We start from the raw sequence: 72089 nt of genomic DNA, 5'->3' as shown, positions 1-72089 counted from the left end.
AATCCAAATTAGGCCTAAATCCCATTGTGGCCTTCTCAAAATAACTATCAACCCAAAACATGATGGCCCAATAGGGCCCAAAACAACTAAGCCAAAAGGATGGCCCAAACCGAAGCCCAAACACCAAAATCTATTCCTGCTGAGTACGTGGGGCGTACTCAGCTGTACGCACAGCTTACATGCTTGAAGGGTTGTACGCTAAGCGTACCTGCTTGTACGCCCAACATACTCACCCATTCAGCCAAGACTCGAATGTTAACCTCAATCCATTAAGTCATTGATCCAAAACATAGATCTGACTTCCCTAAGCTGGATTATCACGTAAAGTTGCTAACTTTACGTTCATGCATGGCTAAATGAAGCTCTTAAGCTTAAAGAGGACTTAATAAGTGACTTAATGCATGAGTGAGACCTAATACCCCATAAAGTTGTCACCTTTATGCTTAAAGAACCCCTGACAATCCCAGATCTAAAAGAACAATCCCTTTAAATGTCCTAAACCATCAATCAACCCGAAAAGGGACCAAAACCATTACAAATCAAGATATAAGGAGATCTAATCATTAACAAGTCAAGGTTTGAACTTGATACCTCTAGGAGCTTGCAAAGTGATGAATGACTCTGGATCTATAAGTTCTCCACCAAGCTAGGAACCTTCCTTCTTCTTCAATCTCTTCAAAATGAGCAAAACAACACCAAATTCTCCTCAAGAGCTTAAATACACATTAATGGAGGCTAAGGGACGATTTCTAGGGTTTAATGGGCTTAGAGGCTGGTAAAGAGGCCAGCCCTAAAGACTTAAGGTGTTTATATAGGGTGCATCACCTTACATTAGGGTTTCATTAAATCTCACATATGTCCCACGTACATGAACGTGCGCCCCGTGTACGTGCCTGATGGCACGATCATGCCTCGTACTAGTACGCCCCACGTACACCATCATATGCCCCAGGTACTGGCCTTATCACTAGTACGCCATGCTTACACATGTGTACGCCTCACGTACTGCTTAACCCTAAACCATGAATCTTCCGAAAGTCATAACTTCTTCGTTCTAAATCCGTTTCTGACGATCCTTATATCCAGTAAAAGGTAACACGAAACTCTACACTTTTATCAACTCGTACATGCCTTAAAACCACTCGAACAAAAATCCAAATTCCATAAAAACCCAAACTAACACTTTACCTAAATACCCCTTCGCTCCAAAACACAAACTGAACTTCCCGGATCACCCCAATTACCTTACCCACACCCAAATGGGTCTAAATCTCTTTTACTCAAAGGCCCTAAGCCTGATGATACTCGGTGTTCAGGTCACCACCCCGCATTAGGAAACGATTCTAAATAGGGCGTTACAATAGGATGTTGATATGCTGTAGTGATCTGTTAGATCTGTATCCTGGTATATGGGATGTTGCTATGTTGTAGTGATCTGTTAGATCTGTATCCTGTTGTATAGGATGGTGTTATATTGTAGTGATCTGTTAGATCTATATATCTATCTGTACTTGTCGTTTATCATCTAGTGGAGGGCCCTATAGATTGTATATAGTAATGTAGGATAGCCTGAGAACTCTTGATCTAGGATTTCTTGCATGTTCCTTGTTTGGTTGTGGCTCTAGAGTAGGATCATCTTTTTGGGTGGCTATCTCACCTCTCGTTACTTATGGTTACGCACTTCGTGGAGGTTAGCTAGTAAAAGGACAGTATGCGGTGTGAGGACTAGTAGGCGGTAGTTAGCTGTATGATTATTGTTTTCTTGTATAATGTACCTACTTGATCCTAATTTTTTATATGTTGACATATGGTGGTAGTGGGTTGAGGCAGTCCTGCTTTGTGTTTTAGGCCAAGATAATCGGTATGTGCCGGCTGTAATCCATAGGCACGGAGGCTCGAGAGGAGCAGTTAGGTTGAGGCGGTAGGCCAACCAAACCCTGGGTATTTCAGCCCGATGGATGATTGGACCCATTGCATGTTGGCATTCCAGTCCGAGGACTGATTGGCCTGGGCATTCCAACCGGGAGGTTATGGTCCGTTATGCATGCATGTATGTTTATCGTATGGGGTATTTTGGGGGAAAATCACTAAGCTTTATGCTTACCCAACTGTTTATTGTTTCAGGTATCATCGGTGGCTATGGGAAGGCGAAGGCGGGACTGTACACACTCATCAGCAACATTGAGGATTTCGCGTTCATTATAATACTCTGATTGTCAATATTTGCAATTAGGAATAAATGGTTTTCTTAAAATGGTATTATAATTGGGAAGTTTTACTTTAAATAAAATGAATTTTTTGGTCGTGAAAATGGGACGTTACAAGTTGGTATCAGAGCTATAGTTTTAGCGGATCGGAGGAACACTTATGTGAATCCAATCTAAAACTAGGATCTGAGTGTTTTTGCAAAAAAAAATTAAAAAGTAATTTATAATAAAAGGGTTGGGTTAGGGACATGGGCTCGTTCTCTTGTCATGTTCTTGTTTGATTATTGGCTTGGGATCGAGAATGTGGACCTTGACTTAACTTTGGTTTTACAGGAAGATGCAATGTGTACAGTCAACTAGAGCCCGGTCAGGAGAGTGGTTCCCAAAATACCCATACTTGTTATATGTACTGATTTTTGATGTTGTTGATATGTGAACTATTAGGAAAGCATGCTAGTGGATAAGCTAAGTATCTTTTAGGAACTGTTGGATATAAATGTCTGATTTTTGTGATGCCTTATGATATAGGGAGTTGCTTGTCTGATATATATTACTTGTTTTGTGATTTTTGCATGTATGTTGATTATTTGTATACAGTCGGGATTGAATAGCCTTAGAATGATCGCCTTAGCCTTACTTCTTGTTCCTTGTTTGGTTGTGGACGTAGGGCATAGTCGATTATTCGACAGTCTATCTGATCTCGTATTGTGTACAACAAGCATGCATAAAAGCAACCAGTGGTGCAGGAGCAAGGGTAATCCTAGGAGAAGTAGGTGTTAGCAGGCCTAGGGGTGGTCTAGTACAGTGACTTAGGACCTTGGGATGAACTATAAATTGACTATGTATAGGTGTAGAAGGTAGTATGGGCCCGTACTACTGAAAGCATAGGATCCATATGAGATTCAAGAGGAGTTTCGAGCCTACTAAGGAGATAATATGAGTGGGAACTGGTGTGTTGAGCATTGTGTTGTGATGTCTGATCTTTCCTTGGTGTATTTCAGTATGGCGACTATTAAAGGTTCGGGATTAGGAGCTGGCAGCACTAGGAGAGCAAGTCCGAGTGAAGAGGATATATGTGGGATCATTGTTGTAGGAGTGGTCAAGGCGATCAGGAAGGCGACTCTGGAGTTGTTTGGGTTGGTCAAGACCACCATGATTGTGTTGGATTAGGTGTCTAAGCCATAACTATAGTTGGTATGTACTTGACCCGGTTGTAGCATGGTCCTTTTGGATTGCCTTCACCAGAGCAACTTGACTGGATGAATAATGGAGAAAGAGGTTATTATGGTTTATTAATATATTATTTGAATAATATATTAAATGAAAAATCATATTTGTTTAATTAATATTGGTCAAGAATTAATTTAGAATTAATTTTGTGGTCAAAAGATATTGATTAAACTTGGGGGACTGATATTGTAATTATAAGATAGTTGCAATATGGGCTGTGGATCTCTTAGGAAAGGGATGGACGATTTTATATGGGAGCCCATATAGAAATTGTCCAAGCTAGGGATTCTAGAAAGATCTTGTAGGCTGCTTAGAGCCTAAGCAACCGGATTAGGTCTTTGACTGAAACCCTAACTTTGCAGCTAATAAGGGACCCTTGGGTACTAAAATTCAGCTACCACTTGAACCCTAGAGATCATAGAGCCGATTTTGAGCCCGTCCCCTATCTCTCCAAGATCATCCAATTGCTTTGGTGTTTGTGATTCATTAGAGGCATCACATTTGAGGTGCTAGGTTCTCAAAAGCTCGAGGATCTTCAAGATACAATCAAGGTAACATGCTTACTAGTTTAAATTATCCACAGTCGATCATACGTTGGAAGTAAGTATGAAAGAAGACTGTCGTGAATTGTCTTGTAAATTGTCTAAGCGTTTAGACATAGCAAAAGTTTGCTGCAACGTTCATGAGTGCTTATGAAATATGATTTGAGTATTGGATTAAACTCACGTTCACATGAATCACTTCATGGAATTAATCACGAGTGATTGTGAGACGATAATATCATATAGTCTTTAAACCTAGATATATGAGTTGTTGTTTACGAGTCGGTTGTGCATTGATAATGTGTAAACGCATCAGTAACTTGATGTTATAAAACGCATTGTTGTGTACAATTTGATGAGCAAATAGTACACGCATATAAGTCGAAGTTTATCTGTTCCTTTTATCCTACGAGGCTAAAAGCGATATCTTGGGCCCCTCGATGATTTTGTTTTGACTTATGTGTCGGGCCCGGTCAGGACTGAATTGATGTGTTCAATTAAGTTCTATGTCAGACAAATCAGAGATCGAGAAACAAACTGTTGGACAATAAGTATGACTATGTTCCATGTGATTTTCCACACGATATCTTGAGAAGGGAGGACTATAGGATCCCTTATCTATAGGACGTGTCAGAGTTCGACAGCAGCTTTTGAGAGCTACGATTGCTAATCGGATTTTGAAGTCGTACTTGCATATATAGTTATTAGACTTATCCAAGTAGGAGACTGTTGGATTAGGTGTCTAAGCCATAACTATACTTGGTATGTGCTTGACCCGGTTGTAGCATGGTCCTTTTGGGTTGCCTTCACCAGAGCAACTTGACTGGATGAATAATGGAGAAAGAGGTTATTATGGTTTATTAATATATTATTCGAATAATATATTAAAGGAGAAATCATATTTGTTTAATTAATATTGGTCAAGAATTAATTTAGAATTAATTTTATGGTTAAAAGATATTGATTAAACTTGGGGGACTGATATTGTAATTATAAGATAGTTGAAATATGGGCAGTGGATCCCTTAGGAAAGGGATGGACGATTTTATATGGGAGCCCATATAGAAATCATCCAAGCTAGTGATTCTAGAAAGATCTTGTGGGCTGCTTAGAGCCTAAGCAACCAGATTAGGTCTTTGACTGAAACCTTAACTCAGCAGCTATATATGGGACCCTTGGGCACTAGAATTCGGCTACCACTTGAACCCTAGAGATCATAGAGCTGATTTTTAGCCTTTCCTCTCTCTCTCTCTCTCTCTCTCTCTCTCTCTCTCTCTCTCTCTCTCTCCAAGATCATCCAATTGCTTTGGTGTTTGTGATTCATTAGAGGCATCACATTTGAGGTGCTAGGTTCTCAAAAGCTCGAGGATTTTCAAGATATAATCAAGGTAACATTCTTACTAGTTTATTTATGTTTATTTCGATTTGATATGCTAGATTAGGGTTTGCAAGTCTTGGACATTATTGCATGTACAATTAGAAAGACTAGATCCAAGCATTAGGGTTTGCATGTGCACCATAGGATTGTTGTAATGCTCATAACCCAACAGTGGTATCAGAGGCTTAGATCGTTTTTATTTTGTATTTGATGCATTGCAAATTTGTTCAAAGCTTGAAAATCGAAAAATTTGTGCCCCTGACTGATGAACTCGTCGAGTCACCAGATGAACTCGACGAGTCCAATTAGTGACTCGGCGAGTCGGGTCGTCTGGTGGCTGATTTTTCGGGATTTTGACTGAAATTGAATTAGGATAATTACCAAAAACGTTTTTGACTGATAAGATCCGATTTTTCCAATAAGGTATTGATTATCCTAATGCAATTCAAAGATAATTGTCATAAATAAGATAATTACTTGTTTTATATGATAAAGATTGATTATTTGTATTTTGATTTGAATTATCTTGTCAAGTAAATTGATAGGTCAAATTATGTGATTAAGATTTATAATATGATTAATTAATTATTTTTCAAATTTGATCTAAAAGATGTTTTGAAAAGTTTCAAAACTTGCCATCAAGTTTTTGAATTTAAATTTTTGATTAATGTTTTTAATTTTGAAATATTTAAATTCTAAACCCTAGGTTTTTAAAAGTTAAAATTGAACCCTTATACTATTATAATATTAAAAGATTAATAATATATATATATATATATATATATATATATATATATATATATATATATATATATATATATATATATATCTATAAGATAAAGCTAGTCTTACCGTTAGTAAGCCCCATTCACGAAGCCGATCTATAAGGGAGGTATAAGGTTGCTGCCTATAAAATGGCAGTTTAATGGGTGTCCACTCTCACCCACCGCTTCCTTGATTGGTGGAGGGTCGTTAGCCGAATGGGTAGGATAGGGCAACCAATTCCTCATTAATAAGTATAATGATTATATAAAGTAACTAAATGTTTTTATAAATTCCCAATCTTAGTTACTTTAGGAAAAATATGAAAATATATGCTATTTCATGAAATTACACTTGGCACCTTGACAACTTGTTAGTAGAGCGTGTGTGGTTAACCGGCACACTAATTTGGGACTAGCAAAGGTGGTAAAGGGTAACTTGATGTTTATCATAGATCAATGGAGCGTGTGTGGCTAACCGGCACATTGATTAGATGGTAAATGACATCGAGAGTACCAAGTACATTTACATGGTTATTCACACCTTGTTTGTGATCCTCGGTATCCCAGTCACAAACTTGAAGGGCATAATCGAGATTTAAATATGCCATTGAAAGGTTCAATGAATCTCAAAAGAGTCTAGGAATTTTAATTCATTTAAAACTTAAAGTCCTTTTTCGTTTTTCATGGTGGAAATTGGTAAATTGTCATTTACCTACCTTCATATTATTTGCAATTAGATTACGACATCCCTCTTCTGAATTGTAAATAATCATGTTGGGTCCTAGCCCTAATTTCTCATTTGGGTGTTTAATTGGGGATTATTATTTAATCCAAACTTTGTTCCTTTTCTATTTCAGATGTCTACTCAAAACAACAACAACGCTTCTGGCTCGACCCATTCTGGCTCATTCTCACTCGTGAACTTGTGTGAGAGGGTGATATTTGATGGGACCAATTTCAATGATTGGATCTGCAACATTCGTATGGTCACCCGTTACGAGGACAAAGAGTATGTTCTCGACAAGGAGCTGAAGGAAGTCAATGTGAACACTGCTACTCCTGAAGAAATTGTTACGTACGAAACTCATGAGCGAGATGCTACGAAGGTTCATTGCATCATGCTCGCAACAATGACTGTTGAACTCCAAAAGTCCTACGAGGACTACTATCCCTACGAGATGCACCAAGATTTGATGGAACATTACCATCAAAGTGCCAGGAAGGAGAGGTATGAGATCATCGCCTCGATGATCACTACCAAAATGAAGGATGGAGAGTTCATCACGACCCACTTGCAAAAAATGCAGAGATTCGTGGACCGCTTGCTGAAGCTGAATGTCAACTTCGATTAGGAGCTGGCCATAGATATCATTCTTCACTCGTTGCCTCCTTGTTACGACCAGTTTCGTATGACCTATCATATGAACAAGGAGGAGGTCACTCTGAGCAAGCTTCAAGGCCTGCTGAGAGTAGTCTGAAAGGCAAATCTACTGCATCTACTCCTACTGTTGTTTCCCCTGTCTTGGCTATTGGGCAAGGGAAAGGAAAGAAGAGGAAGGCTCCTTCTAAGAGCCACAAGGGTAAACCCCATGATGGATCCTCTTCTAGTGGGACCAAAGCTGGTTCTGCTACCCCCTCTTCCATCCCAAAGGAAGCAGAGTGCTTCTACTGTCACGACAAAGGGCATTGGAAACGAAGCTGCCCGAAGTATCTGCAGGACATCAAGGATGGGAAGATAAAGCCATCCTTCGCATGTATTTATACTATTCAATCTAACAACTCATCACATGCTATTTCTTGGGTTCTTGATACAGGATGTGGTTTTCACATTTGTTCTGATTTGCAGGGTCTAAGAAGAAGTAGGGATGTGGAGCATGGGAAGATAAACCTGATCATGGGGAATAGGAAAGTGTCGCCTGTCACCAAGATTGGAGTTTACTCTTTAGTGCTTAGTATTGGGTTAGGTTTAGATTTAAATGATTGTTGCTACTCGTCAGAAATGGCAAGAAACATTATTTCTTTTCATGGTTTGTACAGAAAAGGTTTTAGATTTTCGTTTAATAATGAAATTGGTTCTATTAATGCTTTCTTGAATGGTACTTTCTATTTTGAAGCATTTCCTTGTAATGGAGTATATGAAACTGTGAATGTTGTAGACAACTTAGGAAATAATGTGTTGCACATTGATTCGTCTAATGGTTTGGACAAAGCATGCTTGTGGCATTGTCGTGTTGTACATGTCAACAAGAAGCGCATAGCCCAACTCCAAAGGATGGAGTGTTGGAGTCATTTGACCTCAAATCGGATGACACGTGCGAATCTTGATTACTTGGAAAGATGACCAAGTCACCCTTCACTGGTACTTGTGAAAGGGGTGAGGGTTTATTGGATCTCATACATACAGATGTATGTAGACCTTTTAGATCCACCACAAGGGATGCGAACCTCTTGTATGTGACTTTTACTAATGATTATAGCATATATGGGTATATCTACCTAATCAAGCACAAGTCTGAAACCTTTGAAAAGTTCAAAGAGTTTAAGCAAGAAGTGGAGAATCAGCTGGGAAGAAAAATTAAGATGCTCCGATCCGATCGAGGAGGTGAGTACCTTAGTATTGAATTCCACGACTACCTCAAGGAATGCAGAATTGTTTCGGAATTGACGCCGCCTAGGACACCGCAGTTGAATGGTGTGGCTGAGAGGCGCAATCGAACCTTGTTGGACATGGTTCGTTCCATGATGAGTCGAGCATCGTTACCTATCTCATTCTGGGGGTATGCCTTAGAGACTACCGCCCATATCCTTAATCTAGCCCCAACTAAGAAGGTTGCCAAAATACCTCACGAGATGTGGACAGGGAAAGTTCCTTCGTTGGCACATATCAAGGTTTGGGGTTGCGAGGCTTTCGTAAGACGAGAGACTCACGACAAGCTCGAGCCTCTTAGTGAGCAGTGTATTTTCATCGGCTATCCACAGAAGTCCTTTGGATATCTCCTCTATAGACCGAGTGACAATGTTGTCTTCGTTGCGAGGAGAGGGGTTTTCCGAGAAAAAGACCTCATACGCCAAGAGGAAAGTGGGAGGCAAATTGATCTTGAAGAGCTTCAAGAATCAAGCGATGAAGGAATCTCGAACATTATCGCTCAACCCGAGGAGGAAACTCCTGTTGAACTGATTGACGAGTCCCTACCTCGTAGACGTTCCGGTAGAGTTAGTGTTTCACCCGTATTATATGGTTTCCATATAACTGCTGAGGGTGATACGTTTATTAGTGATAGCACACTAATAAATTTAGATGAACCTAACAACTACAAGGAATCCATGGCAGGCCCGGAGTCTGCAAAATGGAAAGAGGCTATGGACAACGAGATTCAGTCCATGTATGACAATCAAGTTTGGAACTTGGTTAACAATGTGCCAGGTTGTAAGACGGTCGGGTGCAAATGGATCTTCTAGAAGAAGACCGACATAGATGGGAATGTATACACATATAAGGCACGACTGGTTGCGAAGGGCTTTACTCAAACTCATGGAGTTGACTATGATGAGACCTTCTCACCAGCAGCGAAGATTAAATCTATAAGGGTTATGCTAGCCATAGTTGCGTTTCATGATTATGAAATATGGGAGATGGATGTCAAAACCGTTTTCCTTAATCGGAAGTTGGCTGAAGATGTTTACATGAGTCAGCCAGAGGGTTTTGTCGATGAAAAGCACCCTAATAGAGTGTGTAAGCTTGAGAAATCCATCTATGGATTAAAACAAGCGTCTCGCAGATGGAATCTTTGTTTCGATGAGAAAGTCAAAGAGTTTGGTTTTTCGAGAAGCGAGGATGAGTCTTGTGTATATGTCAAAGCCAATGGGAGTATAGTTAGCTTTCTTATTTTGTATGTGGATGACATACTGCTCATAGGGAACGACGTCCCAACCTTGCAGGAGGTTAAGTCCTGGCTTGGGAAGTGCTTCGCTATGAAGGACCTTGGAGAAGCTGCTTATATTCTAGGGATAAGTATATTGAGAAATAAGAGTAAGAGGCTAATAGGACTTAGTCAAAGTACTTACTTGGATAAAGTGTTGAAACATTTTAGCATGGAGAATTCTAAGAAAGGGGAGTTACCAATCCAAAGCTTTACCAAGTTAAGTAAGACTCGGAGTCCGAGTACTGATGTCGAGATAGCAGAAATGAGCCGAGTACCTTATGCTTCCACTGTTGGATCGATCATGTATTCTATGACGTGTACTCGCCCTGATGTGGCCTTCGCTTTGAGCATGGTCAGCAGATATCAAGGGAACCCTGGTAGAGCTTACTGGATTGCGGTAAAGAACATTCTTAAGTACATACGGAGGACTAAAGATTGGGATCTTGTCCTCGGTGAGAGCGATGACTTGAGAGTGCGAGGGTATAGTGACACTAGTTTTCAGACTGACCGGGATAATTTCCGATCTCAGTCGGGTTGCGTCTTTACCTTAAATGGAGGAGCAGTGGCATGGAAAAGTTCCAAGAAGGAGACCGTTGCTGATTCAACGTGCGAATCAGAGTACATAGCAGTGAGCGAAGCGTCGAAGGAGGCAATATGGCTAAAGAACTTCATCGGAGACCTTGGAGTTGTACCGGCCATAAAGGAGCCTATGGAGATTTTCTGCGATAATGAAGGTGCGGTTGCCTTAACCAAGGAACCGAGGGATCATGGAAGATCAAGGCATATCGACAGAAAATATCATTTCATTAGAAATCGGGTAGAAGAGGGACTCCTCGTGGTTAAGAGGGTATCGTCATAGGATAACCCAGTAGATCCCCTTATGAAGGGACTGAGTAGGGTTAAGCACTTGCAACACGCTAGGAGCATTGGGCTGAAGGACGATATTAGTTTTAGTAATTAGATAGATTTTAGAAACTTATAATAGATAAATTGTAATTAACATTTGATGATTAAATAAAAGAGTATTATTTATAAGTAATGTTACTGTCTTATGTTAATTATTTACTATTGTTTCACTTTGCATGTTTTGACTTCCTAAATAATAAGATTATTTAAACTATCCACAATCGATCATACGTTGGAAGTAAGTATGAAAGAAGACTGTCGTGAATTGGCTTGTAAATTATCTAAGCGTTTAGACATAGCAAAAGTTTGTTGCAACGTTCATGAGTGCTTATGAAATATGATTTGAGTATTGGATTAAACTCACGTTCACATGAATCACTTCATGGAATTAATCACGAGTGATTGTGAGACGATAATATCATATAGTCTTTAAACCTAGATATATGAGTTGTTGTTTACGAGTCGGTTGTGCATTGATAATGTGTAAACGCATCAGTAACTTGATGTTATAAAACGCATTGTTGTGTACAATTTGATGAGCAAATAGTACACGCATATAAGTCGAAGTTTATCTATTCCTTTTATCCTACGAGGCTAAAAGCGATATCTTGGGCCCCTCGATGATTTTGTTTTGACTTATGTGTCAGGCCCGGTCAGGACTGAATTGATGTGTTCAATTAAGTTCTATGTCATACAAATCAGAGATCGAGAAACAAACTGTTGGACAATAAGTATGACTATGTTCCATGTGATTGTCCACACGATATCTTGATAAGGGAGGACTATAGGATCCCTTATCTATAGGACGTGTCAGAGTTCGACAACAGCTTTTGAGAGCTACGATTGCTAATCGGATTTTGAAGTCGTACTTGCATATATAGTTATTAGACTTATCCAAGTGGGAGACTGTTGGATTAGGTGTCTAAGCCATAACTATACTTGGTATGTACTTGACCCGGTTGTAGCATGGTCCTTTTGGGTTGCCTTCACCAGAGCAACTTGACTGGATGAATAATGAAGAAAGAGGTTATTATGGTTTATTAATATATTATTTGAATAATATATTAAAGGAGAAATCATATTTGTTTAATTAATATTGGTCAAGAATTAATTTTGTGGTTAAAAGATATTGATTAAACTTGGGGGACTGATATTGTAATGATAAGATAGTTGCAATATGGGCTGTGGATCCCTTAGGAAAGGGATGGACGATTTTATATGGGAGCCCATATAGAAATCATCCAAGCTAGGGATTCTAGAAAGATCTTGTGGGCTGCTTAGAGCCTAAGCAACCAGATTAGGTCTTTGACTGAAACCTTAACTCTCCAGCTATATAAGGGACCCTTGGGCACTAGAATTCGGCTACCACTTGAACCCTAGAGATCATAGAGCCGATTTTGAGCCTTTCCCCTCTCTCTCCAAGATCATCCAATTGCTTTGGTGTTTGTGATTCATTAGAGGCATCGCATTTGAGGTGCTAGGTTCTGAAAAGCTCGAGGATCTTCAAGATATAATCAAGGTAACATTATTACTAGTTTATTTATGTTTATTTCGATTTAATATGCTAGATTAGGGTTTGCAAGTCTTGGACATTATTGCATGTACAATTAGAAAGACTAGATCCAAGCATTAGGGTTTGCATGTGCACCATAGGATTGTTGTAATGCTCATAACCCAACATATTGAGCTATTCGATGAGGCTGTTGTTGCTGCCGTATGGGTTCAAGGGGAGAGAGCTTTCCACTAGCGGTACTTCGACGATACGAGGCCCCCGTAGTTTGATGGAGTCAAGGACCCAATTGTGGCGATGAGATGGTTGTCTGATGTGGAGGGTTGCTTCTTCACATGTTCTTGTCCAGATAACTAAAAGGTCAAGTGCGCCTTGAACCTTCTCAGGTTAGGGGTGAAAGATTGGTGGAGATTGGTGACTAGTTCTTACACTGTTGAGCAAAGGACTGCAATGACTTGCTATCAGTTCTCGGAGATGTTTCATGCGAGATATGTTCCCCAGATGGAGAGGGAGAGACTGGACCATGAGTACCGAGATCTGAGATAGACGACCGAGTTGGTGACGGAAGTCACCAAGATGTTCACTGAGAGGGCTTTGTTCAGTCCTGAGTTTGCTGATTCAGAGCAGGCTTAGATAACTCGGTACTTGAGCATGCTCAAGACGGATATTTGGCAGTTCGTGTCTACCCAACATTACAATACCCTTGTTGAGCTTCATGATGTCACGAGGAGGCGAGAGATTGAGATAGAGACCCAGGCGAGGGAGCGGCGTCAGGCTCCAGTTCAGTCCAAGCTTGCAACAAAGTGGTTCAAGTCCACCGACTGGAGTTCGGGATCAGTTGAGAGGATGTGCAGATCCTTTGTATGTCACAGGTGTGGCGAGGAGGGCCCTTTTGGTAGATATTGCAGGCAGATTTCATGATTTTGTGATCATTGCGGCGAGGAAGGCCACATCAAAGCTCGTTGTCCTTTTTTCATTTTCGGTGAGGTGTTGGAACCAACACCCCTAGCTTGGCAGTTACCCGACGGTCTTCATGGGATGACCGGAGTCCCAGAGACCAAGATTTGAGTTAGCAGTTCTTCTATTTAGCAATTGCTGAAGTAGTAATATTCATCTGTAATTCTTATTTGTGTTTCAAAGTTCAGTTGTAATCTTGAATGACTAGTTGAATGGAATTATCTTATTTACTTCTGTTTAAATTGATTTCTTGTTATGAATGGATTAATTATCCTTGTCATCGATTGTATGCGAGTTGGAATTTATGAATGTTCTGTGGGTTCAGATTCTCTTGTGTATGTGGCTATCAATGGTTGGGATCAAGTGGTGGAGTTCATGTTAGTCTGAGTATCAAAGGATTGTGAAGTTGCCAGACTCTAGCATATCTCAAGTGGGGGAGAGTGGAACCTCGTTGCAGGAAGACCTTGTGCCAAGGTTCGGTTCTTAGTCGAATTTCTCCAAGTTAAAGACTTTCATACAACTGTTGAATCTTCCGGTTTCGTGTCAAGATCATTGTCAGCTGTTGGATTTCCCTTCAAGCGATCTTAGACAGTGTTAGAGGAGTCGGGTTTGAAGGACCTCAAAGGGTTACTTATAGAATGTGATCGAAAGCAATTTCAAGGACGAAATCCATACTTGGTTGGTCCCTATATCAGCCTCCAAGTTCTCAAAACCCTAAAACTCGTCTCTAAGCCTCCATGGTGGTGATTTTGAGCTCATGATGTGCATTTTGGTGTTTTTGGGCCAATTCCAAAAAGATGGAGTTTGATACAAGGTTGTGATTCAAGGATGAGCTTATGGATCTGGATTATGTGCTTCAATTCCAACTTGTTTGAGGTAAAAAGCTTTAATCTTTTTCATTATTGGCTTAGATCTAGTTTGTATGTGTTTTTGGTTCATTTTGGTCCCAAGAATGAGATCTAGTGGTTTGGTACCACTCCAGGAGCTATGAGTTGCCACACTTGGTGTTTCTGAGGTTCTAGATGCTTAAAGTTGTCTCCTTTAGGGTTTGGAATCCCCCATGCATGAGATGGTGTCCATTTGGTGAAGGTATAATGCTTTATTATGATGTTGGGTTCTTTTAGGGCATGTAAAGTCATCAAGTCAACGACTTTATGGTTCTAGACGTTCTTTGAGAAGTAGATATGTGGTTTGGACTCCTAGTCTTGAGCATTAAGTGCTTAATGGAGTTTTGGATTAATGGATGAGTACGCTGGGCGTACAAGTCTGTACGCATCACGTACAAGCCAAATTGCATGTATTCTTAGCGTATAGCTGAGTACGCCCCACATACTCAGTCAGGAGGGTTTTGACTTTTGGGCTTCGTGTTGGGCTTCCTTTTTGGGCTTGGGTGTTTGAGTTCTTATTGGGCCATCTGAGTGTAAGTTTCTTGGACTAGGAATTTTAGTTACGCTTTAGGGTAAGGCCCATGTAAGGGGTTGGGGCCCAATTTGGAAAATTGGGCCTTAATTGGGCCTTGGTTGGTTATTTGGCTTTTGGCCTTTCAGGTTGTGAGTTGGGCCTTGGTCTTGGACCAAGCTAGGTTATGGGTATAATGGTCTTTTTACCCTAAGTATTGATTAATGGTTATGATTTGGAACCCAATTGATAATTGGGTGTTGTTTTGATATTGACAGTTCGGAGAATCTGTCAGCCAGCAGCCAGGGATCGTCTGTGTGTTTCGGCTGTGCGATCTGAGTTTCCTCACTGGGTTTAGCGGGTCGAAGGCACCAATGTTGGCCCATGGTTTTATGTTAGGATGGTAGATGTTTGTTCAAATCTTACACGTGTTATATGATGATATGCTTATCGGGCAAGGCCCGATGCCAGGTAGGGCCTAACGAGGATATCGTATGTTAGTTATCAGTATGTGTTTGTATGTTTACCGGGCGAGGCCCGATGCCGAGCAAGGCTCAATGACTATATGGTATGCTATAGTCTTTGTGATTATTGCATGTTCTAGTAGGTTATATGTTATGATTATATGGGTATAATATTATGTGTGTATCGGGCGGGGCCCAATGTCAGGTGAGGCGTGGTGAATGACAGATCTGTAATCCGAGCGAGGCTCGATGCCGGTCGGGGCTCGATGTTGAGCAGGCATGAGGCCGAGTGGGACTCGAGACCGGGCGAGGCCCGATGGAGCGAGGGGGCCCATTATGTGATTTATATATGTGTGTTGGAACTCACTAAGCTTTGTAGTTAAGGTTTTTAGTTTATGTTTCAGGTGCTTTGGTTTTCAATTGGAAGAGCTCGTGTTAGGGTGCAAATTCACGCTTGGATGTGGTGTGTTAGGATTACCCTCTTGTATGTGTAAATGGGTTGAGTCTTTTCCTATAAATAGGAAGTGAGTGACTCTCATTATGGAATGAACCATTTGGAGAGCATTAGTTTTAGAGAGAGAAACTAGCATACCCATTTGTACTCTTTCCAATTCATACTAATGATAGCTTAAAATATTTTATTTACTCCATGTGTTCTTGATTTTGTATGATGATTCACTAGATCTTTCTTATTCCGCACATGCCATCATAATCAACACCACTACAGCTCAGGTGATTGCAGGGCACACACCCCATGTTTCTGCATTCTGTGAATTACTCTGATTTAATAGTGTTTTGCTAAATCTTGGTTACCTTGGTTTTATGGAGATGTTATGTATTAACAATTTATTTATCTAAAAACAAAAAATTTATGCTATTATTTTGGGACGTTACAAGTTGGTATCAGAGCCTTGGTTTGAGGGATTCGGGCATACTCTCTAGTGTGCCTGAACTCAAACTGAGGATTTGGTAAAGTTTTTTAAAAATGAAATGAAAATGATTTAAAAATGGAAAAACCAGTCTTCTAATACAAGAAAGGGTGTGTGCATGCAATCGACCGAGCTCAAGTATGTTTTCCCAAAATACCCATACATGTTATCTATTATGCTTTGATCTGTGAATCTGTGAATCACATGCTAGTTGGGGCTAAGGATCTACTCAGTTTTTGCATGCTATAATGCTAGGAGAGATGCCTTTGTATGCCTATTATATGAGTTTGTAGACTTGCATGCTAGTTCTGATTAGCAGTGATAGTTGGCCTGATATATGTTTCCTGGTAGCCTAGGAAGCATGGGATGCTGGTTTGGGTATGATTTGGATGTGTAGGGAAATCAGTAGCGGGAGTAGGATCGCCTAGTATGAGTGTAGTATGTAGGATTGGATGACCTTGATTATCCTTTGGGTTGGAGTGTTACTACTCCAATTCTTCTTCCTTTGTGCTTTGTGGAACTATTAGGTGGTGGGAGTTAACTACCAAGTGAATATGTCAAGTCACATGTGACAAGGGTTGAATAATCTCAGAGTGTTGAACTTGACCCTATTGTGCAGCTCTTGTCTGAGTCCAACCGTTATAGGGATGATTCTATCACTCGAAGGATTATCTAAGCTTTGTTGCATGTGATTGTATTCATAAGGTGGGTGACTGGTATTATGAGAAGTTCTTCAGCAGCTAATGGCAGGGTGAGGTCGGTTATCTAGGAAAGCCTAGGGATTGCTTCGGTGGGTTTTGTTGCGCTGGTTAGCAAGTGTTGGTGTTTGGATTGAGAAGGTGACTTAGAGGATTCAGGAGGATTCTTGAGGAAAGTATGGATTGGTGTGGAAGGTAGTATTGGGCCCGTACTACTGAAAACACAGGATCCATACTCGAATCGAGGAGAGTCTTGGAGAAAGTAAGGAGCCTATGGGATGAGGATTCATGGGTATATTCGGATCTCTTGCATGTTTTTTCGGTATGGTGTTGAGCACTCATGAATAGGGTTCAGATTCTGGTTCCGGCTCAGTAGCAGGTACTGAGCCGATCGATGCGCGGTCGTGGGAGTTTATCTTGTTGGAGACTACTCACGGTGTTTCGGATTGGACCTTGGTGGTCTTTGGTTCATCCAAGGAAGGGATTTTGGAGCTCTTGTATGGTCATCTCGGGGCCTTTCGGGCCGAGGTTGTATCAGGACAGGTGGGGGATTGTCTGGAGCCCAAAGCTTGTAAATCTCTAAAATCCTTCAGGAAGGAGGATCCTGCTGTTAGTTCTTGTCATCTGGGATCGCAAGGGAGTTTTGCACCATGTCCTCAGGTTGGTTGGGGTAATTCAGGAGGAGCAGGTCGGGATTTCTTCAGATGCCCTGCGGGTATGTCATCTTTTGTATTCTTTTGGGTTGTATCGGGAATTTGTATTGCGTTGGAATTTTGCTGCTCTGGGATAAGTTATATCTCGGGTTGGTTCTCTGCTAGTGTCTGGATTATGTTATTAAGGATTATGATTTGCCATTCTGCATGTCGGGAGTCTTCGATGAATCTTCAGAGGGTCGTACCTTGTTGTGTGGGTCCAGCGTGTCCCGTTGTTGTTTCGGGTCTTTTTCGGGATCAATTCAGGAGTATTGCTTGGAGGATCTTTGGTCGTTAGTGGGTTAGTTCTTCAGTGAAGTCATGGTTTAGCGGTTTTATCATCTGTTTAGGTATGAACGGCAGTTGCCCATGGAAGAACTTTTGACTTCCATCACTACCGTTTCTTGGAGAGGAGCGGTAGCAGGAAGATGGTGGTGTCAGTTGTGTGATCATTGGATGTGTCAGGGGAGTTCTATTTTCGCATGGATTGTAGTCGGTTAGAGTTCAGTGATTCTTTGAGAATGGAATTTGGAGTGGATGTTCGACAGTACATGGCAAAGGTTGTGGTTTTTAGTCGCCAGCATAAGAACTTAAGGAATTTGTATGGTATCATAGGAAGTGATTTGGATTATCGGACGGGTTAATATTTCAAGGGTATTCTTTAGGATTTCAGGAATTGGGCGATCATTGAGGACGGCTAACAAAGGAACGTTAGTATTGATAAGCACAGGTCATAGGCGGTTCATGCTATATAAGGTTGATGGGTTGGGAATCCATCAAATTTAAGGGATGAGAGAACTTCGTCGAATCCAAGTGGAGGAGAATCGATCAGGTTTTTCCGGAAGGCAGGAAGGGTGTGAACTAGGGCAAGTTTCACATCCTGGCCAGGAGGGAGATGGCCCAAGTGGCTATTTATATTCAGGTGGTGTAAGTGGGAGTTCAGGAAACTTCCAACCACTGGTCGGCGTCTTCCTTATTATGCATAACAGGCTTGTGGTTGAGCCGAGGTTGAGGGCTTCAGAATTCAAAGTGTGACCCGAACACCTGATCGGATGCTGTGGATGCAGGCTTCAGCTCAGGATGAGCGGGGTTGTGATATTTTGGGTGTGGTAAGGCCATGGTTGGTAACCATGGTGGGTTAGGGGTGTTGTAACACTGCGATGGGATCGTAGCATTCACCAGTTCGATGTAGACAATCGTTGGAGGTGGTCCTAAGTGTAAAGGGGGAATCAGTTCGTGCCTTGGGCATGTCGGCCAGGATTGTCGAGGAGTATTTCTCTGTTTTGGGTTGAGGACCATTGGGGTCCAAGGCAGAGTCGGTCATGTGTAGCTCTAGGCGGGTGGGACTTGTGGGTGAGGCCGTTCCGTGGTTTAGTTGGGTGGGACCCTTGGGCGAGGCCCGTGTGATTATGGAAATACAGGTGGGACCTGGTGAGACCGTTGGGCCAAGGTTTTGGGATCTTGAGTTGCAGTATTTAATGGGTGGTCAGTGTGTGACGCAGAGGGATTTTAGGCTGGGTGGCCTTGTTAATCGGACTCTTGGGAACCTAATGGTTGGACCAGGTGCGAGACTGGTAGTCTCGGCGATGGTTGGGAACCTTTATATCTCGGTCTAGTAAGGGTTGTTGTTATCAAAAGGTCTTGGGTGAAATGTAAGTGCAAATCCGTGGATCTCGGGTTGTGAGTTCAGTATCGGGTTGGTTTTTGGGTGAGATCTTGAGTTGGAAATCGCGAGTGCTTTGTGCAGGATTTTTCTTTTCAGTGGGATAAGAATTGGGGTATTTATATGTCGAGGGCATCGATTAAAGTGCGCAAGGGTTATGAATGGATTTAGTTTTGATGATAAATCAAGCTCTTGTGATTGTGTCATGGGTTGGTTCTACTGGTGAAGGGCATCCAGGTAAGTCAAGGCAGTATTATTGATTTGGAATTCATGTGGGGAGTAGCTTGTTATTCAGAGGAGATGTTAGGTCACTTGCAGTCGGGATTGGATAATATCAAAGTAAATGAATTGATCCTATTGCGCAGCTCTCGTCTGAGTCTAACCGTTACAGGGATAAGTCTCATACTCGAAGGATTATCTAAGCCCTCTGTCAAGTATAAGTGCTCCGAAGGGATATTTGGTCTGTGATTCTGTTTTCTAGTAGGAACCTCAAGTTATCAGAAGTTGAGTAGTCAATTTGTAGATAATTGGAATGGATTCAGAAATGATTCTGTGTAGGCGGTCTGTCAGGAAGTCAGATTATCTCGAGACTTTAGATTTCAGATTGAGTAAATGTGATTATGTGGCAAGGGATTCATTCATCATCGGGTTGTAGAGCCCTGTGAGGGTTGTTTTTGGTTTCCTTGGGGAAGGATGGGATATTCTCGAGGTTGTGGTCGTGATGCTCAGGTTGTTTGGCGTGTCAGGAATGGTAAGGAATGATTTCGAGGACGAAATTTAATTTTAGCGGGGGAGAGTTGTAACACCCTACTTCGAATCGTTTCCCCATTTTGAAGTAGTGATCAAGGATTGGGTATTAGCGGTCTTAGGACCCTTGAAGATTTGAGATTTGGACTCATTTCGAGTTGGATAATGTAATTTGGATGATTCAGGTATCCGGTTTGTGTTTTGCAGTCAAAGGGTATTTCGGTAATTTGTCAGCTCGTGCTTTTACGGAAAATGGATGTTCGTTCGGGATTTGGTAAGGCAGGTACGATTTGATGGAAGTGTAGAACTTCTCATTAACTTTTTATGGATATAAGGATCGTCAGAATCGGAATTATAACAAAGAAGTTATGGTCTTCAGAATATGTTAGGGTTTGTGGGGAAACCCTAGTACGCGGGGCGTACCTAGGGCGTACGCGGTGAGTACTCATGCAAAGGGCATTATGTTGCGCGTAATAATGAGTATGCTTAGCGTACTACAAGGGTCAGATCGGGTTTGCGAGACCTCATATGTTGGGCGTACGAGGAGTACGCGGGGCATACGAAGGAAAAGTGAAAACCCTAATTCTTGGAGTTGTACCCTATATAATCTTATTAAGTCTTTTCGTTGGCCCCTATATCAACCTCCAAGTTCCCAAAACCCTAGAAATCGTCTCTAAGCCTCCATGGTGGTGATTTTGAGCTCATGATGTGCATTTTGGTGTTTTGGGCCAATTCCAAGAAGATGGAGTTTGATGAAAGGTTGTGATTCATGGATGAGCTTATAGATCTGGATTATGTTCTTCAATTCCAACTTGTTTGATGTAAAAAGCTTTGATCTTGTTCATTGTTGGCTTAGATCTGGATACAAGCCAAATTGCATGTACGCTTACAGCTGAGTAAGCCCCGCGTACTCAGTCAGGAGGGTTTTGGCTGTTGGGCTTCGTGTTGGGCTTCCTTTTTGGGCTTGGGTGTTTGAGTTCTTATTGGGCCATCTGAGTATAAGTGTCTTGGACTAGGAATTTTTGTTGGGATTTAGGGTAAGGCCCATGTAAGGGGTTGGGTCTCAATTTGGAAAATTGGGCCATAATTGGGCCTTGGTTGGTTATTTGGCTTTTGGGCCTTTCAGGTTGTGAGTTGGGCCTTAGTCTTGGACCAAGCTAGTTTAGGGGTAAAATTGTCTTTTTACCTCAAGTATGGATTTATGGTTATGGTTTGGAACCCAATTGATAATTGGGCGTTGTTTTGATATTGACAATTCGGAGAATCTGTCAGCCAGCAGCCAGGGATCGTCTGTGTGTTTCGGCAGTGCAAGGTGAGTCTCCTCACTGGGTGTAGCGGGTCGAAGGTACCATTGCCGACCCATGGTTTTATGTTAGGGTTCTAGATGTTTGTTTGACTCTTGCACATGTTATATGATGATATGTTTATCGGGCAAGGCCCGATGCCAGGTGGGGCCTGACGAGGATATCGTATGTTAGTTATCAATATGTGTTTGTATGTTTACCGGGCGAGGCTCGATGACTGTATGGTATGCTATAGTCTTTGTGATTATTGCATGTGCTAGTAGGTTATATGTGCATATGATTATATGGTTATAAGATTATGTGTGTATCGGGCGGGGCCCAATGTCAGGCGGGGTCTGGTGAATGATAGATCTGTAATTAGAGCAGGGTTCGATGTCGGGCGGGGCTCGATGTCGGGCAGGGCCCGAGGCTGAGTCTGACTCGAGACCGGGCGAGGCCCAATGGAGGGCGGGGCCCAGTATGTGATTTATGCATGTGTTATGTGGTATCTTGTGGAACTCACTAAGATTTGTGCTTACGGTTTTCAGTTTATGTTTCAGGTGCTTCGATTTTCAATTGGAAGAGCTCGGGTGATTGCAAGGCACACACCACATGTTTCTGCATTCCGTGAATTACTCTGATTTAATAGTGTTTTGTTAAATCTTGGTTACCTTGGTTCTATGGAGATGTTATGTATTAACAATTTATTTATCTAAAAACAAAAATTTTATGCTATTATTTTTGGGACGTTACAAGTTGGTATCAGAGCCTTGGTTTGAGGGATTCAGACATACTCTCTAGTGTGCCTGAACTCAAACTGAGGATTTGGTAAAGTTTTTCAAAAATGAAAGGAAAATGATTTAAAAAAGGGAAAAAACAAGTCTTCTAATACAAGAAAGGGTGTGGTGCATGCAATCGACCGAGCTCAAGTAAGTTTTCCCAAAATACCCATACATGTTATCTATTATGCTTTGATCTGTGAATCTGTGAATCGCATGCTAGTTGGGGCTAAGGATCTACTCAGTTTTTGCATGCTATAATGCTAGGAGAGATGCCTTTGTATGCCTATTATATGAGTTTGTAGACTTGCATGCTAGTTCTGATTAGCCAGTGATAGTTGGCCTGATATATGTTTCCTGGTAGCCTAGGAAGCATGGGATGCTGGTTTGGGTATGATTTGGATGTGTAGGGCAATCAGTAGCGGGAGTAGGATCGCCTAGTATGAGTGTAGTATGTAGGATTGGATGTCCTTGATTATCCTTTGGGTTGGAGTGTTACTGCTCCAATTCTTCTTCCTTTGTGCTTTGTGGAACTATTAGGTGGTGGGAGTTAACTACCAAGTGAATATGTCAAGTCACATGTGACAAGGGTTGAATAATCTCAGAGTGTTGAACTTGACCCTATTGTGCAGCTCTTGTCTGAGTCCAACCGTTGTAGGGATGATTCTATCACTCGAAGGATTATCTAAGCTTTGTTGCATGTGATTGTATTCATAAGGTGGGTGACTGGTATTATGAGAAGTTCTTCAGCAGCTGATGGCAGGGTGAGGTCGGTTATCTAGGAAAGCCTAGGGATTGATTCGGTGGGTTTTGTTGTGTTGGTTAGCAAGTGTTGGTGTTTGGATTGAGAAGCTGACTTAGAGGGTTCGGGAGGATTCTTGAGAAAAGTATGGATAAGTGTGGAAGGTAGTATTGGACCCGTACTACTGAAAACACAGGATCCATACCCGAATCGGGGAGAGTCTTGGAGAATCTAAGGAGCCTATGGGATGAGGATTCTTGGGTATATTCGGATCTCTTGCATGTTGTTTCGGTATGGTGTTGAGCACTCGGGAATAGGGTTCAAATTCTGGTTCCGGCTCAGTAGCAGGTACTGAGCCGATCGATGCGCGGTCGTGGGAGTTTATCTTGTTGGAGATTACTCGTGGTGGCTATGGGAAGGCGAAGGCGAGACTGTACACACTTATCAGCAATATTGAGGATTTCGCGTTCATTATAATACTCTAATTTTCTATAATTGTAATTGGGAATAGATGGTTTTCTTAAAATGGTATTATAATTGGGGAGTTTTACTTTAAATAAAATGAAAATTTTTGGTCATGAAAATGAGACGTTACAGAGTTTATCATAATTTTTCTGGTTGGTTAACCTCTTACATTTGACATCAAATTTTCTGTTATGTACATTAATTTGTCTGGAACGAAATATCACTCAACCAATGAAATGAGAAACTATCACTCCAACACACCTTCATGTATAATGGTTTAGAATGGACCCACACTCACTAAGAGGATAAAATAAAACCAACCAAACACTTTGAATTTGATCATTTAATCGGTTCATAGGTTGTCTCTTAATGAAACCATTAAAAGATGAAACAAATATCCTCTCAGATTTTTAATAAATAATAAATAATAGATTTTGGAGAATTTTTAAAAAGTCCAGTAACCTCGTTGAACATGAGTCGGAGTATTTTTTTAAAAAAACTTGTTTTTAAGCTAGGTTAGCAACCATAAAAACCTATAGAACTTTAACAAATAAACTAACTTATTGGGATATATACAGTAAAGTCCCAATATTTTCATCGATTTGACAAGAAAGTCCTAAACTTTATTTTTTTGACAGTAAAGTCCAAATTACCGGCAGTTTTTGACACTTTTACCCTTTTTTTCCGGTTTGCCGGTAATTAAGACTTTTTTTTCAAAAAAAATAAAGTTTAGGCATTTTTTGTCAAGTCGTCAATTAGTACTTTACTGTCAAAAAAATAAAGTTTAGGACTTTTTTGTCAAATCTTTGAAAATATTGAGACTTTAGTGTATATATCCACTTTTTTAGTTAGAAATTTAATGGTATGATACTCTTTAAGCATAAGAGTTATTGAAACCTTCTCTTGTCAGCTAGATCCTATTGAAATCCTTAATGTTTGCTTCTTGTTAAATCGTTTTTTTAATCTCAACAAACCGACATTGAAAAAAATTGAGATAATCAAGAAAGAAAGAAAGAACCAGAGTTGTGTTGACTTTTTGCAGTCCCAAAAATGGAGAAATAAGAAACTGAAAAAAAAAACGAAATTGCCCTTCTTTCCCTTCTCAATAGTTCACACCTTTTTGACTAGGCATGTGTTGTTTGTGTTTGTATAATCTGTCCCCACTTTTTAGTTCAAGATTTGGTTGCGACGCAAGAAGAAAGTTTTACAAGTATTTTCACCATTTCTCATATGTTTCTCCTGATCGTGATTATGCCAGGGTAAAGATGATGATGGTAAGAAAAAACAGTGGTGCTGCAACAAAAGTCACAATTAAAAGTTCTTGGGTTACGAAAATACACTAAAGTCCCAATATTTTCAACGATTTGACAAGAATGTCCTAAACTTTATTTTTTTGACAGTAAAGTCCTAATTGACGATTTGACAAGAAAGTCCTAAACTTTATTTTTTTTGACACAAAAGTCCTAATTACCGACTAACTGGAAAAAGGGGTAAAAGTGTCAAAAACTGCCGGTAATTTGAACTTTACTGTCAAAAAAATAAAGTTTAGGACTTTCTTGTCAAATCGATGAAAATATTGGAACTTTACTGTATATATCCCTAACTTATTTGGTTATTATGGCCTATTCTTCTACTAATTTCATGCGATGAATTCTATTTTTTTTTGTACGATTTGCAATTAATGCAACACTGACTTTTTGGTTTGAAAACAAGTTAGTGGCAAAAGTATAATTGAGAATTAGAATAAAGTAGGGGTGATATTATCCCCGTTTTGTGGGGCGTAAATTTTCTATTAGACAGAGATCATTTTTGTAATTGTTTTAAACATATGTACAACTTCTGTAAAACAAACCGCGCAATGACCTTTTCTGTAAATTACAAGGATATTTTTGTAATTTTTTCCAAAAGGGAACAAACTCGCCAACATACAAAAATCTTAAACATATAGACCGTTTCTATTAAAAAAAAACTTCACAACGACTTTTTTTTTTTGTAAATTACAGTAACATTTTTTAATTGGTTTTCTACACAGGGACCAAACCTGTCAACATATTAATATTTTGTGGCCAAAATCTTAAACCCAAAAGTTCTTGGGATCAAAACCTGTCAATATACAAATATGTTACGTGGTCAAAGTATGAGACCCAAAATTTATAGAGACTAAATATGTCAATACACGAAAATCTTGTGGCTAAAGTCTATAACCCAAAGAGACCAAAACTTGTCAATATAAAAATATGTTATGTGATCATATGAAACCCAAAAATTATAGAGAGTAAATATGTTAAACACATGGACTATTTGTTGTAAAAAAAATCTGCATAAGGACCTATTTTGTAAATTACAGGACAGATTTGTAATTTATGTTCTACAAAAGAATCAAACATGACAATATACAAAAGTCTTGTGGCTAAAGTCTATAATCCATAGAGTATTTTTTAAATCATGGACCCTGTAAAAAAATCATGTATATACCTTTTCTGTAAATTAGAAAGACAACTTTTATAATTTATTTCCTACACAGAAATCAAATCTTCCAACATACAAAAATATTATGGCCAAAATATAAAACTCAAAACTTTACTATTCATAGTTTTTTTTATCATATATAATAATACAATAATAATAACTTAACAAGCTAGTGATAGTGTAGTCGCTTTATATTATTAAGAACAACCATATTACAATATTACTCTTACTTTTTTTTCTTTTTTCATTTTTCACAGCCTCAACAAAAAGCACTATCACCTAATTTCTTTTTCAATGTTCACAATATTAGATTTTAGAGAAAATAATAACAAAAATAACAATAATAATAATAATAATAATAATATTCAAATGATTTATTCACTAACATCTTTCAGAATGTAGCAAATCGCACACCACAGTGGATGACATGATATTGTGGTACTGAAGTGAACACCACACCGACTGGGTGTGCGGTGGTGCGGAGTCCACCACACATGAGTCCATCTTACCGCATCTTTTGTTTTTATCTTTTTAAATTCTATTAATTCTTTATATATATATATATATATATATATATATATATATATATATATATATATATATATATATATATATATATCAAAATTTATGGTTTTTAATTCCTTACAAATATAATTTATTATTGATATATTTGTTTACATTTTAACATCTAATTTAAAAAATATGATAAGATATGTGATAAAACCATTTCCTATCGGTTTTGTGGGGTATGGAAGGGTAAAATAAAAATAATATGATGCCGATATACAGACTAAAAATATGATAAAATAGGATATCACACCCAATGGTCTAAAAAAGAAAAAACTATATACACAACACTACTTTAAAGTTTAAACTTTAAACATACATCATTTACTTGGTTAACAATTTACCCTTCTTATCAAAGATCAAAGAGTTTCTAGCCCAGCGGTATCAGGTGGTGTCATCTCTCTTTGAGGTCGAGGGTCAAGTCCCGTGATAGACATAAGTGGTATTAGGTGTTAATTTAGGAGTAGATTATAATATTTGTATTTGTCGTTTAAAAAAAAAAAAAACAATGTACCCTTATTAATAAAAGAATAGTTTTTCTATGTGGCGTGTCGATTTAATGGCCATTTCACCACATGGCATCTTTCTACAACATGCTTCTGCCACGTGCTTCAATTTCAATTCAAATTATTAACTAGCTCCCTTAAAATTAGCTGTTTGTTTCCCGTAAATAGCAAGAGATCATCAATACATGCGGTTAAATAAAAATAAACATGATTAGGAATTCAGTATGTTTGTGATTCCATAAAATCACGTTGTCTGTCTTCTCCGATTTCGATTCTTTATTTTGGAAACTAAATATTGATTCAAATTTTAAAATTCTCAAATCCCTAGAAATCTTTGATTGCCCTCTACTTTTTCCTAAAAATTGATTTCTCAGTAGTATTATATGAGGGCAACTCCACCATCGTTCTCTCTCAAACTGATTAATGGCTTCAAGAGTTCTAACAAACAATCGATGCTTGGCAGGTTAGTATTTTAGCTACGAGTTCGAATAATTTTACTTCAATATGCCCATAGATAATCTGCATAATCAGAGTTATTGAGTTCAAATAAGTAGCCATTTTCCAGGTTCGTCGCAATTGAAAGAAAACGCTGCTCTACTCCGATCATACTCCTGGAAAAACCCTACGTAGGAGCTAACACAAAACCTAAATGGTATGTTGATTTTGTTTCTAGGGTTTCAACTTTGAATTCTTCTTGATCTTTTATCTTCATCTCCTTACCATTAACCATTTTGATGGGAGTTCTTCGATCCTTTATCTTATCTCAAATATTTGATTACGAAATTGTTGTTTCTTTATGGGTTGTGATATGATCGATTTAATAATGTGGTTTGGTTAATGATATTGAACTATGGCAGAATAACAAGGAAAACGATTTAGATTCAAGTTCTTATCATAGAAAACAAAACTATTTGCGTTTTTTTATAAAAGTGACACATATGCTTCTCATAAAAAGGGAAGGAAAGGTAAGAAATTTACTAATTTAGTAATCTTGGGACCTCATTATTAAAATTAATGAAACATATTTGATGATAATTTATTTTGGTCCTTTGGTGCTAAGGGGTCTACATGAATCAAATCTGACTCAAGAATAAGAATTTGAAGAGTATCTCAAAGAGGAAGAAGTTGGAGTGTGATATGTGAAATATGAGGAAATGGATGTGAGATTGCTGAACAATAAGTTTTTTATTTATTTCGATTATAGTTATTATAACATTCTGCTATCAAAGAACAATAATCTTTTTATTTCTTTCTATTCTTGTAGCAAGTGATGCTTATAGTAATCTTCTGATGTAACCGTTATTTCTCATACTCATGATTCAACAAATTTTAATCACAATATTAACATTGTAGAACTTTCTCTAGATCATTCAAATGGAAACTGGGAACGGAGACTATGTTTGGAACTACTTATACACGTTAATTTTCTGCAAATAATAATAATAACCAACTAAGCATTTGCATTACACAATAGTCATGTTGAAAGCTTAAGCTAAGCAATTTCAATTATCCTCATCAGCACTAGAGTCATGTTGACCAGATTCATGTTATTCATTATTTTTTGTTTGTATTATTTGCTCATTTAGTTTTAGAAAAGGAATAGTAAATAAAACAGTGTTTATTTTAAAAACAATATAAAACACATGAAGTATTTAGTAAAATAGTCATTTTTTTGGTGTCCTAGACTGTCACTAAAATAATTTTTGTTGTGTAATTATGTTTCCATCATGCGATTACTTATTTGTTAATATTACTAATCTCGGAAAGTCTCAAACTTTTTTCAAAAGTTTCAATAAAGTCCTAAAAAAAATTTTGAACAGAAAAATCGCAATATTTTGAAAAAATCATATAATCTATCATTTACTGTTCAAATATAAACAATGATTTTTTCGTTAATTTAGGCAAAACATCAAAATATTGGGACTTTTCTGTTCAAAAAAAACTTTTAAGACTTTATTGAAACTTTTGAAAAAAGTTTGAGACTTTTTTTTAGATTTGTTAATCTTATTAGTTATGGGTTATTTTTCTCCATCATATGTTGTGTTTGCTTTTATGATTATTCGTTTTGCTAGGAAAAATAGAAAGATATTCTAAGGTACTTAGATTTATTATCCTCAACAAACCATAATATGGCCGATTCCATGGCTCATCATATTTTGAGGTTTTTTTTTTTACTACTTTGGTTGATCCGGTTTTCAGTACATTGCATTGGTTACAATCATTTACCACTTTTGAATGTTTTTATGGGAGTTTTAATATAAGCTACCAAATTTAAATCTAGAAGTTTCATCCAATAGGATTTAACCATTATAAAAATCAATTAAAATTAACTTTAAAATAGTATATATAATCATAAAAGATCAATTATAATTATATAGGAAATATGTACGTAACTATTTATGTGATATTTATAGAAAAAATAATAACTATTTATGTGATATTTATAGAAAAAATAATAATGGTATGTTGATTATAAAGTAGTTTTTAGAAATTTTTAAATAATTTATAGATTTTTATTTCTATAGCATGTCTTAATTATTGTAAATTACATTTCATTTATCATTTAATTTATAATTTATTGTTTTTTCTTTATGCATGGTTATTACATTACCATCATGTTTAATTCGATATATATCAATGTCATTTCTATGATTTATTGTATTTTTCCCCAAAAAGAAATGAACCAAATAGCAGACGGAGAATTGAGTTGGCCTTAAGAATGAGGAAACAATAACTGTATGAAGCACAGGAACGGCCATTGGGGACTCTTTCCTGTCTAGCATATACCACGAGTCCACGACCACGAAGTGATGACTGCTTACTGATTGTACATGAATTATGCTTAACTATAAATATTCTGATCATTTTTTAATTAAAATTCTTTTCTTTAACTAAATATTCAAAAAAATAACATGGATTATACTACTATTAATAAACAACTTTATTATTATTGGTAAAACAAACTTTATTTTTTTTAATTTGTTATATTTTTTCATATATATTTATTACAACTTAATTTTCTAATTTTCCATATATCAATTTTCATTTATTTTACTGGTTGTAGTTGTTCTATTTTATTATTTCAATTACTTATGTAACGGCTATAACCTAATGCTTAAATAGAAGTATAAAACAACCATATAGAAAGGGCGCAAATGCATTTGACCAAGTTTTCGTAGCACACAAGTCATACAGTCTAGCTTACTTCCTCAAGATCCTACTACCATACATTAAAGTACTAACACATCATACAATTACAGCGCCAATAATTGCCGACAACTTGATAACCAGGAAAAACTGGACATGTGGAAATTAAGGTGGTCTGAGGAATCTTTAGGCCCGTGAAAAAATGGTGGTGGGCCTATGTGTTTCTTAAACAGAAAAACTCTGCTTTCAAACACTTTCTCACAGCAATAATTCCACATAATTGAGAAGAAAAGCGGGTGTAACATAACATACTCGCGTTGTATTTGTATTCAAAACTAAAAGTATTGATCACTGATTCCTGGAACTTTTATATATATATATATATATATATATATATATATATATATATATATATATATATATATATATATATATATATATATATATATATATATATATATATATCAAGCATTGATCTGTTAGCGCTTGTTCTACAAGATCAAACTATATCTTTATTTCTCAAGTCTAGCAAGATGACAGGGCCGATATATCCGGAGGATGCCATGCCTTGGGTGGGATTTTATGTTTTTCTAGCATCTCTTGTTTGCACTTTTGCAATGGCAGCCGATGCTGTCCAAGGCTTTAGAAAACGGAAGCTCTGGTTTCCATGCAGATTTTTCACAATCAATGCAGCTTCCCTCACACTGATAGGAATTGCAATGAAGCTACCAGTGGACCTAAACACCGACATGTCTGTGAGTAAGACTATCAGCATTATGTTCTTGGTCGCCATGGTAGGTAACTTTCTCCCTTCTTTAGGGCTAATGGATCTCAATGAGCTTCTAATGAATATGATAGCGTTTGGTATACTCATGATCACCATCACTGTAAATGTTTGGCTCCAGTATAGTACCATAGATGATTTGCTCGGGTATGGTATTTTACTTTTCATACAGGATCACATAATCAAGCTACAAATGTTTATGCTGATATGTTCCCTTCCATGGTCATTTTCGGTAGCTTTGACAATTCCTGCATCTAGAAAAATCTTACAACATCGCTACAAGGAGCTGCACAGATTGGCTTCAAGTCATCAAGATATAAACTTCTCCAGAAAGAGACTCAAACGTTATGTTACAAAGTATTGGATGATGGCAGAGACTGGTAACCCCCAATTTGCAGTTGCTTGTTCACCGATTTCATCTGCTTTTGGGGTTATATGCTTATCCCTTGCTTGCAGTTTGGTTTATTTTTTCCTGGATGGTGGATTGTATTACTTTACATATGTTTCCAATTCCCGGTTGGAAAAGTTTGAGAAATCAGAATATAAGTGGTCAATGAAATTAGTTGTTATGATGCAGTCAGTTGGGATAATAGTAGGCAGTATCGCACCTATTTTAAGATGTTTGACTTCCATCAGTCATTTCGACATATCCAAGAAATGGACCAAGAACCATCTAAACGTCTTCAGAGTTGAGAAATATTGGACCCACACACTAGAGATATGGAAACGCAACCATGTGGGTTCAGGTATCCCAAGCCGCCATTGCAAGAAGCTTCTCCATCACATCAAAAACATGATTTTGAACTTTTGTGTAGCGTTTCAGATAATGGTTGTGGTTATATGTAAAACAATATGTCTCATTCCCACATCTTTTCTGATCCTATTCTCTTGTTGTTGCTATTTCTGCAAGTCATTGTTGAAAAGGTTTAAGGAAGAACCAAATGCATCTAATACCAATGTGATACCAGATACGGAAGAATATACTGGTTATGTCCTACAAACTGAAGCGGAGGCCAAGCTTTCAAAGAAAATATTAAGAAAGTCCTTCAAGTCTATAACTCGAATTATTCACGAGTCTAAAGAGAAAGAGCCAAGGAATCTTCTGGAGCTTCTCAACAAGTCTACAGGATTTTATGGAGTAATTGAGTTTGACAATGAGCAAGTCCCACCTTTACATCCAGAAGAAATCCACAACTGCTGGAGCCTAGTAGCTGTAACTTTAACAGCCATTGCCCTTTCCCTTCCCAACATTGAAAACGGCCAAGCCAAGAGGTTACTTGCCAGTATGAGTGAAGGCATCGAATTTGTAAGACATATCGAAGAAAGCCTCAATACAAATGGTGAGTTGGTAAAGGCAAGAAAAGCAGCTGGACATGTGTGGACCGATGTTGAAGTATACTGCAGGTGGCTACAAATTGATCTTCAAAGCAAGGCTCGTAAAGGAAAAACCTCAGAGGAGATTCTTCAATGGTTGGGTGATGAAGCAGCAAAAATTGTGATACAGGTCAAGGCAAGGAAGAATGTAAGTCTAGATCACTCACGTCGTAACTTCATTGCTGCGAGTTCAATGTACAGGATCAGTCAAACCATACTGCTTCACTGCAATCAGCAAGAAAACTGGCCAACAGATGAGGAACTTTTTGAATTTATATCAGCCATAATCGCAGATCTGTTGTGCGCTTGCTTTGCCAACTTACCTCGTGTCATAACTCTACGGTGCCATGTGGATGCAATTGAGAAAAGGGAAGATAGCATCCGAACTGCAGCTCTGGTGCTTGGTAAATCCAAAAAGATCTTGGAGATCTTAAAAGCGCGCAAACTTCCTAACTTAGATCAGGAATCTATGGCTTACATTGATAAGTGGCATGCATTACCAAAAAGTCTGATACCCAATTGTTGTTTTTCTTCTGCCAGGATTCAACCAGCTTCTTCAAGTTCCTGTGAATCGATCGAGATAACTATTGTGTAATTAGTGTGTTGATTATTGTTGGTTGTTAGCTATGTTGTGGTTAGATTTTGTGTTGAAATATAAGCTAGACTTGTATAAGGTTAGTTTGGTAATTTTTAAAGGTTGTTAGTTGGTAGTTATGGTGGTTATTAGTTGTTAGTTATAGTTAGTTATTTCATGAAATAACTACCAGTATTAAAGAGGTGTGTTGGTTGGATTGAAAATGTACAATGGTTATTGAAAAGGTGCAATGGTTACAAAGGGTTGCACCTATTCATGTGTTTGTATAAGTATGTCCAGAACTTTGTAATTTTGCAAGATTGTGATTAGTAAAATTCTGTGTTGATGTACAAGAAACTTTCCTGTTATATTTGTCTTCAACGTCATTTCTCCTACAGTTTGATATCCATGTCAACAATTTCAGACAATATATGTATATATGTGTTTCTAACCATATTTAAGTTTTTTTTATTGGCACGGCTGATATATTGATCTAAATTAGATCATCTAATACCGGCAACGCCCTAGAAGAGAGAGTTAATCTACCATATTAATTTATATAGCTTATATTATATTCACAATATTCATAGTATTGTATCTATTGTTTAGTTTCTCTTACAATTTCAGAGTTTCTCATACAATTCCAAGCCTTTAGCTCGACGTCATGTTGTTCAATCAATCGACTATCAACGGTAACATGGTATCAGGGTATTCTTAACTTTTGTAAACCTAAATATCTAAAATCTATATTCCAACCGAAAAGAACTTGATCTCAATTGTAAGAGATCAACCAACAAGAAATTTATCTGGAGTGAAATATCACTTGATAGGTGCATGTTACTTACTTCTTTTTATAGTTTATTTAAGCACATTTTATTCTATTTTTAGTTAAATTTCATGCGTATTTTCCCTTTTGTTATTTTATATCCGTGCCGGGTACTTTCTAGCTTTTGTTCTTAATTGCAGATATTTAGAAAATTGCAGCATGGAGCGGTTGAGATTCAGAAGACAAACGAAGCACGAGCGGATGATCGGGATTGTTGGGGCCTATCAAATACAATTGGATTGAAGACTAATGTCAATGGAGCTTACTATGAAGATTATTTAGAAGAAACTTTGACTTGGTGGATTAGAAGATGGAGTCAGATGGGCTAAGAAATTGATGAATCTTTTGATGATATTTGGGTCATGGAGTCTTTGGGCTTATATTTATTTAATATGGACTAAGTGATGTGGCAAATGGGGTCTTATAATCAATCAACAATAGTCAAAGCTAGAAGACAAAGAATACCACAAAGGAAAGAGAGACAATATGTAAATTCTTGATTAGCACACCTCACGAGGCCGTGTGAGAATTTACACAACAACTCATGGGGTCATGTGGCTTGTACATGGGCATCTTTTGGTTTTTATGTTTGATGGCTATTTGAGGGTAGTTTGGTGAGGACTTTTGGGTCACTTTTGAGATTAGACCAGATTTGAGGGACTTTCTTTGGAGATTTTGGAGCTTTGAAGAACATATGAAGAACACTTGAAGATTAGGATTATCACTTCTTTTCATCTTGTTAATGTTTAGTATTTCTAACTACTTTTTATTTTGCTTAATGTTAGGAAATCAGATGATACTTGTCAAGTGTAACGACCCAAAATCCAGGGTAAAAATTTTCATTTTTATTATAGTTCAAACACAAATATCATTTAAATCCAACCATTAAAACATTGATTAATAAAAACATTTATCAGAGTTACATCCCAAAATCACATAATGCGGAAAACACGGGTGTGTGCGCTGCGATCAAGTCAGGCCCTTCCTTTCAAAACCAATGATACCTGAAACCATAAACAAAACTGTAAGCACGAAGCTTAGCGAGTTCCCCAGAGCATACCCCACATAATCACATAAACCATATCAATCGCATAAACAATGCACATACATATAAGGATGCCATGGAAAGCCTCCAAGGTCTTTTACACATAATCACATAAATCATATCAACTACACAAGCCATGCATATAAACATATAGGGAAGTCGTGGACACCCTCCAAGGTCTTACTCCGGGTGACATAGGAACCCCCTCATGGTCTTAGCCCACTACCATGGGAACCCCCACATGGTCTCAATTACCTGCCATATAAACCATACATACAAGGATGCCCTGGAAACCCTCCAAGGTCTTACACTGGGTGCCATAGGAACCCCTTCATGGTCTTAGCCCACTGGCATGGGATCCCCCACATGGTCTTAACCTGGAATGCCATAGGAACCCCCACATGGTCTTATATCCAACTGTCTCGGGAACCCCCCCCCCCCCCCCGGGGGTCTTCCACGCAAGTATCACAAAGACAACTAGCATACCAAATACCATACAATCAACTAGCATACTACATATAACTAATTGCCATGGGAACCCCTACATGGTCTTAGCTAACCAAAGAAATATCATACAAGCTAAACATACAAACATACTAGGATGTCATGGAAACCCTCCAAGGTCTTACACCAAATATCATGGGAACCCCCACATGGTCTTAATCTACTTCCACGGAACCCCCCCCCCCCCTGAGGGGGTCTTCCATACAAATGTCAGATCTACAACACATAATCAATCTAGCAATCCACATATCATAAAATGGGTCGGACTTGGTGCCTTAGACCCATTGGTATGGTGAGGAGACTTACCTCGCACTGCTGAAGTCCAAAGGATAAAACTCCAGCTGCTGGTTGACAGATTCCCTAACTGTCAACATCAAAATAACACCCAATTAATAATTGGGTTCCAATACATAACCATAAGTCCATGGTTGGGGTAAAAGGACCATTTTACCCCCTAACCTAGCTTGGTTCAAAACTAAGGCCCAAACTCACACTCTGAAGGCCCAAAAGCCAAATAATCAACCAAGGCCTAACATATGGCCCAATTTTCCAAATTGGGCCCAAACATCTACATGGTCATATCTTAAGGCCCAACCATTTATTCTAGTCCAAACATTTGGCATTCCGATGGTCCAATATCTCATAATCATCAAGGCCCAATTATGGCCCAATTATGGCCAAATTTTCCAAATTGGGCCTAAGCCTTTCCAATGGGCCTTATCCTAAAGCCCAATAATTTCCTTAGTCCATAAACATGTTCACAATTGGCCCACGAAAGCCCACAAAAACTTAGTCCAAGAAATGGCCCAACAAGAACCCAAACCTAATTAAGGTTTTTCACATAAAATGACGATTAGGGTTAAGTGTTCTTACTTAAACCATTAAGGACTCAATCCATTAAGGACTTAATCCATTAAGTCCACGACTCCGCTAAACCAAACATACAATGTGGTCGGGCGTAATTCAAAATTCCAAATCCCACGGTCCAACGCGGGTCCCGACAAATCCAAAACACACATTCCCAAAATTAGGGTTTTCTAAACCCTAATTAGGGTTTCCAACCAAAACACAAACCAATTAATCCAATAGTTAAGTTTTTACATTAATTAAAGTCTAATAAGTCGGGTGCCACCCACTACTACCTCGGGTAGTGGTGGTTGGCGGTGGTTCACGGCGGCAACCAACACTTCACGGTGGTGGTGGTTATGATCTTAGGCCCAAACAACACCAAAAGCACTCCAAACATCAATCCAAATGCACCAAAAAGCCCACAGCCACCGGAGATGGTGGCTAGCAGTAGCGGAATGACGGCAACAGGTAGTGGTGATGAGTTTCCTTCCATTTCCTGGCCAAGAGAAATCCATACAACATTAAACTCATGAGATACGTTCATTCACACACACAGCCACCTCCTTACGGTGGCTGGTGGTGGCAGAAGAAGATGATATGGCGGCAGCCACCATGGTTGGCTGCCATGGTGGTTGTTTGCAACTTCCGGCCATCCGCCCAACCACACATAGCTGAACACACACTCTCTTGTTGCTCTAAACAGAAAACGCACCTTACACATGTAATTAACACGTACAACACCGCCACCCATGCGGTGGCAGACAGCAGCCGAGGGACGCAACAAGAGAAGCCGCCACTCGGAGCGGCAGCGGCGATGGGCGTGGCTAGTCACCGTTCCCCTAACCGTACATCCATCCAAAATATAAATCCTATGAGGATTCATTCTTCCCTTCATAAATACAAGAGCACCCTTGGATAATCTTAACTATTCAGCCTCTCTATAATACTTTAATCCATCATTCGCCAAAGTTCCAAGAGAAGTATAATTCTTTTGAAGTTTCGGGACAAACCAACAATCCAGTTTCCTGACCATACCATTGTGCATCTTGATTTGTACCATGCCACTACCCTTAATACTGCTCACCCAATCATCACACATCTCGACTGTGCCATTCCACTCTGTAAAGGAGTCGAACCAGTCACAAGTGCATGTCATATGATAAGATGCTCCAGAGTCCAGGATCCAAGCATCAGCAGAACTAGATTTACATACTGTCAAAACCTCACCATCATCCCCTTCATCAGAATGTCCTTGAACAACAGCAACATTGTTGTCGCTTGGTTCAACACCATTATTCCCTTTCTTCAGCAATGGGAAATCTCTTCTGAAGTGCCTCTTTTCCTTGTATTTATAACATTTGATGTTGGCTTTAGATTAGAAACTTGACTTCCTTTTGTTACCTCCACCTCTCTCTGATGTTCTTCCTCTGCCTGCGAACAAACCGAAGCTGAAAACGTCTTCTCCAACTGAAACATTTCTTTTCAGTTCCTTGGAAATCAATGAATCCTTCACATCATTCACAGTGATCATTGTCCTACCATACAACATGGTATCAACGAAATTCTTATAAGAATTTATCAGTGAACATAAGAGGATAAGTGCTTGATCTTCATCTTCAATCCTTACATTCACACCTTGTAAGTCCAAGATGATCATATTGAAGTTATCTACATGATCCTTCACTTGGGTGCTTTTCGACATCCTAAGAGTATACAAACATTGCTTCCGATACAACCTTTTCATCAAAGAATTGTCCTGATACTAGTCATACAATTTCTCCCAAATCCCAGATGTACTCGTTTAATCTACAAATTCTCTAAGTACTTCGTATGTCAAACTTAATAGAATAGCGCTATGTGCTCTTCCTAAAATATCCACCTTCCTTTCAACCTTCATGTCCTTTTGGCAGTTTTGCTTCTCCTCCCAGTGTCGATTCACATCCTTGTTGAACCAGAAGAGCCTTAATATTCACCTTCCATAAAGTGAAATCATTCGAACCATTGAACTTCTGCAAATCAAATTTCTGAGATGCCATCTTCAATCAACAGAACACCAACCATAGCTCTGATACCATTTGCTAGGAAGTAAAGCAGATAACAAGCAAAACTTTAAGCACACAAATACATAATATTCACATAGTTCAGTCAAGGTGACCTAATGGATTAAGGAGGATTATGCGATTATATTGTCTTGTTATGTTCACGGCGTGGCCAAGGAGGGTTCACATCATGATGCTTGACGAGTGGTTGTCCATGACCGATTTGGCTAAGTTGGAGCGAGGCGAGTTGGAATCAGGTTGAGTGTGTTCTCACGACGTGACCAAGGGATGGCCACAACGTGAGATTCAATGGTTGATATTGTTGGATTAATGTCTAAGTCCATAATTATAATTGGTAAGACTTGACCCGACCCGGCATGGTCCATTTGGGTTGCATGGCATCATGCATTTGGATAGACTATAATGAGAGAAATAACACTTAAGGTTGGTTAATATATTATAAGTTCTAATATATTAATAAGGTTATTTAATTAGTATTGATCAAGAATTAATTTGGAATTAATTAAGTGATCAAAAGGAGACTAATTAAATATATGGGTTGATTGTGTAAATCATTCATTCTTATATATGTGGGCTTGTGATCCAAGATTCCTTATGTTGGACTAAGTCCATGGGGTGACCCATGGATACTCCATGGAGGTTAAAATCCATGGAGCATAAGGAATGGGTAAAGTTATGAGTTACATGGTGTAACCCTAATAGCCACCATATAAAAGAATCCCATGGCTCAAGAAATCGTGCATTAATGTGTGAGTGTGAGGGCTAGACGATTTCAAGGAGTGTTCAAGTTTCTCTCAAGTTATTCCAAGTGTATTTGGTGTTGTGTGAACCATTTGAGGTGTCACACTTGGGGCACTAGGCACTCAAGCTTCATGAAGACATTCTACATCAAAGAGGTATGTATTCTATCTTGTTATATTTATTATTTTGTATGCTAGATTAGGATAATACCTTGGATGTTTATAATTGTATGTATAATAGAGAAAACATAGATCCAAGGTATTTAGGGTTGCATGTACACTTAGGAGTGTTAGAATGCTCATAAACCAACAGTGGTATCAGAGCCTAGGCTTGTTTTCTTGTTATACTTGCAAAAGTAGCTGAAAAATCGAGTTGGATGCATATATTCGATTGTTTTGGCTGGAATTGGACTAGGAACATTACCCTAAGATGTTTTTGTAAACTTGTTTTTGATGTGGTAATGTTCATGCTAATCCAATTTCTAAGATAATTGTCATAATTTCAAGATTTGTATTAGTTTGTATGTTCATGCTAATTTCTTGAAGATTGATGATTTGAATTATCTTGTTCTTATGAGGTTCTTAGATTAATAGAAAAGTTGTGTGAAATAGTTGTTTTCAATCCATTTTAATCTAAGAGTTGATTCCAAAGTGTGTTTTTGTAACTTGTCCTCAAGTTATATGAAAAGTCACATTTAAGAATCATAAAACTCATAAAAGTTGGCAAAGGTTACAAAATGAAGAGTCTAGTTCTAATTAAATGGTTTTATGACTCCATAACTTGTCCTCAAGTTATGGAGGTTCAAGAGTCTCTTCATTAAATTAAAAAAAAAAGTGTAACCTTAATTAGTTCCATAAGTTACAATAAAAAAAAGTTATTTTTTTTATTAATTAGTTTAAAGTCTTCCATAACTTGTCCTCAAGTTATGGAACTTGAAGAGTTTTTTTTTTTTTTTTTTTTTTTTTTTTTTTTTTTTTTTTTTTTTTTTTTTAATTAAAACTACTTTAAACTCATAAGTTATGGAATTAATTAGTTTTGAATAGTTTCAAAACTTGCCCTCAAGTTTTGGAATTTGAAAAGTTTTCACTTATGAATACTTTAATTCCAAGTTAGCCCTTAGAATTTTAAAAGTTAAAATTCAACCCTTATACTTTATAATATTATAAGTTAATAATATTTATATATATGTATAAGAGTAAAGTCAGTCTTACCGTTAGTAGGCCTCATTCACGAAGCCAGTCTATAAGGGGGGGTATAAGGTTACTGCCTATAAAATGGCAGTTTAATGGGTGTCCACTCTCACCCACCGCTTCCTTGACTGGTGGAGGGTCGTTAGCCGAACGGGTAGGACAAGGACTATAATTCTCCTTTCATTAAAAGTATTAATGATAAATACTAAGTAACTAAACTCTTATTAATACCCAATCTTAGTTACTTAGGAAAATGTGAATTTGGTGCTAACCCATGAAATTACACTTTGCACTTTGCTTAAGTCGTTAGTGGAGCGTGTGTGGTTAACCGGCACACTAACCTGGACTTAACAAGGTAGGCAAAGGGTGACTTAATATTTATCATAGTATCGGTGCAGCGTGTGTGGTTAACCGACACACTGATTAAGGGGTAAATATTAAGGGTACCAAGTATATTTGCATGGTTATTCACACCTTGTTTTGTGATCCTCGGCATCCCAGTCACAAAACCTGAAGGGCACACTCGAGATTGAAACATGCCTTTGAACAGTTCAATGAATCTCAAAGATCTAGGACTTTCAAATCCAATTAAAACCTAATAAATTATTTCGTTTTTCATGGTGGAAATTGGTGAATCGTCATTCACCTACCTTCAAATATTTTATAGCTTGGATTACGGCATCCCTCTTCTAAGTTATAAAATAGTTTGTTGGGTCCTAGCCTTAATATTTCATATTGGGTGTCATATTAAGGACTTTAAATCAACTATCTTGAATATCTCCCAAAAAGATGGCTGGTCTAGACATTTATGATCTTCCCAAATCTCTTGAAACAAGCTTTCCTAAATGAAGATGATGTCCCATGGATATCATACTTCTTTCACCTCCTCCAATTATTCTCCCTAACCCACAAGTTCCTAAAAAGTTTAAGGTCACTCAAGCCCTATTGGCAAGGCAAGGTCTAGGTGTGATCACATCTTGGAGATGTAGTCACATATTGACAAGCCGGGAGAGTTGGGTGTCAAAGTCTTGAGAAAGTTGGTGGCTCAACTACTTTCTAAGTCACATAGTGAGTTCTTTTGGGAATCCTATAAAACAGACTAAGACAAGACCCTTAATGATCTTATCTATTTGCTAAGATCAACTTCCTAAAACGCTATGGACATTGACAATGATGACATTGGATATCCAGTAAAGCTCTCTCTTCCCAATGGAAAGGGATCGGCCATAGTCAACTCGGTTGACCCAATGGTAAAGAGAGAGGCAAAGTCTGAGATAGTCCCATTATCAAGGGTCCATAGATAACTATTGCCAAAGGAAGGGGCATTGGTTACGAAGCTGCCAAATTTACCTAAGGATGTTAAAGTCAATAAGTTTGGCTCTACTTCAGGTAAAGTCCATTGTCTAACTCTATTAAGTACATGCTGATTCTGATCGCGAAGATGGATTTCAATCGCATGGTTCGGTGATCAGAATTTTGGGCTATTACTTAGGAATAGATAACAACAAGGTTTTCATATGGATTGTAAGGATAAGTTTTTCCGCAAAGTTTTAAAATAAAAGAAAAAGGTTTTGATTTTATTTATTTTAAGTATCCTTACAATGGCATTTGTGAAAAGTTGTTGCTTATAAGATTCCATTGATAACAATATTGGAAAAATGGATTTGATTCTTTCGGTTGTGGTAGTGTCTAATATTACCAAATAAGGAAAGATTCTCATCACCCAAGGTTCATTTGGACCGAAACTTGGAATCATGCAAGTTGTATAGTATGATGAATGAGAATTTTCAGCTTGGAAAATTAAGACTAATTCCTTATGTGAATAAGGAAAGGACTAAGGGATCGAGTACACATTCTTGTGCACTGGTCAAGTCCACCACAAAAGATCAAGAAGACTATTCGTCATGATTTACTTAAGTTCAGTAAATATGGTTATACTTATAAGTTTAAGTATAAGTCTGTAGCATTGGAGAAGTTTCAATGTGAGACAGAACGAATAAGAAGAATCAAAGTATGGCAGAAAGATAAAAGTTTCTCAAATCTGAAAAGATGGGAGAGTACTTTAGTATCATGTCTATGATCATCTTAATGATTAAGATACCATATCACAATTGGTCCTCTAAAGTCATCTTAGTGCATTCTTATGACTAAGAAGAGGAGTCATGAATTGTTGAAATGGTTAAATCAAAAAGATGAGTCATACTTCGTTCCAAAACAATTCTTAGAGTCATACTCCAAGATTGTAACTTGAGTGACATATCTTAAAGAGGGTTTGTTAACACTAGTCAAATGTAAGAGTAAAAGGTTATCTACTCTTGTACATTTGAAATTGGTAAGTTGTGATGTTTTGGATAAAACAGAGACCAACTTAGGCCAATTGTGTAAAGTGTTAGTCTTGATAAAGAATCCGCATTATCTCTTGAATATTTGACAAGGGAGTCTTATATGTCAAGAGGACAGTGGGAGTCTTAAAGCTCTTGAAAGTTTCAAGACTTAATCAAGAATAAAACCTAAAGTCCTTCACTAGCACACGACTTGAGGTTTATAACCTATCGTGTTGAAATTTTTGTGCCTATTCAAGTTGGCTTTGCATAGGAGTTCTGAGAGTTCTCAATTGGTTGCACAACTACTTGGAAGCAATGGCAGGCACCTGAGCTGCCAAATGGCAAGAATTTAAGATTGCACAAGTTTAATCAATATGAGTTTGGATTTGTCACTAACTTTGTCTTGTGATTATGGTTTTGACAAATCCACATGGATAAGAACACATACACTATTAAATCTAAGTGTCATAAGGTTTCTCTCTGATTCATGAAAATGATGGTGAGGAAACACTTTCACTAAGTAAATTTTAGCTAGATAGCAATTGTGATATTTGCATTCTCAAAGTCGTTAGTGGAGCGTGTGTGGTTTACCGGCACACTAACATGGACTTGTGAGAAGTGGCAAAGGTATAAACAATTGAGACTATGATTACGACATCCCTTTTCATAGTTCTAAAATTGTTTAGACACACATGTGAGCTATCTAAGAGAGGTGTATGATTTTGATAAAGTTTTATCAAAACAATCTAGTATCAGAAATCTGAACTTTGGTAAGAAAGTCAGCTGATTTCTGAGTACATGTCAAAGCTAGTGGGAGCATAAGTGTTATGCTAATAATCATCATGTTAGTGGGAGCATGATAATTATGACAAAGGTTGCAAGTTAGCAATGTTAATTATAGAAAACAAAAGTTTCAATTCGTGAGGTTGCAGGGGTTGAAAAAGTTGTTTTGCTATAATTAAGGGAGAGGAAATTATACTTTCATTTCAATTCTAAAAGCTTAGATTGAGATTTTAATCGTATTTAATCAAGGATATATATATGGATTTCATGTTGGAATGGCTCAACATAAGGAAATTCTATATATGGGTCCATTATTTGCGTTCTAAAATTCGATTATGATTACGGCATCCCTTTTCATAATCTGAATTTTGAGAACTTGGCAAATTGAAATGGAAATATTATAGCAAAAGACTGGTTTAGTCTTTATGTGAGACATCATGAATCGTGTCCCATATGCTTCGGATATAGGATCGATTACATGTGCTATATTCATCCTTTCTAAAATTTTCCAAATGCCTGGGGCATTATGAAGGGAAAAGGTCTAGAATTGGATATGACTAAAATGATTAAGCAATTGTCGAGGACAATCTAAGGTTTACCAAAGATTGGTTGCTCAAGGACAGTTGGAAGTATAATGTTAATTCTGGAAGGACCATATTGACATAATCTGTAAGGAGGCAACTCTTGTTTAGAAGTGATAGTCAAAATGGAATATGGAAATGTTTCAAAGTTAGAAATTATTCAATCTGTGTAAGATTAGGAAACTTAATGAAAGAAGGATGTTTCCAAGGAGCTGATCTCCTTTGGAATGCTCTGTAATGATTGTTGTCAAGTCTTTCTGACTTCGTGCATAATCATTAAGAGGATCAATGCATATAAGTTTAGAATCTAACAGATTTCAGTAAATGGCATGAATTTGGAATTCTTGCATTTGCAGTAAGGATTTGGGACTGTGAAAAGAGGATCATTGGAGTGATGTTCAATTGATCTATTTTACAAAGTAAAGATCATAGACAAACATAGTATGCATACTTGGTGTATGGCATGACTAGTGTTTAGAAAACATAGTGTACATGCTTGGAGCATGGGACAACTATTGTTTTAAATTCAAGTATAAAGTTGATAAAACCGAAACAATGAATAATGAGTAATCAGTATGGGATAAATAAAAGTGTTTATTTATATTCATAGGGTTTGATACAATATTTGATTCATTTATTCTTGCGTTTCACTTTGCATGTTTTGACTTCCAGAATAACTAAGTCGCTCTTCCTGAATGATTAAGTTATTCAAACCATCCACAGTCGGTCATATGTTGGAAGTAGATATGAATCAAGACTGTCATGGGTTGGTTTGTAGAGGTCCAAGTTGGTGGACAAAGTGGTGCTACAACACTCATGAGTGCTCATAAGTTCTGAGTATTGGATTCAACCCGCGCTCATTTGAATCACTTCATGGATTTTATCACGAGTGATCATGAGACGATAATATCTTATATTCTTCAAACCTAGAGATATGAGTTTTTACTATGAGTTGGTTATACATTGATTGCACGAAAACGCATTGGTAACTCGATGTTATAAAACGTACCTTTGTGTATGATTCAAAAAGTAGTAGAACAAGCCATATGAGTCGAAGTTTATCCATTCCTTTTACCTTCGGGATAAAAGCGATATCTGTGGGCCCCTCGATGATTGAAAGATGATACATGTGAGTGCTTGGCCAAGCCAGGACTGATTTGATTTGTTCAATCAGTCAGTCATCATGAATCGGAAATCAGGAAACAACATATGGACAGAGAGAATGATTGATAATCCATGTCTCAGTCCATATGATATCTAGAATGGAGGAATATATGATCCCTTATCTAATGGACAAGTCATTGACAAAGGTCAGAGTTCATCGACAAGGTCAGAGTTCGACAGAAGCTTTTGAGAGCTACGATTGCTGATTGGTTCCTGAAGTCATACGCAATAATAGTTTTAGACTTATCCAAGTGGGAGACTGTTGGATTAATGTCTAAGTCCATAACTATAATTGGTAAGACTTGACCCGACCCGACATGGTCCATTTGGGTTGCATGGCATCATGCATTTGGATAGACTATAATGAGAGAAATAACACTTAAGGTTGGTTAACATATTATAAGTTCTAATATATTAATAAGGTTATTTAATTAGTATTGATCAAGAATTAATTTGGAATTAATTAAGTGATCAAAAGGAGACTAATTAAATATATGGGTTGATTGTGTAAATCCTTCATTCTTATATATGTGGGCTTGTGATCCAAGATTCCTTATGTTGGACTAAGTCCATGGGGTGACCCATGGATACTCCATGGAGGTTAAAATCCATGGAGCATAAGGAATGGGTAAAGTTATGAGTTACATGGTGTAACCCTAATAGCCACCATATAAAAGAATCCCATGGCTCAAGAAATCGTGCACTAATGTGTGAGTGTGAGGGCTAGACAATTTCAAGGAGTGTTCAAGTTTCTCTCAAGTTATTCCAAGTGTATTTGGTGTTGTGTGAACCATTTGAGGTGTCACACTTGGGGCACTAGGCACTCAAGCTTCATGAAGACATTCTACATCAAAGAGGTATGTATTCTATCTTGTTATATTTATTATTTTGTATGCTAGATTAGGATAATACCTTGGATGTTCATAATTGTATGTATAATAGAGAAAACATAGATCCAAGGTATTTAGGGTTGCATGTACACTTAGGAGTGTTAGAATGCTCATAACCCAACAGATATTGCTTGCTGTTGACTTTGACTTTGATCATTTACTTGTTGACCTGGGTTGACTTTTGGTCGGGATTGTTGGATTTAGTGTGCACACTAAGGTTGGACCTTGTATGTTTCAATAGGAGTATGGTAGCATCTATTGCGGGGCATTGATTTGTGGTTTAGCTAATTTCATGAGTCGTGTGAATCTTCTCACTATTTGGTGCAGGATGCTAGTTGTCTTTGTGACTCTTGCATTTGTATGTTGGTGAAACATCCCAAAAATACAGACCAAAAATTTTGTTTTTAATTATTAATAAAACCATAGTTATCCAAAGCACATGTCATAGTATCTCAAACATCATATCAATGTATATCAAAACATCAGAGTAAAAACATCCCACGCTGAACAAATGGTGTGTGCACTGCAATCATCCCGAGCCCTTCCCCTTGCTACCGGAAGTACCTGAAACCAAAACTGAAAACTGTAAGCACGAAGCTTAGTGAGTCTCCCCAAACTACCACATACCATACACATAACATGCAACTAAGAGATACGGGCCCTGCCCACTCTCATGGAGATTCGGGCCCCGCCCACACTCCGGTGTCTAGGAGATTCGGGCCCCGCCTACACTCCGCTCTCTAGGAGATTCGGGCCCCGCCCACACTCCACGGTCTAGGAGATTCGGGTCCCTCCCACACTCCGTTGTCTAATATAAATACAAGTATCACACAGACAATAAGTATATCTACTCCTATCAAACAGTCACATAACTATACTCAAATAATACTACGAGATTCGGGCCCCGCCCACACTCGGCTGCTATGAGATTCGGGCCTCGCCCACACTCAGCTACTATCATATCACATATATGGGCCGGCCTTGGTGTCGTAGACCCGTTCCTACTGAAGGAAGCTTACCTCGTAAGGCTGACTTCTAAAAACTCGAGTGAGAAATCTCTGACTGCTGCTCCGACGACTCCCCGTCTATCAATTTCAGAATAACACTTAATCAAAATCTGATAATCCTTCTTAGGGTAAAATGACCATTTTACCCCTGGTCAAATTCAACGCGTGGGTCAAAGTCAAGCTTCTGGTTGACCCAACTCGTCGAGTTGCTCCATCAATTCGTCGAGTCCTAGATCCTGAAATCGCGATCTAACTCGTCGAGTCTCCCCCTGACTCGTCGAGTTTCCAGGCTACTCACAGTCGCGATCTACCGATTTAACTCGTCTAGTCCCTTCACCAACTCGTCGAGTTCTACTTGAAGATAAAACGAGACAAACCAAAACAACTCGTCAAGTCCTTCTATGGACTCGCCGAGTTCCCCTGTCTAATTGAGCCATCTCAATGGATTAAGCTCCCACCCTTCATATCCAAGCTCCAAACTTCATCTACCCACTGGGAATACACTTTTAAGGGTAAAGTTTCCAACTTGTCACAACCCGAAACCTTGTCCGTTTCCGTTACGCGAGTTTCGTTAATAAAATCTCGAATTTGTTAACTTTTCCATCAAACTTTTTGGTTTAGAAAATAATCTAGTTATCTATTCAATAAAATTATTTACGAGTTGGAACCAAAAATCGCGCGGAAACCCGAATATCTCGAAAAATCAAGCATTTGCGGTCTAAATGAGATTACGACCGTAAACGTGTTTACGGCCGTAAACTCGTTTACGACCGTAAACCTGTTTACGGTCAGTAACGAGTGGACCCCCCACCTCACCCCTATAAATACAATGCCTCCACCTTCATTAGATCATTTTTGGCCAAAAACTCTCTCCTTCTCTCTCTAAGAATTCTAACCGTAAACACTCAAAACGCCTTCAAGCTTCGGAAATCATCGAGAAACCACGTTTAGAGTCACTTGGGAACGCCTGGAAACGATTATCTCTTCGAAATCATCAATCAGAACCATTTTTCTTGAGTTTACGGTCCACCTTCAAGAACCGTAAACCCTGTTCTTGCGTTTACGTTCCAACCTTCAAGAACCGTAAACCCTGTTCTTGAGTTTACGGTCCAACCTTCAGAAACCGTAAACTCTGTTCTTGAGTTTATGGTCCAAGCCTTCAAGAACCGTAAACTCCTCTTCGACCGTAAACACCTTTTAAGTGGTGTTTTTAACTGAAAACTCACCTTCTTCGATTCGATCAAGTCCCGGTAACATTCCTCAACCGAACACAAGTGTTCTTATGACACTTTATTTAACGAAATCGCTAATTTAGATACATATACGTATTTATTTGATAATAGGATTTCGTTAAGTGTCGTGCAACAACTCGAGGATCTTCATTTTCAGTCAACGATTTCACGCAACAACTGTGAGTTCATACCCCTACATTTTCCGTATTTTTAATGTTTTCAGGGGGGAATACAAGCTAATCAAAAACGTTTTCAAAACTTATGCAAATCTCATACTTTAACCCTTTTGTACTGTGTTGAGCATAAGGGACGTTTTCACAAAAATTTGCATAGTTTTCCGGACACGCTATTCGCTATACATGCAAACTATAATCGGTATAGTTTGGGATTTTTTTCTAAACATCACGAGTACAGAAACTTTCACTATTAAACATATGCACGAAGACATAAATAGTTTACAGTTACATCACCACTTTATCATGGTTTTTCATAACTGTAATTATCATTATATACGGTATACATTCGGATTTTCACTACGGTAGAACGCTACTACACTACATGTAAAGTAGATTGTACGATACTGTGAGGCACTACTTCACTACTGTACCCTTAGGTGTACGGGGATAAATCCTACCACTGTATAACCAGAGTCTCCTGGAGGGAGAGCGTGAGATTTGTGAATAGATCTATTCGGGACTGACAATCCCACATCTGGACTGCTAGCTACAGTTAGGCGGGCACGCCTGAGATGTACAAATGTCATTTAACTCGATGCCTGAAGAACGTTGGAAAGGTCTCTAGTCATATCAAGCATGGTTATACGACTCACATTATGTATAAATCACTTTTAGTTTACAACTTAACACTCTTCAACAGTTCTATTTTTACTAAATGGAACTGATACACACTACGTATTCGGGCTAAGGCCAGGGTTTTTCAAACAGAACCGTTTATGCAATGGTTCACCTATAAAATACTTACACTTCATGATTAGTTTTAGCTAGTCACATGAGGTAGTATTTTCGCATATCACTACAATTTTCAGTAACGAACATTCATGGTTTTACACGAAATCGATAACGCTACCATTTTCACTAAAGAAAATATCGGATTTTCTTAGAAACATACAGATATTCATGGTTAATTACAGAACTGATAACACTACATTTTCACTAAGGAAAATATCGGATTTTTTTGAAACTAATCAAATATTTTCCGAAACACATCAACGATTTTTTACTACAAACCACTGCTTATGAACTCACCAACTTTATGCTGATACTCTTTTAAACTGCTTGTATTCTCAGGAAATTAGTAGACAGGTGCCTGCTGGGTTTTTGAAGATTTGAAGCAATAAGAGTTTAATGTTATATTCATACAAGTTATATGATGTAATTCAAACAAGTTTCAGAATTGATGTAAACATTTTTTTTACTTAAGTATTCACTGTAATGGTTGTGTTGCTATGATTGCTGTTATTCATTGGTTGTGATGCTATACATGACGTCCTCCGCCCCGGAACGTTTCCGCCATCGGTTTCGGGGTGTGACAGATTGGTATCAGAGCCCTTGTTTATAGCGAACTAGTATACCGAACCTTACGTGGTATACAACTATAAACACTAAGGGGCCTAAGTGCTCTACGCTAAAAGTATACTTTCAAAATATAAAGTATTTTATAAAAAGTATACGAGCATGCATACATAACAGAATTCGTGTCACTAGTAGAGCCAAAACAAAAAGTATTTGGATGTTGGAACGTTGCGGTTAAACCTGGGCAGTATGTAATCATGTCTAGGGTGAATATAGCCTGATCAACTATATTCAGTCGAGACATGACCAACATATGTTTGGGAGTGACTATAGTGCTACAACAGGCCTAAAACTTACCAAAGTCATCTCACATAAAATACTATAGGAGTATTTTCGCTAGAACCAAACTCAGTATACAGATTCACTCTAAGTGTTGCTACCTCTCCTTCCTTAAGCGATAACTTACTTGTATTAGTAACCTTTCTGTGTTTATCGCTCGGTAGAATACTTTCATTATCATGATGAGATATATTTTGTTTTTATATCTCGAGGACTTACCATCCTCTTCTTCCTGATTGTTTCTAGAACAAGATGCCTCCTCGACCAAGACCCATCAGAAGGAACGACGACACTCCGCCACCACCACCACCTCCTCAGTTCGACCCCGTCATGTTCCAGGCAGCAGTTACAGTCGCCGTGACTGCAGCATTGGTACAAGTGAATGCTGGTGGGGCTGGAGGTGGAACCGACCCACAAAGACAAGATGGAAGTCAGGGACATCAAAAGGAGTGTTCCTACAAGGACTTCATGACTGCGAAACCCAAGTCATTCGACGGAAATGGAGGTGTCATCTCCCTAACTTGATGGTTCGAGAAGATCGAATCCATTTTCGAAATTTGCGTTTGTTCTAAAGCAAACAAGGTGAAGTTCGCCGCCTGCACCTTCACCGATAGAGCCTTGACCTGGTGGAATGGTCGAGTCAAAACCGTAACCCTGCCAGTGGCTAATGCCATGGGTTGGGAAAGACTGAAGGAGCTCATGCTCGCGGAGTACTGCCCGAGGGGCGAAGTGCAAAAGTTGGAGCATGAACTCTGGAACTTGAAGATGAAGGGTTCCGAGATCGCTGCCTACACCGCTAGATTCTGCGATCTGGCTCTCCTCTGTCTGGGAATGGTCACCCCGGAAAGCAAGAAAATTGAAAGGTACATCTAGGGACTGACACAACCAACAAAAGGAAATGTCTTGGCTGCGAGGCCGACCACATTTGAAAGCGCCAAGGATCTGGCACAGACTCTGATCGATCTGGATGAAGTGGAAGCTGTCTCTGAACCACAAAAGGAAAGCGGTGGGAAGAAGAAGAAGTTTGGTAACAAACTAAAGGTTTAGTCTTCGCAGGAGCCCTCCAAGAAACAACAAATAGTGGCAGTTCATGCTGTTACTGCTCCTGCTGCTGCTCCCACTGCTGTTCCAACCACCCAATCTCCTACCAGTGGTTATGCTGGGAAGCTACCCCTGTGCAACAAGTGTAACTTTCATCATCACGGACCCTGCCGTGAGCTAAGTTGCAACAGCTGTGGAAAGAAAGGACACACAGCTCGATACTGCAAGACACCAGCTCAACCAACCAACCAGGCTCCGGGAGTGGGCGCTGGTCAAACTTGTTATGGATGTGGAGAGGCTGGGCACTTCAGGAGAAACTTCCCCAAGGTAACAACTGGTGGCAATGCAGGGAGAGTTCTAGTGATGGGCCAGGAGGAAGCAGTTGTTGATCCTACCGTTGTTACGGATACGTTCCTCCTTGACAACTCTTATGCATGCATTCTCTTCGATTCTGGTGCGGAAAGGAGTTTTGTTAGTCATACATTGAAACATCTAATCAAATGTAAATCCCAACCTCTAACCGAAACATTTACCATCGAGATGGCTAACGGAAAGAAGGAGAGCACTGACGACATATTCATAGGCTGTACTCTTACCCTAGACAATTATTCTTTTTGTATCAATCTTATGCCTGTGTCCATCAAGAGTTTCGACGTCATTATCGGCATGGACTCGCTAAGCTCCAATTGTGCTGATATTCTTTGCTTCGAGAAGGCTATCCATCTCAATCTTCCCTCTGGCGAAGCTCTCATGATTTACGGAGATAAGCCTAGCTCGAACCTCCGTATCATTTCATGCATCAAAGCTCGGAAGTATCTACGAAAGGAGTGCCATGCATTTCTAGCTCACGTTTTAGATGTGACGCAAGGAGTTAGAGACCTCGAGAGCATCCCCGAAGTCTGTAACTTTCCTGATGTTTTTCCTGAAGATCTTCCAGGAATCCCTCCCAAGCGCCAAGTCGAGTTTCGTATCGACTTGATCCCCGGAGCTACTCCTGTAGCTAAATCCTCTTACCGTTTAGCACCAGCGGAAATGCAAGAATTATCCAGTCAGCTCAATGAGCTGATCAGTAAGGGATTCATAAGGCCGAGTTCCTCACCCTGGGGAGCTCCGATCTTATTCGTGAAAAAGAAAGATGGATCCTTTCGGATGTGCATTGACTACCGAGAGCTGAATAAGCTGACCATCAAGAACCGATATCCCTTACCCAGAATCGACGATCTCTTCGACCAACTTCAGGGAGCCAGTTATTTCTCAAAGATAGATCTGAGATCAGGGTACCATCAGTTGCGAGTTCATGAAAATGATGTGCCCAAACAGCATTCCGAACTCGCTACGGACACTACGAGTTTGTAGTAATGCCCTTTGGTCTAACCAACGCACCGGCAGTATTCATGGACCTGATGAATCGGGTGTGCCGCCCTTTCTTAGACAAGGTTGTGATTGTGTTCATCGACGATATACTTTTCTATTCGCGGAGTGAGAATGATCATAAACAGCACTTAAGGCAGGTGTTGGAAACATTAAGGGCAAAAAAGCTATACGCAAAATTCTCGAAGTGCGAATTCTGGATCAGGAAGGTGAATTTCCTTGGACATGTGATTAGCAAGGAGGGAATACACGTGGACCCTTCCAAGATCAAGGCGATTGAGAACTGGTCTGCACCAAAGACACCCACAGAAATCCGGCAATTCTTGGGTCTCGCGGGCTATTATCGCAGGTTCATCCAGAACTTCTCCAGAATCGCTAAGCCCTTAACTACCCTGACGCAAAAAGGGATAACCTTTAGTTGGGGAGTCAAGCAAGACATTGCGTTTCAAACATTGAAGCAGGCCCTATGCAGCGCACCTATCTTGTCCCTGCCCGAAGGGACAAAAGACTTCGTTGTCTACTGTGATGCATCCAATCAGGGCCTAGGGTGTGTGCTCATGCAGAGAGGAAAGGTCATCGCCTATGCCTCGAGGCAGTTGAAAACACACGAAGTCAATTACACAACTCACGATTTAGAGTTGGGAGCAGTGGTCTTTGCGTTAAAGATCTGGAGACACTATCTCTATGGAACCAAGTGCACTATCTTCACCGAACATAAGAGCTTGCAACATAATTTCGGTCAAAAGGAGTTAAACATGAGACAACGGCGATGGGTAGAGTTACTCAGTGACTACGAGTGCGAAATTCGCTATCATCCCGGAAAGGCCAATGTGGTAGCAGATGCCCTCAGTCGAAAAGTACCGGTTAATCTGAAGCAAATAAATAAGTAATAAACTAAGCCGTTCCCCGGCAACGGCGCCAAAAACTTGATGTGCACGATAGTACCCACTAATTTTATAATTTATAACCTAACTAACTAACTAACTAAAATGTACCTAGGCAGTGTACCTAGTCGAATTATAGAATAGTTTGGTAAGTCGGGTGTCGATCACAGGGAACGGTGTTGACTAATTAATTTATTTACTACTAAACTAACCTAATTACTAACGAGCTAAGAAGGGGTTTTTATCTAATTTTGCAAGTTTAGATGAACTTAATTCTTTAACAAAAACTCAATCAATAAACAAAACACTTCTGTTAGTTCGAATCCGCTTTCACTCAATGGTTATACATTAGCTAGGACTATTACTGTTGGTTACCAAATTAAGAAGTATTAGCAATTTAGTTCTAAATCTACTAATTATTAATCAATTCATGTAAATCTATGTATGGTCATACAATAGCTAACACAGAATCAATTATTAAATAAGATTGGAGCCATGAAAGATTGATTAATCAAAACACAATTATAGTCATAATATGAGTTCTCTAACACAACTCAATTCAATGATTCAATTACTTATCTAAGATTGGTTGATCTTAGCTCTAATAACTAGTGTTCACTATATTATTAGGTATTCAAATTCATGCAGATTTGTGTTCACTAACTACACAGAACAAGAATTTAAAGCAATCAAATAATCAATTCAAGCATGCTAGGTAAAATCAATCAACACAAGCGTATCACCAACAAGTAAAGTCAAGTCTAACACATTAAAACCATGAGTTCCAGCTTCATCTAGCTAACAGAAGCAGCTAGATTTAGCTGGACATACTAACAGCTAAATAAACAAAAACTATAATCAAAGACATGTTTAAGTGTACCAATCTATAAATCAAATTATGAACTTCTTCTTCCTTGGTGTTAAAACCAGCTCCCAGAGCTTCTTCTCCTCTGAATTTCGTCTCCAGGAACCCTTCTAAGCCAGGCAAAAGTCCCCCAATCGTAATGGAGAAGGATATATATATTTTCTCCAAAATCACCGTTCACGTCGTGAGAATGTAAAACTCACGTCGTGAACTCGAGGTAATCGTGATCGTCAAGGATTCCTTCACCCGGATGCTTATCTTCTAACTCTTTCCACTCACGTCGTGAACCATCAACTGTTCACGTCGTGAGTATGTCTTTTTTTGGGTGTTTTTCTTGTCTTTCAAGCCTTCAACCTCCAAAGTTTCATCCTTTAACGCTTCTAGTCCCTTTTCTTCAAAATGTCTTCTTTTTTGCTGCAAAATATAATTTAACCTTATAAGTACCATTATTCTATGCAAATGACCAAAATATATATAAAAATGTACTTAAATATTGCCTAAAAATATGTATAAATATGGCAATATCAAAATACCCCACACTTGTGCTTTGCTTGCCCTCAAGCAAATCTAACTATTTTAAACTTAAACCTTTATCACTAACATCACATAGAACAATCCAACTCAAACTCAGCCATTATGCCAAGACCTCAACGCATGCATTTGTGTCTAAAATTTTCCTAAAGCACCCCCATACTCTAAATACTCACAATCTTCATAAACACGCACCCACTTCTTTTGAACAATGCTCATTTTATGCAACCCTCCGAATCCATCCCCAGAAATCTTACTAACCTCAAGGTATTTTTGTAAAGCTACCCAAGCATACATAAACTATAGAATTACAGCTTTTTAGAAGATACCACAACTTGGAGCTCTTGAATTCTTCTTTTCTTTGATGTTTGATCTCTGATTTCTTTGAATTCACTTTTTTCATGATTTTTGACATCTTCAACTTTCAACTTTAAGAATTTTGATCTTTTGATCTTCAAACTTTGATACTTTTATGCTCCAAAATTCTTCAATTTCTTTACTTTTCGGTAATTTCTCTCTCTTTTTTTTAACATGTGTCTCACTTTTCTATATCACTCAAAAACCTACATGCTTAAGCATGGGCGCTTAACTTCCTGGATACATTTCAGGTTTAGGCTGCTAAACATATTGCATCCCTCAAACTAAGCGAGGTTATGTTTTTGTTCCATGATTTCACTAAAATAAGGGAGGCCACAAATGCACTATAACGTGTGTTGGCTCAACTAAACATTTCAACTCTTATCGGATCATCCCAATGCAACACTAGCAACTTAAGTTTAAATTATTATTACTAGAATAAATTATTAGATTATTATTTCAAACCTACGCCTAAAATTTAAAATTTTCAATTTTTCTAGCAATTTACTTTCTAGCCATTTACTTTTTCTACCCCCTACCCCACACTTATTTCATACAATGCCCTCATTGCATGCTTAAAATAATATAAAAATTAAGAGAAGGGAGAAAAAGGACCAGACTCCCCTCGGATAGTGGCGTGATCATCTCCAAAAGTGCGGATGGAATGTGCATCTTGAATACAAACTTTGAGAAATAGAAACTTGGATCTTGAACACGCGAGATAAGTAATGTACCGGCAAAATATGGAATCGAGTCTTCAATCGTCAACAAATGTGGTGCAGAAAAATGTGCAAAATGAACAGAACAATGTGGGAAAGCATACGCCACATTGCATGGTAGATAAAATGAGCCATGATTATCTTCATAATAATCCCAAAAAGAATGGTGGTGAACCACATAATGAATATGGAAAAATAAGACTCCTTTTGTGAAAATTACAAAGTCACGACGTGAGTTTATGAAGATTCACGACGTGAATTTGATATGAAGCGGGTTCTGGAAAGCCACCATATACTGACTCACGAGGTGAATAACAAAGTAGTCACGACGTGAAAACTGGAATCCCAGAAATATTTGTCTTCCAACCTTTCTTTCAATTCTTATATTCAACCCCTGTCTTAATGGATTAAGACTCTTCAAACCCTATTAATTTCGACTCTTCTCTCTAACTTTCTTCTAGCTTGACTCACCCCACACTTAATTTAAATTATGGGTCTCGACTCTCGACTTTAAACACTCCCGGCTAAACACATATGCACTCATATCTCGACATCCTTTGTATGCGCTCCTAGCAATTCTGAAAAATAACTACCAAGAAGAGAAAAGTAACATAATATCTTAATAGTTTTACAATCCCAAACGAATAAAAATAAAACTAAACCAAACAAAACTAAAAGAAACGATCAATCATCCTCTTCATCCTCGTTCACCCCGCTAGTGCCTGCTCCGTCGCCTCCATGTCCTCTATACTCCGTCCACCTCGGGCAAATTGGGTAGTGATACCCCAAATGAGGTGGCTGCTCCACCCCAAGGTGTTGAACGACGTTCTGCATGGTGCCCCCAATCCAGTTGACACTCAAAGATAACTGGTCAAAATAACCAGCCATATCACCCCCAAAAGGTGCTCCTACCATAGATGCGGGTGGATGCATTGGTTGCCCTCTTTCTCCTCTTCTTCTTACCTTCCTGCGCCTCGGCCTCGGTTGTGGTTCAGGTTGGTCGGTCGACTGCTCATCACCATCATCATTATCCTCAAGAATTCCCCAATGTGTCCCATAATTTTTGACCACCTTCATTGTCTCTAAATACCCCATACTAAACTCGTTCCCCTCCATGCATGTCAAAGAACGGGTGATGCCGGAAACAATGAGGCCATAAGATCGGGCCAAGCGCGTAACAAAGTGCCCTCCACAAATGGGGCTCCCGGGACGAGCACTCGTAGCATACTCCGCCAAGTATCGGGCCAAGAAATACGGAATGTTACAGCACACGCTAGGCTGTAAAATGCACCACAAAAAGAACAAGTTGACCTTAGTAACCTTATCACCATGGCGTTTGTGATGAATAGAAAATGTGATAAGGCGATGGATAAGGCGATGTATCAGTGATTTGATGCTACTTTCGGGGGATACACCGGAATTGAACACACCGGCCGCGATATTGCTCCAAAACTCAGGTCCTGAAACCCCATCCGCATAACCACGTGTGGCGTCCCTCAAAAATAAAATAAACTCATGAGTTATGGTCTCATGAGCCTCGTATAACCCCATTCTGCGTGAAAACTCCACCAAACTGCACTCCCGATATTCCCCTCCTAGACAAAAAACCAAAGCTTGCGGGAAAGTAGGATCTTGGACATTGTCATGGAATGTCACCGTTGAAAAGAATTCCACGGAAAGCTCTTTATAGACCTGCTCTTGGATGGCAAAAAAATTAAACCACCCCTTGCACGTGAAGGAAAATCCATCCCCCAAAAATATCTTAGTAAGATATTAGGACATCCGATCCACCAGCCCAACCTCCCGCAACCGTGCCCACTAAATAGTGGGGGCAAGAGCAAACTCCCGGTTGTAAAGCTATCCCAACCGATTGTTCCATCGCGTATATATATCCCGGGGCGTAGTTGTTGGAAAGTTGTAAAATGGATGTAAGCCCGCTACTCCAGTTGGAATCTCTCTTCTGGGAGCCATTTCTGCAAAAACAACAACAAACATATCTAAAAGAAACAACCCAACAAATTAGAAATTAACAGAACTGAAGTTGTCCAGTCCCAGTATTCACGTCGTGAATCCTTTATGATTCACGTCGTGAGTTCGTAATGTAGAAACCAGAATCGCTAAGATCAGGACGCAAATCAGGTCACAATGTTAATGGGGTTTACTCATATACTAATCCCAAGGACAAATCATCAACATTCCAAGGCTATTACGGGAATTTTAAGGAATAATTTCGACATTTCATCTAACTAACAAACCCTAACCCTAAGTTCAACTATAAGAGAAAAATTAAACTTAATAATTAAGAATCATTACCTTAGATTGAAGTATTAGGTAAGTAAAAACGAAAATTGAGTGTTGTCGGCCAAAATCGGAGCAAGGGGGGACCAGATCTCGTGTTTCACTTCGTGAGGAATAAACAAAAGGGGGTCAAACTGGTTCTTTACCCTTTAATCTGTGGTCCCGTGTTTTTCAAAACTCACGTCGTGAGTCCTTAAGGATTCACGTCGTGAATACTGTATGAAATTTTTTTTTTTTTAAGTCAAGTTTGTCTATTAACTAAATTCTTAATTATCACCACTTCATTTTTAGGGACCCCACACTCAGTGTTTAATTATGAATAAAGCGATTTGGATGATATGATCTATGTTTCTAAGACTAAAATGCAAAAACTAAAAAGAAAAGAAAAAAATTGCAAACCAAACTCGGGTTGCCTCCCGAGAAGCGCTTCTTTTTTCTTGGAGTCATGAGCCGGACTCCTTGCCTCCTACGTTGAGTCATCCGAAGAATCCACCACTAGGATCTTTTGTTCCTTGAAACGCCTCTTGTAAGCTTGAACTCGTCGTTTGTACGCCTTTTTCGAATTTTCCTTTTTAGCTTTGACCTCGTCTTCATCAAGCTTCCTCTTTGTTCCTTTTGTGCCCAAGTTTTCTTCATTCTTAATCTCCATAGTATCCCTTTCTTCTTTCACCACTGGACTTTGTTACTTTTGAAGTAACCTCCTCTTCATCACTTGACATCTCATCATCCTCTTTGCTTACCCAAGAAGTGGGATTTGTGTAAGTAATAACTTCAACTAAAAATGGAACGGATGCTCTCGGTTTTGTTCTTTTAACTTGTTGAATTGTTTTGATTTCTTCTTCCATGAGCTTCTCTAATTCTTCAAGTTCATTCTCTTCATCTATGTTGAAAACCTCTTCTTGCGCATTACTCTCTTGGAAACCATCTTCTATCCCAAAAACTTATGTTTCATCTCCAACTCTCAAGGTGAGCATGGATTCGCGTATATCAACAAGAGCTCCACCGGTGTTAAGTAACGGACGACCAAGGATAATTGGAACATTGGGATCTTCTTTCATATCCAATACTACAAAATCTATTGGAAATACAAATTTCCCAATTTTCACTAGAATATCTTCCACAATGCCCCTGGGTTGTGTCACCGAACGGTTCGCCATGTGAATAGTCATCTTTGTAGCTTTTAACTTCTGAATATTCAATTTCTGATAAAACGAATAAGACATCAAATTTATGCTAGCCCTAGAATCGGCTAAAGCATAAACCTTCATATTGTTCCCAAACTCACATGGAAGAGTGAGGCGTCCAGGATCTCCCATCTTCTTAGGTATGTCTCCCAATACAGCCCTTGAACTTTGATCACTTAGAATAACTTTAGAATTCTTCTTTAGTTGCTGACAAGTGTCTATCAAGTCTTGTAAAAAAATTTCATATTCGGGAATTTTGGATAACGAATCGACAAAGGGAGTATTAATCGGGATACCCTTCACGTGCTTAATAAACTCTATATGCTCTCTTTCCAGTGGACTAAGGGCAGCTCGAGAAGGAAACGGCAAAGGTGGTTGAAATGTCGGAATAAATTCAGTATTTTTCTGTTCAGGACTGGCCCACGTCGTGAGCTTATTTGGCTCACGTCATGAGTTCGTTAATTCAGCAGCATTATGATCTTCGAGCTTGGGTTCCTTTGGCTTTAGATCGGGCTGTTGTGGCTCTTCTTCCAAGGCTTCCAGGAACTCAGAAATTGCCTCTTCTTCAATATCGATGGCCATTACGTGAGATTGGGTCTTCTTTTCAGGATTTTTCGGGGACATCTTCTCATGAACCAAAGTGGTAAGTTGACCAAGTTGCACTTCAAGATTATTGATGGAGGCTTGTTGATTTTTTATTAAAGCCTGTTGTTCTACCATCATTGCGTGATGATTCTTCATCAAAGTTCTTTGTTCATCAATAGCAAAATCAGTAGCCTCGTGTCTCTTTTCTGAAGCTTCCATAAACTTAACTAACATGGTCTCTAGATCGGGTTTTTTCTCAGCTGGTGGCTGCTCCTTTTAGTAGAAGCCTCGGCTTGTTTGCCTATACTTCTCTTCCTTTTGCTTCTTGTATTCTTCATATGGCAGCCACTCTTTCTTCGGTTTCCTCCAGTCTTCATCGTACTTGTCCCCACTCGAGTAGCATACTTGAGCCTTTTTATTCCCATACTCATCCAAATTGCAGTCCTTGGTCAAGTGTGGACCATTACACCGTTCGCAACCAACTCTTATAGCATGAATTGATTGGTCCATTTGTGTTAACCTCCGGTCCATATTATTCAGCATAGCCATCATAGCTGCTATTTCTTCAGTTTGTGCACCTCCACTGCCTTTGATTCCATCTTGCCTAGGGTTGTGGTACTCACGAGAATGCTTCGCGAATTCTTCAATCAGCTCCTTGACCTCCCTTGGATTTTTCTTTGTCAAAGGTCCTTGAGAATCAAGGAGTTGTCTTGTCATAACATTGACCCCATCATAGAAGATTGGCATCTCTTGTTGAACATTAAGATCATGTTGAGGGTAATTTCTGATCAAGCCTTTGTAACGCTCCCATGCTTCGTATAATGACTCCCCCGGTTGTTGTTCAAAGTTGGCTATTGCCTTCTTGAGTTTAGTTATCTTGGATGGTGGGCAAAATTGGTCAAGAAACTGCTCACGCATTTGAGCCCAAGTGATGATCGTACCCGGTGGAAGTGATTTTAACCACTCTTTAGTAGCTCCTTTAAAAGTAATGGGCAGCATCCTGAGCAAGACGGTGTTTCTATTGACATTTGGAACATTGAAGTAATCTGCAATGTCATTGACTTCATCGAGATGCTTGAAAGCATCCTCATGATCCTTCCCATAAAATGGGATATCCTTCAGTGCGGTCAAGATGTGCCCCTTCAGCTCGAATGTGGCAGTGGTAGGTATTGCGGGTTGGACTAAACCGGGACCCACATCCTCTCGGATCCGCTTCTTGTAAGCTCCCATGGACATCTCCTCAATGTTTGTCATTGCGTCCTCTTGCTTGTCTTCGGGCTCACTCGCAAATATTTCAAATTCTGGGTCTGACTCGTATTCTGATTCGTGTGGATTAGAAACTGGATCAAGTTCTTCAACTTTGCCTTTATCCTTTGGGGTTGAACTTGACTCTCCTGTCTTCTTTCCCGACTTCCTTGAAAAGGCTGATTTTAGTTCTTGCAATGGCGTCTTCTTTGGCGTGTGATCTTCCTTCGCGTTCTTATTCTTATTTTTGTGAAGGGCTGACTCCGGATCTTCAAGTGGTGGCACCAAAGGTGTGTTAGAGCCTCTGGTCATGAACTCCTGCAAACTAAACAAAATAACAACGCAAAAACGAACTAAAATAGAAAAATAAACTAAAAACTAAAGAAAACTAAAAATCACAGTTCTCACGTCGTGAATCTTTAAGATTCACGTCGTGAGTCCTGTAACAGATGAAAATAACCTTGCTGGAAAATTAACTTTTTGCAGGTTTTATCCTACAAAAAGTACCGGTTAATCTGAAGCAAATAAATAAGTAATAAACTAAGCCGTTCCCCGGCAACGGCGCCAAAAACTTGATGTGCACGATAGTACCCACTAATTTTATAATTTATAACCTAACTAACTAACTAACTAAAATGCACCTAGGCAGTGTACCTAGTCGAATTATAGAATAGTTTGGTAAGTCGGGTGTCGATCACAGGGAACGGTGTTGACTAATTAATTTATTTACTACTAAACTAACCTAATTACTAACGAGCTAAGAAGGGGTTTTTATCTAATTTTGCAAGTTTAGATGAACTTAATTCTTTAACAAAAACTCAATCAATAAACAAAACACTTCTGTTAGTTCGAATCCGCTTTCACTCAATGGTTATACATTAGCTAGGACTATTACTGTTGGTTACCAAATTAAGAAGTATTAGCAATTTAGTTCTAAATCTACTAATTATTAATCAATTCATGTAAATCTATGTATTGTCATACAATAGCTAACACAGAATCAATTATTAAATAAGATTGGAGCCATGAAAGATTGATTAATCAAAACACAATTATAGTCATAATATGAGTTCTCTAACACAGCTTAATTCAATTATTCAATTACTTATCTAAGATTGGTTGATCTTAGCTCTAATAACTAGTGTTCACTATATTATTAGGTATTCAAATTCATGCAGATTTGTGTTCACTAACTACACAGAACAAGAATTTAAAGCAATCAAATAATCAATTCAAGCATGCTATGTAAAATCAATCAACACAAGCGTATCACCAACAAGTAAACTCAAGTCTAACGCATTAAAACCATGAGTTCCAGCTTCATCTAGCTAACAGAAGCAGCTAGATTTAGCTGGACATACTAACAGCTAAATAAACAAAAACTATAATCAAAGACATGTTTAAGTGTACCAATCTATAAATCAAATTATGAACTTCTTCTTCCTTGGTGTTAAAACCAGCTCCCAGAGCTTCTTCTCCTCTGAATTTCGTCTCCAGGAACCCTTCTAAGCCAGCCAAAAGTCCCCCAATCGTAATGGAGAAGGATATATATATTTTCTCCAAAATCACCGTTCACGTCGTGAGAATGTAAAACTCACGTCGTGAACTCGAGGTAATCGTGATCGTCAAGGATTCCTTCATCCGGATGCTTATCTTCTAAGGATGCTTATCTTCTAACTCTTTCCACTCACGTCGTGAACCATCAACTGTTCACGTCGTGAGTATGTCTTTTTTTGGGTGTTTTTCTTGTCTTTCAAGCCTTCAACCTCCAAAGTTCCATCCTTTAACGCTTCTAGTCCCTTTTCTTCAAAATGTCTTCTTTTTGGCTGCAAAATATAATTTAACCTTATAAGTATCATTATTCTACGCAAATGACCAAAATATATATAAAAATGTACTTAAATATTGCCTAAAAATATGTATAAATATGGCAATATCATCTGCGTTCAATTTCGGGACGAAATTCCCTCTAACGGGGGGATGATGTCACAACCCGAAACTTTGTCCGTTTCCGTTATGCGAGTTTCGTTAATAAAATCTCGAATTTGTTAACTTTTCCGTCAAACTTTTTGGTTTAGAAAATAATCTAGTTATGTATTCAATAAAATTATTTACGAGTTGGAACCAAAAATCGCACGGAAACCCGAATATCTCGAAAAATCAAGCATTTGCGGTCTAAATGAGATTACGACCGTAAACGTGTTTACGGCCGTAAACTCGTTTACGGCCGTAAACTCAACCTGTTTACGGTCAGTTTCGAGTGGACCCCCCACCTCACCCCTATAAATACGTTGCCTCCACCTTCATTAGAACATTTCTGGCCAAAAACTCTCTCCTTCTCTCTCTAAGAATTCTAACCGTAAACACTCAAAACGCCTTCAAACTTCGGAAATCATCGAGAAACCACGTTTAGAGTCACTTGGGAACGCCTGGAAACGATTATCTCTTCGAAATCAGCAATCGGAACCATTTTTCTTGAGTTTACGGTCCACCTTCAAGAACCGTAAACCCTGTTCTTGAGTTTACGGTCCAACCTTCAAGAACCGTAAACTCTGTTCTTGAGTTTACGGTCCAACCTTCAGAAACCATAAACTCTGTTCTTGAGTTTACGGTCCAAGCCTTCAAGAACCGTAAACTCCTCTTCGACCGTAAACACCTTTTAAGTGGTGTTTTTGACTGAAAACTCACCTTCTTCGATTCGATCAAGTCCCGGTAACATTCCTCAACCGAACACAAGTGTTCTTGTGACACTTTATTTAACGAAATCGCTAATTTAGATACATATACGTATTTATTTGATAATAGGATTTCGTTAAGTGTCGTGCAACAACTCGAGGATCTTCATTTTCAGTCAACGATTTCACGCAACAACTGTGAGTTCATACCCCTACATTTTCCATATTTTTAATGTTTTCAGGGGGGAATACAAGCTAATCAAAAACGTTTTCAAAACTTATGCAAATCTCATACTTTAACCCTTTTGTATTGTGTTGAGCATAAGGGACGTTTTCACAAAAATTTGCATAGTTTTCCGGACACGCTATTCACTATACATGCAAACTATAATCGGTATAGTTTGGGATTTTTTTCTAAACATCACGAGTACAGAAACTTTCACTATTAAACATATGCACAAAGACATAAATAGTTTACAGTTACATCACCACTTTATCATGGTTTTTCATAACTGTAATTATCATTATATACGGTATACATTCGGATTTTCACTACGGTAGAACGCTACTACACTACATGTAAAGTAGATTGTACGATACTGTGAGGCGCTACTTCACTACTGTACCCTTAGGTGTACGGGGATAAATCCTACCACTGTATAACCAGAGTCTCCTGGAGGGAGAGCGTGATATTTGTGAATAGATCTATTCGGGACTGACAATCCCACATCTGGACTGCTAGCTACAGTTAGGCGGGCACGCCTGAGATGTACAAATGTCATTTAACTCGATGCCTGAAGAACGTTGGAAAGGTCTCTAGTCATATCAAACATGGTTATACGACTCACATTATGTATAAATCACTTTTAGTTTACAACTTAACACTCTTCAATAGTTTTATTTTTACTAAATGGAACTGATACACACTACGTATTCGGGCTAAGGCCAGGGTTTTTCAAACAGAACCGTTTATGCAATGGTTCACCTATAAAATACTTACACTTCATGATTAGTTTTAGCTAGTCACATGAGGTAGTATTTTCGCATATCACTACAATTTTCAGTAACGAACATTCATGGTTTTACACGAAATCGATAACGCTACCATTTTCACTAAAGAAAATATCGGATTTTCTTGGAAACATACAGATATTCATGGTTAATTACAGAACTGATACACTACATTTTCACTAAGGAAAATATCGGATTTTTTTGAAACTAATCAAATATTTTCCGAAACACATCAACGATTTTTCACTACAAACCACTGCTTATGAACTCACCAACTTTATGCTGATACTCTTTTAAACTGCTTGTATTCTCAGGAAATCAGTAGACAGGTGCCTGCTGGGTTTTTGAAGAGTTGAAGCAATAATAGTTTAATGTTATATTCATACAAGTTATATGATGTAATTCAAACAAGTTTCAGAATTGATGTAAACATTTTTTTACTTAAGTATTCACTGTAATGGTTGTGTTGCTATGATTGTTGTTATTCATTGGTTGTGATGCTATACATGACGTCCTCCGCCCCGGAACGTTTCCGCCATCGGTTTCGGGGTGTGATACAACTTTACCCGCTCTTAGTCCTTCTTAATGGGTTTAGCTCAAACCCTAACTCTCTAGAACATAGATCTTGGTCCACAAGCCATAATACCTTAAACCAAGGCACAATATACTAGATCTAGGCTTTGAACATTAGATGGACACGTAAAGTTCCTAGATTTCCTTCCATGCATGGCCTCTTAGGGCTAAAAAGGCCATAATAATGCTTATAAGCTTGCATGGGGCTTCCATGGTCATAAAGTTTGCACCTTTATGCCATGGAACCCCTTCTCGATCCCAGATCTGAAATATAAGTCACTTGGGACGTCCAAATCCCAAAGACCAAGGTTCTTGAACCAAAACCCTCATAAAATGGAAGTAAATAGATCTAAGAAAAGAATGATCAAGTTAGAGACTTGATTACCAGAAAATGTAGCAAATGGAGTGTAGTTCCTGGATCTACTCCTTCCCTCTTGAGCCTTCTATCTTCTTCCTCTTCCACAAGCTTCAAAAGTGCACAAAGATCACACAAAATGGCTCACACACTCAAGGAAAGCTCTAGGGTTTCGTGGATTAGGGTTTGGGACAAGGAGGCTATAAATGAGGCCAATGGGTGGGGATTAAGATGCTTAAATAGGGTGCAAAACCCCGAGTCGAGGGCTCTTGACTCGTTGAGTAGGTGGCTGAACTCCCGCGTCCAAGACTAACTTCGACTCGACGAGTCTGGGGCATCCAACTCGTCGAGTAGCTTTTCAAACATGAAATATTTGTAAATGAATGTGTGCCAGGGTCCGGGCGTTACAATTCTCCCCCACTTGTCTTAGACTTCATCCTTGAAGTCTGATGCGTCTGAAAACAACTCTGGGTAGTGCTCCCTCATCTTCTCCTTGGGTTCCCATGTCCACTCTGAACCCTTGCGGTGTTGCCACTGCACCTTCACCAACTGAACAACCTTGTTCCTCAATGTTTTCGTCTTGCGATCCAGAATCACCACCGGTCTCTCGATGTAGTTCAGGCTGTCGACAACCTGAATATCCTCCAAGGGCAAAATCGTTGAATCATCCACTAAGCACTTCTGCAACTGGGAAACATGGAAACTGTTGTGGATCTGTCTGAGTTCTGCCGGTAGATCCAACCGATAAGCCTCCCTGCCCACCCGGGCTATAACCCTGAAAGGACCAATGTACCTGGGGCCCAGCTTGCCCCGTTTCCGGAACCGGATGACACCTTTCGATGGTAACACCTTCAGGAGGACCATATCGCCCACCTGAAACTCTAAATCTGAACGCTGCTTGTCTTCGTAGCTCTTCTACCGACTCTGAGCAGTCTAGAGCCTGCTCTGGACCTGTCGGATCCGCTCTGTAGTCTTGAGTACTACCTCAGTACTCCCCATGACTCTCTGACCGACCTCACCCCAACAGATTGGGTTGGGGTCCTACACTTCCTCCCGTAGAGCATCTCGAAGGGAGGTCGGTCTATGCTAGCGTGGTAACTGTTGTTATACGAAAAATCCGCTAACGGAAGATCCATATCCCAACTGCCACCGAAATCCAAAATACATGCACGTTGCATGTCCTCGAGAGTCTGTATCATCCTCTCTCTCTGTCTGTCTGTCTGAGGGTGGAAAGCGGTGCTGAAATGGAGACGAGTACCCATCTCCTCGTGGAACCGCTTCCAAAATCTGGAAGTGAAATGGACATCTCAGTCTGACACCACCGAGACAGACACTCCATGCTGTGCCACTATCTCACGTACGTATATCTCGGCCAACTTCTCGGTCGATATGCTCTCCTGGATCGGAATAAAATGAGCACTCTTGGTCAACCGATCCACGATGACCCAATTCGAATCTACTCCACGTGCGGTCCTGGGAAGCTTGGTAATGAAATCCATGGTGATATCCTCCCATTTCCACACGGGAATGTCTAACAGATGCATCTTGTCGTGTGGTCTCTAGTGCTCAGCCTTGACCTTCCTGTAGGTCAAGCACCGCTCCACGTGCCAAGCAATGTCCCGCTTCATACAGGGCTACCAGTAATCAGGGCGAAGATCCCGGTACATCTTCGTCACTCCAGGATGGATGGAGAACCTCGACTTATGGGCCTCATCCATCAGAACCTGTCGTACTCTACCCCAGTATGGAACCCAAACCCTCCCATGCAGGGTCAACAACCCTCGACTGTCACAACCAAACGAGGCCACCCGGCCTACAATCCGCGCACACTTCTAGCGCTCTTCCTTCAGGCCCTCAAACTGTGCCTCTCTAATGTGCTCTAGAAGTGGAGTAATCACTGTCATCCTCAAACATCTATCTCTAATCGGAGCCGCCACCGCCTTGCAGCTCAGGGCGTCGGCCACCACATTGGCCTTGCCCGGGTGGTAAAGGATATCATAGTCATAATCCTTCACCAAATCTAACCACTGACGCTGCCTCATGTTCAGATTTGGCTGATCCATGAGGTACCTCAAACTCTTGTGGTCCGTGTAAATGGTACAACGGACTCCGTAGAGGTAATGCTGCCAAATCTTGAGGGCGAAAACCACAACCCCCAGCTCTAAATTATGTGTCGGATAGTTGGCCTCGTGAGGCTTCAGCTGCCTCGACGCGTAAGCTATCACATGACCCATATGCATCAAAACTGCACCCATGCCCGTAATCGACGCGTCACAATAAACTACGAAGTCATCAACTCCCTCGGGCAGAGTCAAAATTGGTGCCTCGCATAACCGCTGTCTAAGAGTCTCGAAGGCTGCCTGCTGCCCCCCAGCAGAATGTCACCGACTTCTTGGTCAGTCGGGTCAAAGGAACGACAATCTTGGAGAAGTCATGGATGAATCTCCGGTAATAACCCTCTAGACCAAGAAAACTCTGAATCTTAGTTGGAGACCTTGGAACCTCCCACTGCATCACGGCCTCTATCTTGGCCGAATCGACCAGAATGCCCTTCTGGTTGACGAGATGCCCAAGAAACTGCACCTCGCGCAACCAGAACTCACACTTGGAGAACTTCGCAAAAAGTCTCTCCCTCCTCAGTGTCTCCAGCACCTCCCTCAGGTACTCCTCATGATGCTCCTGAGTCTTGTAATAGACCAAGATATCATCGACGAAGACTATCATAGACCGATCCAACATCGATCTACACACGCGATTCATGAGGTCCATGAACGCGGCTGGAGGATTGGTGAGCTCAAACGGTATCACCACGAACTCATAGTGACCATAGCGAGTCCTAAAAGCCATCTTCTGCACATCCTCCTTTCTGACTCGCATCTGGTGATAACCCAATCGCAGATCAATCTTGGAGAACCAAGATGCACCCTGTAGTTGGTCAAACAAATCGTCGATCCTCGGGAGGGGATAACGGTTCTTCACCATTACCTTATTAAGCTCCCGGTAGTCTATACACATCCGATGCGAACCATCCTTCTTCTTCACAAAAAGGATCGGTGCTCTCCATGGCGAATTACTAGGCCTGATAAATCCCTTTCCTAGTAGCTCTTGCAGCTGCATAGACAAATCCTGCATCTCAGGAGGAGCAAACCGATATGGTGCCTTTGGTATCGGAGCCGCACCCGGGACTAAGTCGATCCTGAACTCAACCTGTCTCTCCGGAGGTATCCCAAGAAAATCCTCCGGGAATACATCTGAGTGCTCTCGCACGACCGACACATCATCAACTGTTGCCTTACCCTTATCTCGGGTATCCATCACATAAGCGACATAACTTGCACAGCCCTGATGAAGGTAACGTCTCGCCCTCGCTGCTGAACATAAAATCGGTCCGTGCTGTGGCCTCTCGCCCTGAATCACTAACCCTCCCCCAGTGGGAGTCCGAACCCTCACTAGCTGCTGCTCGCAATCGATCACTGTCCCATTGGGGATCAACCAATCCATACCCACTATAACATTATTCCCTCGCAGGGGAATAGGAACCAGATCTACTAAGAACTGCCCGTCGAATAACTGTAGTGTACAACCTTTGTGAACCCTCGCAACCCTAACGGTCCTGTCATCTGCTATCTCCACATCAAATGGGCAATCCAGCTCTCCTGGAGCTCCTATAAATCGCTTGCTGAGCGTGAGCGACAGAAAAGATCGGGTGGCACCTGAATCAAACAGTACCAAGGCTGATATACCGTTCACTAAGAACGATCCTATAACAAACACATAAACATAAGCAATAATCAATACAAATAAAGAGATAAGGAGAAGGTACATACCCGTAACGACATCAGGAGCTGCACATGCCTCCTCCGCTATCAACTGGAAGGCTCTGCTCTTCGGCACTGGCGCCTCTGCCCGGCCCTGACGGCCGTCTGTAATCCTCAATGTTGCAGGGGCAGGTGCCGCCACCTTCCCTGTTGCTGCCAAACTCGGACATTGGGACCTCTTGTGGCCCCTCTGATTGCAATGAAAGCAAATTAGATCAGATGATGTGATGGTGGTGGTACCAGTACAATCCTTGCTGACATGCCCAGTTCGGCCGCACTTGAAGCAACCCGAACTACCAGCCCTACATGGCTCATCATGCCCCCTGCCACACTTGTCGCAACGGCCTCGGCCCTGCTGGCCCTTCCCTCAGGAATCTACCTTGGGCTTTTTGCCCGAGCCCTCCCCGCCAGATACCAAATCTGGCTTCCTCTTCCTCCCCATCTCTAAACTAATCTCTCTCTCTCTCTCTCTCTCTCTTTATCTCTCTCTCTCTCTCTCACACGAGCCCTAGCAATCATATCCTACAACGTTTTACAGCTGGAGAGGCTCACAGACTGGCGGATTTCACTCTGTAACATCTCATGACATTGGGCCTTCTTCATCTCCTCGTCCACCACATACTACAGAACGATAAGGCCCCTCTCCCTAAACTTGGCGGTGATTTCCGCCACAGTCTCTGTCGTCTTCTCCAAATCCTGGAACTCCCTCGCTAACTGTTGCACCTCAATCACAGGTGAAAACTCGGCCCTGAACCGGGTCGAAAAATTACTCCAGGTCATCGCATTCAAAACTGCATCATCTCCAATGGCTCTCCCAACCTCCTCCTACCAGTCACGTGCCCTGTCCTTCAGAAGACAGGACGCAAGTCTAACCTTGCCCCCCTCGGCACATCTGCTGGTGCGGAATGCGTTGGCGACATCCGCCAACCATCTGGTGCTCGCAATGGGATCTCGATCCCCACGGTAGTCGGGAGCTCCACAAGCCCTAAACTCCCTGAAGGTCAGTGTGCACGACCCCATCATGGCCGCCACCTCGGTGCGGGAAGCGCTCAGCTTCTCATCCATCAGCTCCAAAATACCCTCCTTGACCGAACCAAAGATCACAGGAGTCTGGTCTAGAATGGTACGTATGATCTCAGACGAGATAAACTCCCTCGTTTGCTCATCAAGTTGCCCGACTTCATTGCCCGAGCCTGATCCCTCACTAGTGCCTGAAGTGCCAACTGGCCTAGTACGTAGCGTCACCATACTGAAAATACACCATAACAAGCATCGGTATACTCATCATAACTCGAGGGATCTAACACACTACAAGTTTCCTGGATTCATCTTAGCCTTCCTTGATTCAAGTACGGATCCTCTGCTTTCAGTAGTACGGGCCCATACTACCTTCCACATCTATCCGTACTTTCCTCAAGAACTGCCTCAACTCCACCAAGTCCCTTCTACTACTACTGTTGATCTCATGCTAAACTCATCCTAGGCTTGTCCTAGGGTAATCAACAACCCACTCTCTGCCATCAGCTGCATAAGAAGTCCCTGCTATCTCCCCCTAACTAGCTCACAAATACCATTACATATTACTAAGACTAGATAATTCTTCGAATGAGAGGTTCTACCCTACAACGGTTAGACTCAAACGAGAGCTGCAAAATAAGGCTAAACCTAACCTTCTGAAATTATTTAGTCCTCGCAATATGTACAAAGCAAGCAGCATTCGAGTATTGAGTACACGTAATCAAGCATATCTCATTTAGGCCATCAATGACTAATTTGTACTAGCATGCGGTTCATAAAGCTGAGATACATATAACAGGCACATAAGGCATCCTTCCTAGATCCTTAGTCCTAATCTAGCATGCAATTCTCATAAAGTTGATACACATATAATAGGCACATAAGGCATCCTTCCTAGATCCTTAGTCCTAATCTAGCATGCAATTCTCATAAACATATCATAACATAAACTTGTATGGGTAATTTAGGAATATTTACTTGAGGTCGGTTGATTGCATGCACTACACCCTTTTTCTTTATTCAAAGTTCATTTCTTTTTCAAAATTCTTTTTGGTAAAAATGCTTTTCTTTTGAAAATTTTCATACCAAGTCCTTAGTTTGAGTTCAAACACACCTCAGAGTGTGCCCGAATCCCTCAAACCAAGGCTCTGATACCAACTTGAAAACATCCCAAAAATACAGACAAAAAATTTCATTTTTAACTATTAATAAAACCATAGTTATCCAAAGCACATGTCATAGTATCTCAAACATCATATCACTGTATATCAAAACATCATAGTAAAAACATCCCAGGCTAAACAAATGGTGTGTATCATCCCGAGCCCTTCCTCTTTCTACCGGAAGTACCTGAAACCAAAATTGAAAACTGTAAGCACGAAACTTAGTGAGTCTCCCCAAACTACCACATACCATACACATAACATGCAACTAGGAGATACGGGCCCCGCCCACTCTCATGGAGATTCGGGCCCCGCCCACACTCCGCTATCTAGGAGATTCGGGCCCCGCCCACACTCCGCTGTCTAGGAGATTCGGGCCCCGCCCACACTCCGCTGTCTAACATAAATACAAGTATCACACAGACAACAAGTATATCTACTCCTATCAAACAGTCACATAACTATACTCAAATAATACTACGAAATTCGGTGTAACACCCTGTTTATTAAGTGAATAATTAAATAAATTAATAAATTTATAGTAGCCCTAAAATAAATAATTATGTATCAAAGGATGGTCTCGAAGAATTTATTGTAACAATTTTAGAAGTCGGGGATTTAAAAGTGTAAGT

At 39.6% G+C, this 72089-nt stretch overlaps 2 protein-coding genes, 1 long non-coding RNA gene and 1 other non-coding gene across 4 annotated transcripts; 3 read left to right on the top strand and 1 right to left on the bottom strand.

The window, feature by feature from the left end:
• Window positions 1-27000: 27000 nt before the first annotated feature.
• Window positions 27001-28112, top strand: LOC145105472 (uncharacterized). The gene is made up of 3 exons (XR_013707322.1): window positions 27001-27282; window positions 27385-27471; window positions 27880-28112. It is a non-coding gene; the product is annotated as an uncharacterized LOC145105472 (long non-coding RNA).
• A 2387-nt stretch (window positions 28113-30499) lies between these two features.
• LOC145116280 (uncharacterized) lies at window positions 30500-32719 on the top strand. The gene has a single exon (XM_079052634.1). The coding sequence runs from the start codon at window positions 30500-30502 to the stop codon at window positions 32717-32719; it is 2220 nt and encodes a 739-aa protein (XP_078908760.1).
• Window positions 32720-58772: 26053 nt separating this feature from the next.
• LOC145116270 (uncharacterized) lies at window positions 58773-59099 on the bottom strand. Its single transcript, XM_079052628.1, has one exon. It carries the CDS (start codon window positions 59097-59099, stop codon window positions 58773-58775), a length of 327 nt encoding a protein of 108 aa, XP_078908754.1.
• Window positions 59100-60363: 1264 nt separating this feature from the next.
• On the top strand, window positions 60364-60470 carry LOC145151568 (small nucleolar RNA R71). The gene has a single exon (XR_013732134.1). It is a non-coding gene; the product is annotated as a small nucleolar RNA R71 (small nucleolar RNA).
• Window positions 60471-72089: the final 11619 nt, after the last annotated feature.

The sequence above is a fragment of the Lactuca virosa genome, chromosome 1, assembly GCF_052849685.1.
Source record: "Lactuca virosa cultivar CGN04683 chromosome 1, Lactuca_virosa_CGN04683_v6, whole genome shotgun sequence".
Lineage (NCBI taxonomy): Eukaryota > Viridiplantae > Streptophyta > Magnoliopsida > Asterales > Asteraceae > Lactuca > Lactuca virosa.
The sequence above is the reverse complement of the archived record's forward strand: the minus strand, read 5'-3'. Positions and strand labels throughout refer to the sequence as shown.

Coding starts and splice junctions, on each gene's coding strand:
- LOC145116280 (XM_079052634.1), top strand. CDS start 30,500: ATGACAGGGCCGATATATCCGGAGGATGCCATGCCTTGGGTGGGATTT.
- LOC145116270 (XM_079052628.1), bottom strand. CDS start 59,099: ATGAAGGTTTATGCTTTAGCCGATTCTAGGGCTAGCATAAATTTGATG.